General features: G+C 46.8%; 2 protein-coding genes across 4 annotated transcripts in view; both read left to right on the top strand.

Annotated features, from left to right (window-relative positions):
• The window catches only part of LOC137418387 (la-related protein 1-like), a 169,794-nt gene extending 163,136 nt beyond the window's left edge, over positions 1-6,658 (top strand). For both annotated transcript variants that reach the window (XM_078768470.1, XM_078768469.1), the window contains one exon: positions 4,944-6,658. In XM_078768470.1, coding sequence (XP_078624596.1) covers positions 4,944-5,051 — 108 coding nt within the window. In that variant the 3' untranslated portion in view covers positions 5,052-6,658. The remainder of the gene's footprint in view (positions 1-4,943) is intronic.
• An 8,681-nt stretch (positions 6,659-15,339) lies between these two features.
• On the top strand, positions 15,340-58,558 carry LOC137418388 (uncharacterized). 2 transcript variants are annotated; one of them, XM_068104448.2, is made up of 4 exons: positions 15,340-15,568; positions 41,427-41,548; positions 54,280-54,782; positions 58,074-58,558. In XM_068104448.2, the coding sequence occupies exons 1-4, from the start codon at positions 15,548-15,550 to the stop codon at positions 58,121-58,123; spliced, it is 696 nt and encodes a 231-aa protein (XP_067960549.2). In that variant the 5' UTR covers positions 15,340-15,547; the 3' UTR covers positions 58,124-58,558. The 2 variants fall into 2 exon arrangements, with proteins under 2 accessions (XP_067960549.2, XP_067960548.2); XM_068104447.2 differs by lacking the exon at positions 15,340-15,568 and adding an exon at positions 30,625-31,121.
• Positions 58,559-72,089: the final 13,531 nt, after the last annotated feature.

The raw sequence follows: 72,089 nt of genomic DNA, 5'->3' as shown, positions 1-72,089 counted from the left end.
AGGCATCATATGAGAAAGATTGGATATATCAGTCAATGCAAGCAAGCCTGGAATTAAGTGGGTACGTACCATTCAATTCTACATGTCATTGTATAAAGTCGCAGGAGTGGCCTCGAGTCGCGGACGTCCCGAGGTCTTATAGACACCGCCCAGTGGTTTAAGTGAGCGTCACACCTGGGTTCAACTTACATTTTCACCACAGTCCATGTGTTTTATACTTTCCCACCCCCTCCCCCCCCCCCCACCCCCGCCTTCCCATGCCTCCTCCCCCAAAGCCTTCTCCCTCCCACAGATCTCCCGATGTCTCTGCTCTCAAATGTTGTACTTGTGTGCTTCCCTCTCTTTCCCCATCTTGTCTCCCACTCCCGTTATATTATGTTTTATGTGTCAGTTTGTCTTTTTGTGATTAATGTTAGCTCTTACACGAGCCTCGATCTTGTATACAAAAAAGAAAAATAAATAAAAAGAAAAAAAAGTACTTCATCCGAAGCTGTAACTTTTTGAAAATTCATTCATTCATTCAGAGAAAAAATGAAATAATTAATTGATTAATCAATAAATAATCGATTAATTAATCAATAAATCAAAAATGGCCTTTACAGCCAAATCACTTGGTCATTGTCATGTTCAAATATCAGCTTCCGAGCTCAAAAGGTGCCTGAGATATTGTCCAGATGAGAAAGGAAACGAACAAGTACTTAATTAATCGATAATAATTAAATAACTAAACAATTAATTGATTAATCATAAAACCAAAAATACCGTTTTGCCAAAGCACTTACTCACTATTGTGCCTAAATTTCAGCTTCCTAGCTCAAATGATGGTTGAGATATCGCCCGGACAAACAAATGAAAAATCGGTCAGACCGAGGACTTGCCGGAATGTACTTTTTTATTGGCCATTTTTGACAAATATGGCGGCCGAACCACGTGACCGATGATGTCATCATTATTTGTTTTCTAAACTAATTTATTCCTAGATTATGCTCAAGAAATTTCATCTTGATTGGATGAAATTTTGTACTTGTCGAATTATGACGTCATAATGGAGGCACCTATCACATCATCATTAACATATTTTATTCCCCATGGAGAGTTCTTTACAATGAGCCATGTCTCTTTTTTTCTATTCAGCACTTTCGGAGATATAGAGGTGCAAAGTTTTTCGGTTTTTCCAAGATGGCGGCCGAACCACGTGTCCGATGACGTCATCATTATTTTTTTCCCTCCACCAGTTTATGCCGACATGGCGCTCAAGAAATTGCATCTTGATTGGATGAAGTTTTGTACTTGTCGAATTATCGAATTATGACGTCATAATGGAGGCCTTGGGCCGAGAGAGTTAAAAATTGGGCACAGTCTATTCCAGGGCAAGACAAATATGTGTGTAAAGTTTGGCGGTTCTATGTGCAACGGTGTAGACGTAGTACTGCGCACAAACAGACAAACAGAGTACTTTTTTGACTGCATGAAAAGAGATTATAGGGAGGGGCATAGGATTGGTAAGGGGTGCATCAGAGGGAGATGGAATGTTAGTTATCCATTGTGGAATTAGAGGAGAAAATAGAACCAAAAAATAGTTGCTTTATCAGTCGGAGAGACAGCGATAGTATCAACGGAACGGAAAAGCGAAGGAAAGGTAGAGCGACAGAAGTTGTCGGAGATACTTTTAACTAAGGACCAGAAAGATCTATTGGTGGAAGAAGACGAGAGGTTGTCCCATTTCTTTTGGATAAAGCAATGCTTCGCCTCACGAATAACATGTTTGCAATGATTTCTAGCAAATATGAAAGCTAAATGCGAATCGGAGGAAGAAGAGTTTTTCCATGTCCGATATGCCGCATCTCTTGCACGAATGGCCGCAGAGCAGGAACTAGAACGCCACTCAGTAGAGCGCATACTCCCGCTGTGGGTCAAGTTGGAATAGTACGATTTCACAAAAGTTTGAGGGAGTAGTTCAGTGACAACACAAGACAAGACAACACAAGACAGACACTGCACAGATATATATTTAGAATATATAGAAGATAATGTAAAAAAAAAAACAAGGCAATTTCACTTACATTTTCGGATTCAGCGTTCAATTCCATATAGGTGAGTGTATTTTGAGGCATGTGTGACTTCAAATAAAATTGGAAGCCAGAAAAAGCGTTCGTTTCATTCCTTAGGGATACAACATGTAAAACTGGCCCAAACGTGAAAACAAAACTCGCTCATTTTAAGTCGTACAAGCTAATGCGACCACTCATTCTTCTGGGAACATGCTTGTCACACTTATGTCACCTAAGTCTTTATAAGTTCATCAAATACTGACATCGCGATTGACATTCGCTGAGGTAAATGTTGATACCTCTTCTGAGGTAAAAAACAAAACAAAAAAAAAACAGTTTTAAAGCATTATACGTATCAAACGATACATTTTATGAAACGGGGAAACCTAATACACACTTTGGTGGTTTTAAAATGACAGAATATGTCTTTATTAGAAAAGAAAAAAATGAACATTGAAGACGACGCTGCTAAAAAAATACACCGCTTTAACGCATAACCACGAGTTTAAACTACATTTACAACAAATATGAAAACTATTTTCATATCACAATGTTAATTAAAAACATCTCAGAGCTACGTGATTTAAAAACGCCTCACCACCACGTCATTTTACACCTCACCACCACATAATTCAAAATACCTCACCACCACATAATTCAAAATTCACAACCACGGAAACAAAAGTTTCAGGGAGTAGTTCAGTGACAACAGACACTGCCCAGATATGTAGATATATAGATAAATAAACCTGAAAATCGCAGAGCCAGAATTATTATTTGGTCTGGGAAGCCCATGTGAGGTTTCTTCTTCTTCAGCCTCTCACACCCCTAGGTGAATATGCGATCTTTTTTTTTAAAAGTTCGAATTTTGCCAAATCTGTTTTATTCGTTTGTCAATATACCTCAGCCATTGACAAATCTGGAAATATAATTTTATTTGAGGTTCAAATTAACCCGGGACATTGTGTCAAACGATGCCTGCAAGTCTGTACATGTGATAAATAATTAATCGTCCACAGTCGAAGACTCTTCTTCTTCACGCAATAACAACTTCCAGCTTCCAGACCGTACATCCAATCATCTTCAAATTTTGCACACTTGTTACTCTTCATGACTTCTACTACAGTATGAAGTTTCACGTCGATCAATGAAGTGGTTCAAGAGATATAAATGTTTTTATTATTTGTGTTTAATTAACGATTTCTGCCAAACCACGTGACCTATCGCAAATTCCAAAAGGGCGTTTTAGTAGACTGATATGCTGAACAGATTTGTGAAGTTTCCCCTCGATTGGATCACAAATGAGGGAGGAGCTAGGTTTTAAATGTTTGTGCTTAAAAACATTATAACTCTGAAACCATGTGATGCATGACGTCATGCTCGCTGACTTTTTGTTCGTCATGGGTATGCGATTCTGCCTGCAATGTTTGGCCTCGATCTGTTCAGGCGTTTTGGAGAAAATTGGATTTTAGTGTTTTTCACTCAAAACAATATGGCGGCCGAGCCACGTGACCTGTGACGTCATAATTACCATTAAAATATTCTGCAGACCAAGTCCCTCCTATGGTAAAAATTTGCTCTCAATCGGTCCAATTATTGCAGAGAAAATGTTTTTCAAAGGAAAACAGAAAAAAAAATTCCCAAAAAAACTTCCTGGATCCGGAATAATTTCCTGAGCTTCACCAAAAACTAATCAATTCTTCCTTATCCCAAGTGCAATCATCCCACCAACTTTAATCCAAATCCGTTCAGAACTTTTCCAGATATCTTGTTCACAAACACACGAACACACACACACGCACACACGGACACGATCGAATGCATTACTCCCTAGCGGGAGTAATTTATTGAACCAAGAGTTGGTAGGAGAGGAAGACTTGAAAGAGAAGGGGATATAAGCCTCCATTCCTGCAACAATAACTTTAGCTGAATGTTCAGCAGAGATCGTCTGAGGAGAGGCAGTAGTCTTTCCAGGGAAAATCAGAAAATAAGTTTCGTAAAAATTAGTGAGTAATTAGAAAGTAAAAATTAGTTAGAAGTAAGCACCACCACCCACTTCTTCCTACCATGTCTACTTAATAAATATATTGCTCCTGTGTATTTGAGGTATTTATTCATATAGTTATATGTTTACTTATTTTTCCATTGCCTCATCTTTTACTGTACATGGTCATGTCTGTTGAGTCAAATGAACTTGGATAACAAAGTTTCAACACACAACACTATTTTGAAGCATTGGCCAACAACGATGTCTGTTATGATATTGGAGGAAGGTTGGGTTTGTAAACCAAAAGGTGTTTTTTCTATAAAGCGAAGAGCATTATGTCCTTTGGAATTGGAAAGAATGTCAGTCTCATCTATCCTGATGTTTAAACAGTTGAAAAGCAGACACATACCCACCATCATGAAAAGATCCTAAATTGTATCAGCAAGACGAAGCCACACAATGTTGGCGACAACCCTGTGCAATCCAGGGGCACCTGCACAATGAATGCCCCTCCCACATACCCACATTCCCGTTCCCTTGGATGTACTTGAAGGCATAACGCACCGATTCATATCCTCAATCCAAGAGGATAAAAGTCTCCATATTCTCCATTAAAATACTCTGAGACCTCATTAATTTTGTTGCAACTACGGGAGTCGTGGCCTAAATCGATGCTTAAAAAAAAGTTTGTTTGTTGGGTTTGGGTTTGTACTTAAAGGTACTGTGGGTACTGCCAAGGATGGGGTTTGTACTTGAAGTACAAGAGAACATTTCTAAAATGTACCCAAGATTTCTCACTTTGTTTGTTTTGGAAATGCATCTCCACATCGTGCCTTGAGTACAGTAATTGAGTGATGTATTCTTTGAAATTTCAACGACTCACTTTAAATTTTGTCCACCCACAGCCGCCTATTGGTGAAGAATTACAAAAAAAGGGTGCAGCACCCATTACTGCCCTACCTTTAGCCACAGTGCCTTCCCAGATTACCTCTGGGCTGAGCAGGGACCAATGAGGTCCAGGGACACGTTCTACGAGATGAACTTAAAGGAGTTTTACTTTTTTATTATAACCTTCCTGGATCTTTCCCAACTCTTCCCAACCAACGTGAATGGCACCCATTTCAATGGTAACCATCTAGAGGTTTGCTTAATGATTTTTGCAAAACCACCGTGGTACTTGGAGCATTACACCCACACAGATTCATCCCACACCAACGGACCACAAACTGTTGGTCTTCTAAGAGCAAAGACTAAGATTGGTGTACTTGGTTTTATTCCCATTATTTCCCATATCACTGCCACTTGGTGTTTTGGTGGTATGTATGCCTTCATTTTTTTTTGCCGCATTGGATAATTCCACGTTCTGCACACTCCCTCAGTTTGACCCATGTCAGGAAGTGAATGCAGACTATTTGTACAGTATATTTTATTTCGATTGTTATTTGGGGATGGTGAATCGGTACATCTGTCGAAGTGATACAACTCGGAAACTCGTCAACCTGGGTTTCAATACAGCGTGTTCTTCCATCATGACGGACGATACAGACTGATTCGGCGAGATCGCCTGCTTTGCAATTGTCTATATTTTTTGAAGATACCAAGCATTTTAAATTATAATGCAAACAATTGGGGGGTTGTAAAGGGGGCGTTTGCATATTTAACATGTTGCTTTAATGGTACCTGTCAGGCACAAAGGTGCCATCTATTTATTACGTTCACAAAATGGTGGAATGTTGACCCTTTCATCCTCTTCAATTGCTACATACATGCCTGTTTCTTCCAGTAATTCCTTCCTCCTCTCAAACCTATTTTTCTTCTCTTCATCCACTTCACAACCTTTACTAGACCCCCTCCTCCTGTTCCCCTCCCTCTCAGCACCATCATCCACTTATTCCCACCATGTCTACGTAATAAATAGATTGCCCCTATGTATCTGAGATTTTTTTGATTTTTTTTGAGATTTTTTTTCATAGTTCGTTTTTATTGGAAAGGGAATAGATGAAGGTAGCTGTTATAAGTGATCAAAGGAAGAAAGGTCACGTGTGGTTATAAGTGAAATCACTTTGCTTTTATGGTCAATCTCACCAGGTGCTTTGAGTAGGAGGCATTTATATCGATAAGAATAAAAAGAAAATCAAAAAAAATCAAAATAAAAAAATCAAAGAAAATAATTGTCTGTCGAGCAAATAGACTTTCCATTTCAGTCTTAAACCCTGTGGACAATGCATATGACCTGTCAACTCCTCACCAACTGCATATTTTGCGTGCAAAAGTTTTATTAATGAATAGTACTTAAATTTTTGTCTTTTTTGGCCTCTTTGTGCCCAAATCGTTTTTACATGAACCCAAAACACTTCCTGGTAACATCCTTGCGGTATATGCCCAGCTCTGAACTGGCAGGGGTGTGTTTCTAAAATGGTCCCATTCCTCCAATTATTCGAATCATTACATACGGAATGTGACTCATGTGATCCAACAAAATGTAATATGTATTATTGTATATCATACTGTGTTCCATGTACAATAGCATTGTTGACTCTGGACTGCCGTCTAATGTGGCCTAGCAAGCCACTCATTTGCTTTAATTGCTGTTAATAATAAAATTGGATGAAGTACTCGGCTACGACCTAGGCATGGAAGCAGGCCACGACAAAGGGATATCGAATTTGGTTGACTGTGAAAGACAAGGGCAGCATCGTTCAGGAACAATCCTTTCAGGATAAGGTATTAGTTATCCATAATGCGCTCTAGATCCTTCACTTTCATCCTTGACATCATATACTTCCTTTTGTTTGAATCGTTTCTTACCTGACATTCAAGATATCGTTCAGTCAACTCGCAACAGTACCCGCCCTACGGGCGGGGCTTCAATTGGGAAGCCCAAATGAAAAGGTAAAATATCAGAAATTGAAGGCTTTTTTATTTTAAACGATTCATATAAACATCCGTTGAATCATATCACACGCAAATCATCAAAATCTAAACAGTACATGGCTAAACAGTACATGGATGATCACGTACTACGTACGTCTCGCGTCTCGCTCGCTCTCATGTTGTCCCGATAATGATCCTTCCGCAGGTTCACCTACGGAAACCTTGTTACGACTTTTACTTCCTCTAGACAGTCAAGTTCGCTCATCTTTTCAGTGCACCGGCACGAGTGGAGATGATTAAACGCATGTGGAGATTAAACTAATCGTGTTCACAATCGCTATGTCGTATGTACTCCTGATACTTGTTTCCTTCAGTTGAAATGGGTTAGAATTCTCTCAAGCAGGGATTCAACCCATGTCCTTATAAAAGGTCTTTGACCGAGGTCACTGAGTTCGATCGGTGCAGCCGTTTGTGCGGCACCCGGGAAAACAACATCGTCACAATGAGAACATCGTCACAATGAACGTTATGCGAACGCGAATGTTATGCGGGAGTCCAAACCTGAGAATGCTGGAGACCAAAGCTGAAATTGGGAAAACTAAATAGCCTATTTTACTCCTGGAGATCCCAGGATTACCTACCCAAAATATTTTTACGATCGGTTCAGCAGTTTTTACGGTACCTTCGAACAGACAGACGGACATTTGGTGAATTATAGTAAGATTATCAGGAATTCACGTAACAATCTTCAAATCTCTCTACATCATAATTTTAGTTTCGAACCTTTCCACTGTGGTCAAACAGTTACACAACACAGAGACGGCCCTTCTAAACGTCACCAATGATATCCCATGTAAGGCTGACCGAGGATCGGCTACAATTTGAATAATCCAGGACTTAAGAGCTGCTTCTGACCGCGATGACCATATATTAACTGTCAGTTGTCATTCTTGTTGTGGTATCTCTGGAGCTGCTCCAATATGGTTTTCGTCTCATCTTGCAGAATGCAGTTCATTGTACATATTGCTGGTTACTTATCAGGTACTGTTCACCTGTCGGTCGGTAATCCTCACCACAATTTCTTTGAGCAGTGATGCCCATATCCTTGTTAAAAACATATAATTAAACTCCCTCATTTAAAACATTTATTACAACAAACTCTTTATGACATAATCTTTGTGCAACTAACTCTACAGAGCAAAGTCCAAGTTTTTCTTTTGTTTAACGATTCATTCAATAAGATCACCTTTGGGGTTAAGCACGGAATACACGTTGTCAGTAGCATTCCCCAAAGCAAAGATCCTTGTTTTTTGGTCGTGTACAGCCCTGGAGGGTGCACTGTGATCTTCTTTTTTTTCCCACCAAAGTGTTGAAATACTTCTTGAACGCCCAAGAAGATGTTCCTTACATTTCGTGACGACATATCATGTTCACCGGTACTGTACTTTTAAATGGGCAAATAATTTTCCCTCGTTCCTCTCTCATGCAAATCTTGTGACTAATTTAGTTTGTCGGTTCATGAAAAACGAAAACATCGAAGAGTTGTTCGATAGCACAACTAGCTACTCATGTGCAATTCCTCCTCTTAGACTTTGGTTGACACGCATCTTTCCCAAAGGAAAAATACTTTGCTTGGCACAAGGGCATTTGGGTACTCACAATTTAAGACAAAAAAAAAACAATGCTCTTGAATTTGCTCACCAAGTAGGTGTTGTATAGGGTGTTGCAAAATAAATGATACTTTTTTCCCCCCAGATTGTATTGACCACATGTTGCAAAATAAATGATACTTTTTTCTCCCCAGATTGTATTGACCACATGTTGCAAAATAAATGATACTTTTTTCCCCCCAGATTGTATTGACCACATGTTGCAAAAGAAATGATACTTTTTCCCCCCAGATTGTATTGACCACATGTCCGCAATTTTTGAATTCAAATTTCGCGTGCGTCATCGTGACGTGTCGCGCACGTTGCCTGCGTGTTGTCTCCGTCATATTTGTGACTAATGTTCGTGTCTTTGCTGAAATCTTTTGAAAGTCGACTTCAAATGGTTTCTGAAGCTGATGGTGGACATATTGACACGTGTTAAACGTGAGTTTTTAATTTTTGACTGAAATAAAGCCTTTGGTTGGATTTTCATCCGATTGAAACTTCATTTCATCTTTGGGGAAAAAAGTATCATTTATTTTGCAACACCCCTTACCTTATGGCAATCCTCGTCAGAAAACGTGTGACGCTGCACAGAGTCCAGTCGAGCGGCCATTCGAGTCCACTTGCATGTCAACACTAGTAGAGCGATTCACCTTCAACCATCAAGCCAATCACATAAAACCTTCATACAACCAGGTTACTAAGTTGCATTTGATTAAGATTGGTCAAACCAAAACTTTTTCCTACATCATCCCAATAGCTTCCAGTAGCTGCCTCTACTTTCATCGTTTTGTTTGTTTTTCACATGAGTGCTGTCGATTTTCTCAACCTTAGTGTAACATAAACAATTTGTTTCCTGTTCGAAAGCATTGATAAATATATGTTGTAGTTTTGTTTTCTTTTCTTCGCAAATGAAATATTAATTGCGCTATCTTGTGGATGTCCTTTTTTCACATGACGTGTAGCCTGCCATTTAATGCACAAGTTTTTAATCCTTTGAATTGTACATATAGTATTTTTGTTGAAATTTATTTTGTGCTAGCTTTAAGCATTCGCTGCAAACCCGATCCCTGCACCTACCTAATCTTACCTCATGTGGCACACTAAAGTTGGTTTCCCTATCGGTGCACCCGTTGCCGAATATTCTTGTTTCCTATGGAAACCAAGATTAGAGGCAAGAGTTTCCAAAACTTGAGGCCTTTTCTCTTCGGATACATTTTGTGGCAAAGCAGGCACACACCTTTAAGCAAAAAGGTGCTTGCTTGGCTGTGCTTAGAAATTGTACTTCAGTACAAAGTTTAATGAATTTATTGCAAATGAGAAAGCTTAAAACATGCAAGCTTCAAAATTACAATTCCTTTTTAGCATTGCCAGCTGAACCGATGGTTTGGGATGCTGGGAACCCAGGCTCAAATAGTGTGTACTATCCATGTCGACTCATGGCCTTTTAATTCACGGAAAGTACATGAGTGTATACTGTTCTTGCATGTGATTTGTGTATAAACGAAAAAAAGCTCCTTCATGAGCTTTACATCAGTGTTTAAAAAGAAAAACTTCTGGGGGGAAAACCATTTGTTTTTTCAAAAATGTATAAAGTGCCAGTTGTTCATTTCCCTGTCACATCTTTCCTGACATCAGATGAAGTAATCACAAAATGATTGTTACGCACTAAGAGTGCCTCGTCTCTTTTATTGCTGTAAGGTTCAAGGTTGTTGTTGAGAAAGCTGATGGAATTGTCCTGACAATGACCTGACAATTCTTGAAAAGGACGTGCAAACAAGGAAGCTTAAATTACCCAGCTGCCTTGCAAATAAACATTGCTCCGACCTTCGTTTATTCCCATACTCATGAACATGTTATTTGAATGTTGTTGTTACTGCAACAAGGATTTCCATGTTTTCTTCTCCATTGGTTTGACTCCCCACAGTGAACTCTGTGCCTCTGAAAGGTTTTGCAATGTTAGCGATAGCGCTGCGGGTGAATCTACAATTTCTCTCCAAGCACTGTGCAGTCAATTTAATTGGAATATTTCTTATGACTTCAAGAAGAGGTGAATAAAATGGCAATGATTATCAAGAAGCTTTATCTCATTTTGATTGACGTTGTCTCCTGTTTGCTTGTTTGTTATTCTTCTTTTCATCCTAATTCTACAACGTCTACAAACATACAAAACCCCTCCCCCACATCCCAAAAATTCCTCCCCTCTTCCACATAACAATAATAACTAGAAAGCATCGCAAAATGCAAAGTCCATCCTCGTCCACTTTCTACTCGATTTAAAGTTGCCGAAAACAACGGCGAAGAAAAAAAGATGTAAAACTTATTAAATAGCACATATTCTTCATATTCTCATATAATATAATAATAATACAAGTTCATTCACAAGGAACTTCAACGCAGCAGGAAGTGGCCATTTGGCCCATCAAAGTTCAAAACAGCTGTTCACCACCATCTCTTATCTTCCCCCATCCAAAACCTTGATCTTTTCTACCCCCACTAATTCACCCCAGATCCACCTTGTTTGAAATTCCAACTTCTTTCCTGGAAGTCTTGGCAGTGTCCATATGTTTTATACCTCTCCCACCCCCCCCCCCCCCTTCCCATGCCTTCCCCCCAAAGCCCTCTCCCTCCCACAGTTCTCTCGATGTCTCCATGTCTCTCGGTCCCTGCTCTCAAATGTTGTGTTTGTGTCCTTCCCCCTCTCTCCCCATCTTGTCTACCGCTCCCGATGTTATTTGTTTTGTGTGTCTGTTTGTCTTTTCTGTGTGATTAATGTTCGCTCTTTCACGAGCCTCGATCCTGTATACAAAAAAAAAAAAAAAAAAAAAAAAAGAAAGCCTGCGCTGTTATTACCAACTAATGGTTGATTGTCCTTGCTCTATCCTTTTTAATACTGAGCATCAAGCAAGGAAGCAGCACGTACCATTTTAAAAGTCTTTGGTATGACTCGGCCAGGATTCGAACCACCGACCTCCCTGATTCAGAGCGGATGCTCAAACCATTACACCACTGAGGCTGGTGAAATTTTACATGGAGCCCACCTGGTGAAATGTTTTTTATTTTATTTTATTTTAAATACAGGAAATACAGGCTCGTGAAAGAGCTAACATTTATCACACAAAAATCAAACACAAAATATATAATAAGGGGAGCGGTGGACAATATGGGGAGAGAAGGGGAAGCACACAAACACAACATTTGAGAGCAGGGACATCGGGAGATCTGTGGGAGGGAGAGGGCTTGGAGGGAGGAGGCGTGGGAAAGGGAGAAGGAGAAGTATAAAACACAAGGACACTGCAAGGACTTCCAGGAAAGAAGTTGGTATTTCAAAAAAAAAAAAAAATGGATCTGGGGTGAAATTAGTGGGGGCAGAAAAGATCAAGGTTTTGGATAGGGGAAGATAAGAGATGGTGGTGAACAGATGTTTTAAAGACCTGGAGGGAGGAGTGGGATTGAACAGAGTGAGGGAATTTGTTCCAGAGGCAGGAGAAAAGAGGAATGAAGGAGTGAAGGTGAGCAGAGAGTTTTGATTTTGGCAGTTTAACCATAAGAGGGTTGCAGGCAGATCTTGTGCGATCTGCAGGAATATTTGGGGGACAGAGCACAGATAGAGCTGGGGGAGCAAGGCCAGAGAGGAGTGGGTAGAAGACAGAAAGACCACCAACCTGCCTGTGGTGAGTAAGTGAAAGGCCCACAGGGTTAGCTTCATCGCGGGAGATTCCAATGATTCTGAAAGCTTTGGTTTCAACAGCATGAAGCCGAGCTAGGTGTGAGGCAAGAGCACCGACCCAGAGGGGACAACAGTATTACATTGAGCTGCGGATGAAAGCCTTGTATGTGGTGAGGAGCTCAGGTGTGCCAAGGAAGGACTTCGCACGACAGAGGATGCCCAGTCGGCGACTGGCTTTGGAGGCCAGATTTGAAATGTGGTTTTCTCATGAAAGATCATGGCAGATAGTGAAACCCAAAAGCTTGAGTGACAGAACTTCTTCGAGAGGATTGTTCAGAAAGTGGATGTGAGGGTTGTCCAGTCGGTCTTTTCGGAAAGACATAGTAGGAGTGTGAGATTTGTCAGGATTGAAAGATGTGTTCCACTTGTTTGACCAGTCTGTGATTTTGTTCAGGTCTGCAGAGAGTGAGGAGGCTGTAGACTGCCGATCTGACGGATGAGGAATGGAGCGGCAGAGAGTGGAGTCATCAGCAAAGAGATAGAGAGGATTTTCAAGAGAGTCAGAGAGATCATTGATGAAGACCAGAAAAAGCACAGGGCCCAGAACACTGCCTTGGGGAACTCCAGCCTGAACAGGATGAGGAGATGAGAGAAACCCATTCAGGGCCACACGTTGACTACGACTCGAGAGGAAGTCCGCAAGCCATGTGTGGAGGTTTCCATGGATACCATAGGAGAGTTTGGTGAGTAGAGTGGGGTGACAGACCGTATCGAAGGCACGTGATATGTCAAGGGAGACAGCTCTAATTTCCTGTTTGGCATTGAGGACCTCCATCCATTGTTGAGAAAGCAGAAGCAGCATGTCCAGAGTAGAGTGACCTGGTCTGAAACCAAATTGATGTTCAGAGATCAAGCCATTGGAGAAGAGGAAAGATTTGATATCCGAAGCAATGATGGATTCCATGACTTTGCTGATAATTGGGAGAAGGCTGATTGGTCTGCAGATGCAAGGATCTGTTTTTGCACCTTTTTTGTGTAAAGCGGTGATGTTGGCTGATTTCCAAGCTGATGGCAGATGACCTTGAGCAAAAGAGAGGGTGAAGAGAACAGAGAGGGAGTGAAAGAGCGGCAGAGCAGGATTTTAGGACCCGTGGGCTGATGCCGTCAGGTCCAGTTGCAGAATCAGAATCGAGGGTTGACAGAAACTTCTCCACCTTGTCAGGAGGAAAGGACACAGAGTCCAGGAGCAGCTGGGTACGACTGAGTGTGGTGGGTACAGAGAGGGATGGGTTTGGGACACAAGATTTAGAGGCAAACACAGAGTTGAGGCATTCAGCTTTTTCACGTGCGGAGTCAGCTGTGTAGCCGTTTGAGGTAAGGGAGGGGATGGAGGGGGAACAAACACCAGAAACAGATTTGACCAGACGCCACCAGGATTTGGAAGAGGGAGACAGGTTTGAGAGTTCAGTCTTGAGAGTGGAGAGATATTGTTTCCTTGCTCTCCTGAGGGTGGACACACACTTGTTTCAGACTTTGTGAAAGGAAATGAGATTTCCTTCCATTGTATTTGCTTTCCAGGAGGCGAAGACAAGTTGTTTCTGGGCAACTGCCTCACCACAAGATTCCGTGTACCATGGACGGGAGGAAGGGTATGACAACTGAAGACGATACTGAAGAATTTACGCTGAAGAATTACAATTGAAGAATTTAAATTATAAACTTTTCACATAATGATCCTCACAATAAAAAATATATTCCTCATAATAAAAAATAATCCTCATAATGATGATGACCATGCCTTTTTACACCATGACGATGCATAGGGCTGCCGAAGCAGTTTCTTTGGCTATTGGGCGCAATCCTGGATAGGTCGCCACTCTGACGCAGGATACCCGAATGGCTCATTCATCCCAGCAAGCTGGTACTCAATTTGCCGACCTCGGAAGGATGACAGGCTGAGTCAACCCCCCTGGTGTTAATTCAACGATCGACCGGGATTCAAACTCAGGATCCTAGGATCCCAAGCCGGCACCCTAACTCACTTCAAGTAGGACTCACGATCAGCCATGGTTGGCGTTGACAGATTCTGTCTGGTTAAAAACTGTATCTGGAGTCCACCATCAAAGTCTCCAAGCCAATGTCCTGTGTGGTAAGTTCAAGACTCTCCTTGAAAAAAGTTGTTTGTTAAAGACGATACCAAGCTCTCACAGAACACACCGCCATCATGACGAACCACCAAAGCCACGCCCCCAGACGTCACTACCAGTATGTAGTACCAATCACAATACCTGAACCAAGAACACCGTAGGCAGGGAAACAGAATTCTCGATGCTCCCAAGCGCAACCAACAGCTTTGGACCCTCCAAACAACAACAGGGAAATAGATTATAATTATATTCATATAATATTTACCCTGCACAATCAACTTGGCGTGAGCCAACTTTTGTTTTTTAATGTTTTGTTTTTTCTTTGATCCAATATGGCTGCCACTGCCAGACCACGTGAGCGATGACAGCATAAATTTATATTCTCTAATAATAATATAATAGTTGCGTAGATCATGCTCAATACATTTCAAACTGATCAGACTAAGCACTCGCTGTACATCGAATCTTGACGTCATAATTGAGGTACCGATGACATAATTAACATATCTTATTCCCCATGGGGAGTACTTGACAAGGCACCATGGTTCAATTTTATCCATGAGCGGTTTTGGAGATAGAGAGGTTCAGTTTTTAGGTTTTTCCAAGATGGCGTCTGTCAGACTTCCATATTACGGTATGTCAGTCCCCTCCCCACCCCCAAGAGCACACACACACACCTCACTGGGCCTTCCGCCCTAGCCTGACGTCATCCCCACCGAGAGTCACATGTTACAACTCTACATATAATTATAAGCCCTCAGTTAAAGTACGACATGCAGTATAGCCTGACGGATGTATTTAATCTGGTGTTAGCGCAGCGCAGACATGATTGGTCGGATGGCCTCTGCGTCAACGTCCAGTGTGGACTGAAGAGAAACATACATTTTTTCATTTGTTTATTTATTTATGTCTCTTCCGACGGCGCCTGATTTACCGCACCTCCCACCGCGTGCACGTCATCATTCAGGCGGTGTATAAGCTTCCTACCAGCAACGCACTTTTTAGAGTAGTATTTGAAGTTTCAAGTCACCAACTGAAGATGTTTAAATATATTTGCATGCGGTATAAATATGGTGAATTGATTTTTTCGCGACAAGTATCCAATCTACCGGACATGAATGAAGTGGCTAATGAACGGAAAATTGACGTTGTCGTGAGACGTCGTCATGACGCAAAGCAGTTCTCAGGTAATAATTCCTTTTCCTGCTTTTCGCTGTTTCATCATTTCATCACTGTGTTTGTGAACGTCGAATATTACCCGTGAGGGGTATACATAAATATATGTATATATATGTATATATTGAAGCGCGGTGCTGCACGGGCTAAGGCTGACGAAAAGAGCAAGCGGACAACGCGGTTCATAACAAAATAGTGCAGCGGCATAGCAAACCAATTGTGCATTTTGTGATGGAAGCACCAAATTTGGCAGAATGATAGAATATTATATGGAGAACATTTTCAGATATGGAACCACTTTGGAATTCACCCCAATGTGGCCGCCATATTGGATTTCAAAATGGCGGCTTAAAAATCTTTAATTACAAATATTTCTGGTTCTATACCAGCTACAGCCTTGATTTTAGTGTCTGGATGTACAAACTTGAGGTCAAGGAATTGAATGGTTCTACTTAGAAGTTGATTTACTGACGCCATATTGGATTTCAAGATGGCGGAAATTGATTTACTGACGCCATATTGGATTCCAAGATGGCGGCTTCCGAAAATCTGCTGACCGATATCTCTGGTTCTATGCCAGCTAGATACTTGATTCTGGTGTCTAGATGTACATTTCTGAGGTCAATGAATTGAATGGTTGTATTGAAATATGTTTTAATGCACATAAGCAACTGATAATCCCATATTACGTACATTGTATACACATGTTCAGCAAGAGAACTAGCGAGCGTATTGCATCAAGTCATGCCAAGTGTCACAGTTCCAACTCAATGTGAGCAGTCACCATCGCAGGCACACAGTGCTGTGCATTTCAGAGCCGCTTTCTTGCACTTGCATCTCCCACTGCAACCGTTTTCGCACCCACAACAGATGAGTTCATAGCAGGATTTGGCAGCTTCTGGTAGTGTTGTCCACAGAGGATCGAACTGTCCGTCATTGTCCACCCACCCCCAGTCGCATGGTGATGGGAGATAGCAGTGTGGGACAAGAGACTGTCCCCAACAATGTCCACCCTGGTAAGTTGCTCTCTTCACGTGTTGTACTAGGGCGGCCTGTGTTGGAGGTATTGCTTCAATGGATCGAGATTTCTTTGCAAAGAGTTTCTTTCTTGCCAGATTCACCTCAGAACATGTGCATGTGCGGTCGTACAGAAGCACTACGTATCTCTCCAGGGTTGCCAGTGTATCCTCAGAGATCTCACTTGGTGCAGATGCCAGGTCCAGGAATGCATTGGTCACTTCTGGAAAAGTTTCCCATACTGCTCATGCTGTTTTCTTGCCACGACCTGCAAAGCTCGAGACGGTATCACACCCTGTGATTGCATGGAAGATTGGCAGTGCCTTGGCTTTGTCTGGTCCCAGGGTAGCAGACAGCTCGTGTGCTGCTATGTAGCAGAAGTTCTTTCCGGTTCCAAACGCTAACCAGAGTTCGTCCACTACCTCATTAAGCTCCTGGGCCATCCACACAGCGAGAACCACCACATCTGTGTCCACGGTGCGGATGAGTACTATGCGGTGTCCAGATTTCATAGCAGCTGCTGCGTGGAGCATCATGCGCGTGTCTGCTTCCTCGTGATTGCACGGGGCCAAAGCGGCTGTGTCTGCACATGGTGGTACAGCAATGACCTGTTGGTGTAAGCATGAACAATACCGTGATGTAAATTAAATGTGAATTCCTTTGGTGTAGGTGGTCACGAATAAAACCTGACATGAATCTGCATAACATTTATTAATTTATTTCAGTACATTATTTCAAGTACATAAATACAGGGCAATTATTATTATTATTATTATTATTATTATTATTGTTATTTACTTGGCATCAAACACATGAAATCATACAATATGACATTGCACATATAACAGTAGCCTGTTCGTGTACATCTGTTGGTCCTTGCAGTTGCCTTCAGGCTGCCTGACTTTGCATAGCGGTCCCACACTAGATCGAGACGAGATCGATGTTGAAGCTGTGACATAATGTATGGAACGAATACTTTTGTGGCATAGTCAAGAAATGTTTTGGTCTGGCCTGGGCTCAGAATTTGAACTATTACAGCTCCATCGAGGATCACAGAAGATACTTGTGGTGGGTCCGACTTTGTTTCGACAAGCTGTTCTAAGGGCTGCAACAAGTCAGCTTTGGAACCAAAGCGGAGCTGTCCATTTTGCGAGAGTGCTGGCGGATGTGCGCTGTTCTCATGTTTGAAGAACTGCTCGAGACCCCCATCTCTGGTTTGGCATGCGATGTATAGTCTGGAGAAGAGCTCTGAATCACTCTTTGCAGAGGCTACTTGTTGTTTGCTCTTCTGGGCAGCTTTGACCTTGATGGATGAAAACGACGGGAGTTTGTTGCGTTTGATGACATCATTGAGTGGCTTGGATCTGTCTGCCAGACGTTCCTTCTCAAATGAATGGAACTGATCTCTCCCAATCTGTAAAGCTGTACGCACAGTATCTACAACAGCTGGGCCCAAGATCTCCAGTGTGCCCAGGACCAGCAAATCTGTGCTTTCTTCTTCAAAGGGGCTGCCCATCTCTTCGATGACTGTTGTCAGTGCACGGACATCTTGGACGAACTTCTTCTGCACACTGTCGGTTTGCTCATGGTGGTGGGTGTGCTCTCCCCTTTGGCGCAGTTGCTGTGAGGTCTCAAATTCTGTGATGACCCGAGCAACTTCGGGGCCAGCCACCATCCACCGTTGAAGGGCACTTGGATTTTCAGTTAGGCCCACTGCCCCGCCATCGCCTTTGACCGTGGCATTGTTTTGTTCATGAGCCTGGTCTAGGGAGATGGCGGAGAAAGCATGCCTAGTCTTCTTGGATGTGAAGTGCCCCGCATGGAACTTGGCAGCAACATCTGGGTGTTTCTCTGCAATGCCAACCATGTCCCTGATGTGGACTGGTAACCAGCGAGCATAGTGGATATGGCCCAATGCAGCGAACCATGCAGCTAGCTCTGGTAGGGTGTCCATGTACAGCGTGAAGTTGGACTCTCTCAGTGAACGTATGTAGAGGAGTATACAGAGCTCCAGGTTAAGAACAGTGGCCCAGTACTGAAACTGTGGACATGCCGCTGCTCTCTGGTCACACCATGCCTCGAACTCCAATGGTTCCTCATCTCTTGCAGTTGCTCTTTCGTTGTATATGTCATATGCACGATGCTGCAGTATGTGTAGGGCAGCAACAGTTACTTGGTGGGTGCGTCTTGTACGGCTGACGTGAGCTGCACGCAAGAAGGAGTCTGCTGTGCCAGCTGTTGCTATCTCTGCCTGAACCAATGCCTGTGTCCAACCGCTGTCTTGCAGCCAGTCTCCTGCTGTCTTCAAAGCTGCCATCTCTGTGTGTAGACCACCCAGCATGACCACAAAGAGATCTTCACCATGTGTGTCTGGCCAGTTCCATTGCACCTGCTTGGCGATCGCATAAAGTGGTTGGTCCAGTGTGACGACGGGTATCTGTCCAGGGTTTAGCTCATTGATCGCTGCTTTCACGACATCCATGGCATGGCGGATCATTGCCACTGAGTGGGCTTGGTCATGGAAGAGGGGAAGCAAGGCAGTGGGTGTGACTGTGATACTAGTATCCTTGGCCGATTGGTTCTCTGCGTGATGTGCAGCCCAAGAAATGTTTCCTGGATTCTGTGTGTCACCACTGTCACATGCATCCTTCACAGTCTGGAGCCACCTCTTCTCTTTATCCAGTTCAGCTTGTGCAGGATTCCTCTGCAGCGACGCCTGGGTTCCAGCTGGTACAGGGTGGCTTTTGGCAAGTGAACTAACTGGTTGTACATCTGTGTAATACCGTGGAAGGTCCTCCACAGTCTTGACATTTGAGACACCCCCGATGATGACAATACCTCGGTCTGTGCCTTGATTGTCATAGTCTGGATGTTGTATCAATGAAATACCAGTTCCGTGGAAGGAGTCGTGTGCTGTCGTGGAACTGGGATTGTGGTCTATATTATCCACAGCTGATGTGGTGAACACTCCACCGCGGAGCTTTGGGGGACAGACCACCTTCTCCGCCCGAAAGCGCTGACAGACCCCGTTCCCCAACTCTGCAGAGATCCGTAGCACTCTATCATAGGCAATGCTGATCCCTAGTCCAGATAATGTGTCAACCAGTTCCCTCTTTCTCGTATGGGCATGAAGCATCAAGCCAAGATATATTGGCAAAGGAGTCTCTTGACTAATGCTGTGTCGTACGTCTGTGCCTGCACCTCTCCTCTCATGCTTCACACTGTTGTATTTGAGAAGTTGAGCTATTGTCACAGACGCCGATGCCGATGACTGACATGCCTGATCTTTGATGCCTGCACCCTCTAAAATCATGGAGACCATTGTCAGCAGCAGTTGTGGCACAGACTCTTCTTGACATTTGTTTGAGAAGGACCCATTGAAAGGCTGAGATGACTGGAACATATCCTTCCTTATAATCCCTGCAGCTCGTGCCAGGTGCACAACATCACTGTCAATATCATGTTGACATGCCTTGGCTAATGCACTGCCAATGTCTTCCTGAAACACCAGCAGGACATCTCTTCCCTGCCTGTGCTCCTGCAGATCAGGGAAGTGTGCCAGGATACGCTCCTTGAGTCTGGTTGTATGGACTCGTGTTTCCAGCACAACTCCGAACTGTTCCATTCTCATTGTGTAGAGCTTGGTGAGGTCTGCCATCTTGAATACAGGAGCAGTGTCTTCTTCTTTAGCAGTTTCCTCTATGTACGTTACCAGTTCAGCAAGGACTATTGCTGAAATGACATCTACCGTGCTCTGGCTTTGCTCAGCAAGCTTTTTTGCTGCCCTCATTTGTATAGGGATGTTGTATAGGGATGTCAAACATTTCTTATGGTACTTGGCCTCTCTTGCGACCATGTCCCCAGCACTCAGTTGGGCTAACAAAGTGGTATCCTGAAGAAACTCTGCAGCCTTGCGAACGTGTTTATCTAGTTCCAATGTCGCTGCTTGATGAAACTCCAAACCAAGCTCTTGCTGGCAGAAGAAGCACAAATTGTCGCATATGCTATCAACACAAGCTGCCTGAGACCTAGTAAGCTTGTACTTATCTGTGATTGTACTGGGGATAGGGCTTCCCTCTGAATGACTTCTCTTCTGTACCCGCTGTAGCTTTGTAGTGTTATATTTCACCCTGCATGACTTGTGCCACTTGGCTTGGTGGGCAGCTAGAGTGGCAGCTATCCCTTGTAGACGGGTCAATATACAACCAGAACAGCCGTACCCCCAAAAAATTGCAAATTTTAGTTTTATTGCATTTCCTTATATTTTAAGACTTACTTAGGAACATATCAAAAGTTGGACAGAAATGGACCATGGGAAAGTAAAAAATTTTGACATGATAAAAATGTCACAAAACCATGCACGATTCACTACGTCGAAAACGTCTTTGGTTTTTTATTTTTGTTTCTTTTTGTTTATATAAATTAATTTGTTCCACTGAGACCAGCTGCAAAGGCAACATTTTATAACACTTGTTTCGTGTCTTTAACAATGTTTACATCTGCTACCTGACACATGTCTTTAACAATATGACCTCCCAGCATGTAGGCTAATGACCTAATTCCTCACTGGTAGTTGTGCAGCTTGACTGAGTAACAACTCCACATGAATGAGTTAATTACACCTAATTAGGACTCAATTGGACAACGTTGTATGGTAAACATTGGAGATACAATACAATACAACCAAGGAGATACAGTACAATACAACCAAGGCCAAGGCAGTAGCAAAAAGACAGGTAGGCCTATGCATACAATTGCCCCATATATTCTACATGTATTTTGTACTCCTACAACTGTAGTGTATGATGGTATTTATTGTGCAATTTATTGTGCAACAAAAACGTGCAATTCTTCAGACTGCTGCAAAACTAATAAAAAGTGACATAAAAACAACAGTTGCACCACATGGGGATACATACCCAACTACTGCAGACCTAAGCCTTACTGCTGCATTGGGGTATGTCCCAACTAGCCTGCGATTCTTGCTGCAGCATCTTTTGGTCGGGAAAGATACATCTAGGGAGGTTGCTGGTATTGGACAAGCAGTCATCCAAGCAGTGCGTCCAAGGGCTGTAATTGCACCATTGCAGCTTGGTCTTGCAGTGCAAATGCATCACTTGTATAGGTCTCGTTTCTTGATAGATAGTCTATCAACCTTTGGCTTTTCCTCATCTTACTCCGAAGTGCAACGGTTTGAAGTAAATGCAGCCTCTTCTCTTGCTCCGGATGTGTTTGGAGGTGACACCGACATTCTTGATACATCCTTGTTATTTGCTGGAGACAATGTGGACCACAACATCATAACGTTGGATGGAAAGGGTACCTTTCATGGGATGGGCATGATAGCAGCTATTACACCAGGGCGTCAATCTAGCCACATCATATCTAGAAAGAAAATGTCTGACAGGAAGCTCGTCGAACTGACGAAGATCAATATAATAGATTACCGCTATGCAGAGCACGTCAACCGCAACCTCAAATTTCAGCCCCTCCCTTTGTTATCAATTTGTGATCGCCCAATTGACATATTATGGGAGATGTCATTTTGCTTCGAAAAGAGTGCACCAAATTGGCAAGGCATGATGCACTTTCTGCATGAGGAGTGTGATCACCCAGGGAAAGCCTCAATACAGTTTCTCCCAATGATTGATATGAACCCAGGTGACAAAACCTGCATCTTGTCAACTCTTGATTACCTGAGCAAACTTGCATCAAAACACAACATGCCAGCAATCATCACATTTGACCAACCGCTGTTTTGGAAGGCCTCTGAGATAGTGAATGCTCTTCCTGCTGATAACCCAATCCATAATGCAGTGCTACTGCTTGGGAGCTTCCACACATTAATGAATTTGTTGGGTGCCATTGGAAGTTTGATGGATGGAAGTGGACTGAAAGAGATCCTGGAAACAGTGTATGGTCAAAATGCTGTTGTGCACATGCTGAGTGGGAAGGCGGTGCAACGTGCTTTTCGTGGCCATTTGCTTGTGGATCAGTGTCTTACACGTCAGGTTGTTGGCAAGATTGTGGAAGTTGACCCTGGGTTTCAAGAACAAGTGGCAGAACTGGAGCGACTGTACATTTCCCTGGAGACTGTCGAAAGTGACACTATAGAGTCTGTGTTGCAATCAGAGTGCATTCATTTCATTGACAATAGATTGAATCAGGAAAGGAATAAACTTGCAAAGGACTCGAAAACCAGTGCACTTTAGATCAACTACCAGCGTATGTTGGGAATTGCAAGGGCACTTGTGGCAGCTGATCGGACGGGGTCCTGGGAGATGCATCTCCAAGCCATATCAGCTTGCTTGCCGATATTTGCAGCTGCTGGCCATCCCAATTACCTGAAGTCAGCTCGACTCTATCTCGAGAAGATGCTTGCGTTAGAGGATGACAACCCTGAGGTTCATCAGAAGTTCCAATCTGGTTATCATGTAATCCGGCGCAGTGACCAATACTGGGCTGGCCTAGGCTCTGATCTTGTGATAGAACAGACATTAATGCGCTCACTGAAAAGCCAAGGGGGGCTGACTCGAGGAAGTGGGATGTCAGAGCACCAGAGAGCAGTTTGGACTCTGTCTTCAACCATATCGTCCTCCTACAACCTTGCTATGCAAGAACTGACCTCGAGTAGCTACTCAACAAGTGAACAACATAAGGAGTTGACAACATCCAGGGTGAGTCGAGATGAAGCTGATCGTGGCAAAGTTGCCGAAAAACTGGACAGCTTCACACCATTTTCTGATGACAAGTCATTGCGCAATATCATCACAGGGGTTACTGCAAATGAGGATGTCAATGTTCATGACCTATTCAAAGTAGGTAGTGACATTGTCAAGAAGATGGATGATCACCCAGCTTACTCCTATTCACACAAAAGGAGTTCTAAAGCCAAGACACTTGCATTCAGCAGGGCAGTCAAAGTTGCTGAGGACCGCACAATAGATCCAGCGTTACTATTCCAGAGGTTCTTAGTGGTGTCACAGACGGGAGATCTCCAGATAGGTGAAGTGATGAAATATGAACTCTGCCCATACCCAATGTCTCTTTTTGAGGCAAAAAACATCCTGCGCCAGCCAGATAAACCACAGTTGGCGGAGGCAATAAGGAATTATGCTACAACCAAATCTGACAATGCTGTCAACCAGACAGTTCCAGGAACAGATCACTATGTTCTTGACGGGGGATCACTTATTCACCGCTTAAAGTGGACAGAGGGATTCACCTACAGTTCCATTGCAGATGAATATGCCTCATTTACAGTACGACACTATGGCAAAGCTACTGTTGTGTTTGATGGTTATGAGGCTGGGCCAAGCACAAAGGACTGTTCTCATCAACGTCGGAATAGAAACAAGAATGCCACCAAGGCTAACATTACGGAGTCAACAAAATTTGTTGGGAAAAAGGAGGACTTTCTGTCGAATGAGTCAAACAAGCAGGCAATGATACTGTTGATTATAGAGGTGTTGCACAAGGAAGGCTGTGAGGTGATCCAAGCAGAGGGAGATGCTGATGTTGAGATTGCAAAAGCGGCCGTCGCAAATGCGGCTTCCAGATCTACAACCCTCATTGGAGAAGATACAGATCTCCTTCTCCTCCTGCTCTTCTATATGGTGGAGACAAACTGCATTGAACTCTATTTCCGTTCTGACAAGGCAAAATCAAATGTCTACAATATCAAAGTCCTTCAGCAGATACTTGGAAATGCAGCCTGCAGAGATATATTGTTCCTTCATGCATTAACTGGCTGTGACGCAACGTCTCGTGTCTTTGGGATTGGAAAGAAGTCAGGGTTTCAAATAATCATCAAGAAAGAAAAGGAACTGATAGACAGCTCAAAGGTGTTCTGTAAACCACAGCAGAGTCAGGATGTTATTGAAACTGCAGGCTGCAGAGCAATGGTGGCATTGTTTAAAGCAAATCAGAACGACTCATTGGCATCGATCAGATACAACATTCTCTGCAAAAAGGTTGCAAGGGCTAAGGCATTTGTCACTCCTGAAAGACTGCCACCCACATCCGCTGCCTGCAAGTTTCATTCTCTGCGGACCTATTACCAGGTAATGGAATGGATGGGCCTTTGTTGTGGAATGGAGCCAACGGAGTGGGGATGGAAGGTAGAAGGAGGAAAACTTGTTCCAGTGATGACAGACAAAAGCCCTGCTCCAGACATACTACTTCAGATGATTCACTGCAACTGTTCAGGGGGGTGCAAAACACTAAGGTGTTCATGTAGGAAGCATGGATTAGAGTGCACCAGTGCATGTGGACATTGCCAGGACAGCAACTGTGACAATATGAGTGTTGAACCAGACATAGAGGAGGAGGAGGAGGACGATGAAACTGGAATCTAAGACTAGAAGGCATATGGTACTTCCACATGTGTCAAAATTGTCCAATTTTTTATATGTGGCTTTCCATGTCATAGACTGGCAGAAACAATCAAAGAACATATATTTGTGCAAATATTTACTTTAAATTGCGAATGGTCTCAGGATTAGCACTGGATAAACTACCAGCAACGATCATAATACAAATATTGGTGCAAAATTTACTTTAAATTGTTAGTGGTCTGATGATTATCAGTCAATTTTTTTACGTTTTATCTGCCGGCAGCCATCTTGTTTTCTGACGTCACTGAGGGACTTTCCCATGCGTCAAAATTGTCCAACTTTTAATATGTTGTCTTCCACTTCATAAACTACTAGAAATAAGCATAAAACAAAAATTTGCAATTTTTTTGGGGTCAGGCAGTATATTGACCCGTCTATTGGCCTTCATCCAGTCGTTGCAAGTCCACGTCTTGTGGCAGCTTGCCTAGTTTATTGAATGCTGATAGATTGTCTTCAAGTGTCTTGTATCCAGCACCTGCATCAGTTCTTTTCGTGACAGAAGGACACTGTAGGGACTCTCCTATATCAACTTGACACAGAACACAGAGTTCCCAGTCCAGTGGCGTCTTTGGCGTTGAAGTTACATGCTTGGTAACATGAACTAACTTGAACTGCTTCGACATGATTGAAACCTGGATGGAGCAAACAAACAAAAAAGTCGTTTAATTAGGGGTTAATCAACGGACCAGCATGTTTTATCTACAGGACAATACACGACCCCCCCTGAAATCTGACACCAAATGACCTCTTTTAGGGGTATTTTTGGCCGAAATTTTCAAATTTTTCACTCCCCAGACCCCTAGATGTTCCCTTGAGCTCAGAATCGCCGCTGTAATGTGTCTACTGATGTTAGAAAAGATATAGGGTGAATGGGGCAATAATTGTGCCTGTAGGATTTGTTTCCGCCACCCCCCCTAAGGGTTACAGATTTTTAAAGCCGCCATTTTGAAATCCAATATGGCGGCCACATTGGGGTGATTTTCAAAGTGGTTCCATATCTGAAAATGTTCTAAATATAACATTCTATCATTGTGCCAAATTTGGTGCTTCCATCACAAAATGCACAATTATTCTTAAATTTTTGCTATGCCGCTGCACTAAAAGAGTCTTTATTAAAAGAACTCAAACTGCAGCACTGGTCTCTCCGGGCTGCGCGCCCCGTGTATATCCTGAGGTCCACCCCCACTTGGTGTGCGGGGTGATGTCACCACGCCAGTGCTTTCGTGTCCGCCACACGCCCCCCCCCCCCCCCCCAGAATCCCCGCGCACCTGAAGGGTCAGTTTGCGGGGCAAACGGATGACCCGGCTGAAGCGGCGACTGGCGGCGTCTGGGATGCAGGGATGCCATCTGGGATGCCTCCGGCTGCCCCTGGGATGGGTGCAGGCCCGGGGGGCGGCGTGGCGGCGGGGCTGGGTAGTGCCGGGGGGCGGCCCCGACGCGGGGGCCGGGCCACTGGCGGTGGGTGGTCCACGTCGAGGTGGGCCGGCTTGAGGCGGTCCACAGAAACGCGGTCAGGAGTACCGCCGATGTCCAGGGTGAAGTGCTTCACCCCGGTCTCCAGCACGCGGAAAGGCCCGTCGTACGTGGGCCGCAGTGGTGTCCGGTGGGCATCGTGGCGGACGAAGACGTACTCCGCCGTGCGAAGCTCCGGGGCGACGTGCGTCGGTGGGTGCCCGTGGTGTGCCGTTGGCACCGGGGCGAACCTCTGGGCGGTCTCCTGCAGAGCGGAGCGCTGCTGTGCCGCGGACCATGGTGCCGTGGAGTCGGGGAGGAACTCGCCCGGCACCCGCAGCAGTTGCCCGAAGACCAACTCCGCCGCGGATGCGCGCAGGTCATCCTTGGGCGCCGTCCGGAGGCCCAGCAGGACCCAGGGGAGCCTGTCGACCCAGCCGCCGTCGCGGAGGGTGGCCCGGAGCGCGGCCTTCAATGAGCGGTGGAATCGCTCGCACAGGCCGTTAGCCTGGGGGTGGTAGGCCGTGGCTCGGTGCAGCTGGACCCCGAGCCCCCGCGCGACCGCCCCTCAGAGCTCCGAGGTGAACTGGGGGCCGCGGTCGGACGAGATGTCTGAGGGGGCACCGAACCGGGCGATCCGGGTGGCGATGAACGCCTGCGCGACGTCCGCCGCCGTCGTCGACGCCAAGGGCACGGCCTACAGCCACCGGGTGGTGCGGTCCACCATGGTGAGGACGTGGGTGAAACCCCGCGAGGGGGACAGGGGTCCCACCAGGTCCACGTGGACATGGTCAAACCGGCGTTCCGGCACCGTAAACGGGGCCAATGGGGCCTGGGTGTGCCGGTGCACCTTGGCGCGCTGGCACGCGAGGCACGTCCTGGCCCAGCCGCGGACGGCCTTCCGGAGACCAGGCCAGACGAATTTGTCGGCGATCAACCTCTGGGAGGCCCTCGTGCCCGGGTGGGACAGGCCGTGGATGGCGTCAAACACCTGGCGCTGCCAGCCCGTGGGCACGATGGGGCGAGGCCGCCCGAGGGAGACGTCGCACAAGAGGGCCGTGCCCGCGCCGTCAAACGGCACCTCGGTGACGCGGAGGCCCGTGACGGCGGTCCGCAAGGCCTGGACGTCGGGGTCAGCGGCCTGGTCCGCTGCCATCCGGGCATGGTCAATGCCGAGGTGGACTGCGTGGGCGACGGACCGGGAAAGGCAATCCGCCACCGGGTTGTCCTTCCCCGCGACGTGCCGGATGTCCGTCGTGTACTCATACACGGCCGAGAGGTGACGCTGCTGCCGGGCTGACCACGGCTCGGTGACCTTGCCCATCGCGAAGACCAGCGGCTTGTGGTTGACGAAGGCCGTGAACGCACGGCCCTCGAGCAGATGGCGGAAGTGCCTGACAGCCAAGTGAAGCCCGAGCAACTCGCGGTCGAAGGTACTGTAGCGGCGTTCGGGCGGCCGAAACTGCCGGCTAAAGAACGCCAGCGGTTGCCAGGCACCACGCACCCATTGCTCGTGCACCGCGCCCACCGCGTAGTCCGAGGCGTCGGTGGTGAGGGCGATCGGTGCATCGGGCGCCGGGTGCGAGAGCATGGTGGCGTTAGCCAAGGCGAGCTTCGCGCCCGTGAACGCCGCGTCCATCTGCTCGGTCCAGGTAACGTCACCTTTGCCCGGCTTACCTCGGAGAGCTTCGTGCAGGGGGCGCAGGAGCTGGGCGATACGGGGCAGGAACCGATGGTAAAAGTTCACCATGCCCAGGAACTCCTGGAGCCCCCTGATCGTGCGGGGGCGCGGAAACCCCTTCACCGCCTCCACCTTGGCCGGCAGGGGGACGGCTCCGTGCCTGGTGACGTGGTGCCCCAAAAAATCGATTTCGGCGACGCCGAACCGGCACTTTGCGGGGTTCACAATCAGGCCATGCTGGCCCAGGCGTTCGAAGAGCGTGCGGAGGTGGTGTAGGTGCTCTTCGCGGGACGCGCTGGCGACGAGGATATCGTCCAGGTAGACGTATACAAAATCCAAGTCGCGCAGGATGCTGTCCATCAGCCGCTGGAACGCCTGAGCCGCATTCTTCAAACTGAAGGGCATCCGCAGGAATTCGAAAAGTCCGAATGGCGTGATGACCGCCATCTTCGAGATGTCCTCCGGCCTGACGGGGACCTGATGGTAGCCGTGTATGAGGTCCACCTTCGAGAAGAAGGACATGCCCGCCAAACCGGCGGAAAAGTCCTGAATGTGGGGGACGGAGTAGCGGTCGGGGGTGGTGGCGTCATTGAGACGGCGATAGTCCCCGCACGGTCGCCATCCCCCGCCGGGCTTCGGCACGATGTGCAGCGGCGATGCCCAAGCACTCTCCGAGCGCCGAACGATGCCGAGTCGCTCCAGGGTAGCGAACACCGCTTTTGCTACCGCTAGCTTCGTCGGCTCGAGGCGGCGTGCCCGGGCGTATACCGGTGGCCCGAAGGTGGGGATGTGATGTGCCACCCCGTGCTTGACGGCCCCCGCCGAGAAGGTGGGCCGCGTGAGGGCCGGGAAGCTGGCGAGGAGGCGGGTGAATTTGTCAGCTGCCGGAAGCGTACAGATCAACGTGGCCGGAACCGAATTGTTCGGCAAGCCGCTCGGTGAGCCGCTCAGTGAGCTGCTCGACGAGCTGGGCAGCGCACAAGCGAGCGAGCTGAACGTTTCGGCCTGGACAAGACGTCTGTGCTTTACGTCGACCAGGAGCCCATTTGCGCACAGGAAGTCCGCGCCAAGCAATGCCATGGGCACGTCGGCGGTGACGAACGACCATCGGAAAACCTGCCCTCCGAACCGCAGAGAGAGGCAGCGTTTTCCGTATGTACGAATGGGCGTCCCGTTCGCGGCAAGCAGCGCGGGGCCCCCGCCCGCGGTTTGCTTGTCCGACGTATCGGCAGGAACGACACTCACCTGCGCTCCCGTGTCGCACAGGTAACGGCGCCCGGATAAGGTGTCCGTTATGAACAGTAGGCTGTTCGAACGGCCGGCGCTCATTGCCACTATCGAGCGCCGGCCCGGGCGTTTCCCGACCTGTCGAAGGAGCACGGCGGGCGACACTGTCGAGCCTCGTGGCCGAACCTGGCGTGGACCTGGCACCAGGTGGTGGAGCTGGAGGAGTGCGGCTGGTGGAGCCGGCGGTTTTCTCCGCTGTGGCGGTTTTCTCCGCAGTGATGGGCGGGGCGTGGCGGCCGCCACGAGGCGCGCGTCGGGGTAGGCCGGAGGTTCCGCAGCCACGAGGCGTGCGTCAGGGTAGTGGTCCACCACCTCCGCAGCCTCGGGAGCCGCGACGGCCACCCCGAAACCCGCCCGCGTGTCCAAAGCCGCGAAGTACCTGTCTGCCTCGGCGGCCAGAGCTCGGGGTTCCGTTATCACGGTACCGGCCAACGCGAGGCGTACCTGTGCTGGTAGTTGGCGACGGAAAAGCGCCCGGAATAGAAAACCCGGGGCTTCGTCGCCCAACAGCGACAGCATATGGTCCATTCGGACCGACGGGCGCGTGTCGCCGAGCTCGGGGAGATCCAGGAGGTGGTCGGCCCGTACGTCCTCCGTGAGGCTGAACGTGGCTAGGAGTAGCCGCTTGAGCGCCTCGTACTTGTGGCCGTCCGGTGGGTGGCGGAGGATGGACACAACTCGAGCGGCCATGCCGGGCCCGAGGGAGGCGACGACGTGGCAGTAGCGCGTGTCGTCGCTGGTGATGCGCCGAAGCTGAAACTGGGCTTCAGCTTGGACGAACCAAACTTCGGCCTGGGCCTCCCAAAATTTGGGAAGCTTGACCGACCCCGCGTTGTTTGCCATCGCAATGGCGTCGTGTTCGGATGGATCGCTACGGCTGATCCAACGTCGAGGTCACCAAATGAAGCGCGGTGCTGCACGCGTTAAGGCTTACGAAAAGAGCAAGCGGACAACGCGGTTCATAACAAAAGAGTCTTTATTAAAAGAACTCAAACTGCAGCACTGGTCTCTCCGGGCTGCGTGCCCCGTGTATATCCTGAGGCCACGCCTCTCTCTAGGGCGTGGCCCACCCCACTTGGTGTGCGGGGTGATGTCACCACGCCAGTGCTTTCGTGTCCGCCACAATATATATATATATTAAAACGTCGTCTCGGATATATTAACCGGAATATATACGTGTATCTCGTTCTGTCAAGTCGTGTTCGACTCCTGGGGTGTTCCATTAGCATGCAGCTTGCGATTGCTTGCCAAGCTAGCCGTTCCGTATAAAGCCAATTTTGGTAAGTGAAGGGAGGTGCCGATACATACATAGGCTTGGCGGGAGTCTTTCCTCTTCAAACCCTCCATTTATTTATCTTCGCCTTCAAATAGTATTCTTTTTTCGCCGCTACTTAGCTGCTAACACAATCAATTCGTTTGGGGGAAGTTGATCACAAGAAAGGATCGAGTAAAACTGAAAATGACGACCGAGACAGTATTTGTTGGAGTACCACGACAGCACTGTTTATGTTGGAGGCCGCCATTTTGTTAAGCGGTACCGAGCGCTCAGTTCCGTTGGAGTGCTAGCTTGAGCGCTTTGAATCAAGCAAGATGCTTGCTCATGAAACAAACAGCCATTCATGATCATATTTCTCCAAACATCCCTATCCTGCACTACTTCCCGAAGCTCTGGCGGAGACGGCTTGGCTGCGGCCTTTACGCGTTTACTCCATTCATCCAGCACGTACAAGGTCTGCCTCTTCCCCTGCTTCCCTCAACCAGAGTCAGCATGGTGGATTTTTCCAGATTTTTATTTTCTACATGCCTGTGTCCAATGTACGACCATTAATTCTGTTTTACTATGAGCGCTCTGAGTGTACACGGTGGACTAGTAAGCCACCACAGGTCGACGGGGGTTATGCCTCCCCTTGGTTTGATTTGTCACATCTTTGTCTTTCCAGATTTTTGTCCATCCTCACGTTGATGTTCTCCCCAACGCCAACCGTTTATTAATTTCTCCTCCACATTCTCCATTCACTTCAATCTTAGAACCCAGGAAGATGAAACTTTCCACTATTTCCATGTGATCGTCTCCCAATCTGAACATTTTCATCAATATTCTCAGTTGACAAGATTTTAGTCGTTTTTAGGTTTAAATAAAGACCAACTTTTCACTGTCTGCAGCAGATTTTATCAAATCCTCTATGTTCTGCTGACAGAGTGGTACCGACAGCATTAATTAGGTTGTTGATACATCCTCCTCCAATCCCGACTCCATCCTTTTCATTCCAAGTTTGATATCCTCATGATGTACTCATTATACAGATCGAACAAGGGGAGACGATACACCTCGAGCTGTCTGACCCCTTTTCCAATTCCAAGCCACTCTGTCTCTCCATACTCTCGAGCTTATTGTTTAATGTACAAGGTTTTTATCAGACACGTCAGGTTCTCTGACATCCCCATTTATCTCAACGTAATCCACATCAATTCATCGTAAACATAATCGAAAGCTTTGCTATTATCTATAAAACAAATACACTAGGGTGGTTCTTAAAAATGAAAGTTACAAAAGTCACTTAAAATTTTTTGTATGTATGAAAAAACCGTTGTGAAATTTTAAGCCATTTGGACGAAATTTATGGGTTGCACACGGAGTTTGTAATTTAACATATTTGGCTCGCATAAATGTTTGGAGTTGATTATTTATTCTCCACTGCTATACTTGTGATTTTGACCATTACAGTTGACCTATGACCTTGCTATGTACTGCACATTTTAAAGTTGTTTTTAAGTAAATTGAATACAGTACAGCTGTATTCTGGTGTATGCAGTTGCTCTCATTGAAGAGTACAATCGTCTCTTGACCAGGGATGAACAGCAAACCCAGTATCTGCTTCAAGTTGTGACACAACATCGCAAGAGGTTTCCCGGTTGCAGGAAATCGACGCTTATCAGGCACAAATGAGTGGCTGGCAACCATGAGTCACTGTGCAACCCTTAAAACTTGATGTATTCAAAAAATATTTCACATGCAGAATTTTTACCTCAATAACAAAAAAATTAACGGTTAGGAGTGAAACAATTCAAATTTTGTTTTTGCCTTATTTAGCTAAGAACCACCCGAAGATACACCTTCTTTTGACATTCCTTTCACCATGATCCACCTCAGATTTGCGATTTGATCTCTAGTTCCTCTTCTGAAACCTGTTTGTTCAATGGGCATTTATTATATTCCGTGTTGAATGATCTTTAGTAATATCTTATCAGCATGTGATATCAACGCAATGGTTCGGTGATTTGAACTTTGGCTTTCATCTCCTTTCTTTGGCAATGATATGTAAGACACAAGGAAACACAGCCCTTAGGTGGACCCAGAGAAATCTAGGGTTCTATGTGCTCTTTGTTGTATTCTGAGCATCCTATTGCCGTCTGTGCTCCGTTTTCTGGGAAAATTATTTTGTCGTGGTACAAGTGGTGGCGGTGCAAAGAAAACTGCTTCTAATGTTTTTTTGCTCTTTTAATTATTTTTAATTTATTCACACAAATAGTCACTAAGTTGAAATTTGATGTCAAAACTTCAAATGGAATTGACGATATATAAACATTAGGCCTAGCTCTTTGAATTTTTGAATGAGACCATCAAAATTTATGTAGGAATGAAATGCTTACACAATGAAACGTACGTGTCTTCCTGCACGTAACCTACCTTAAATTTTAAAAAAACACGTTATAAGACCCGAAGTGGAGCTCAGACAAACAGGCACACACTTTTGTGAGGCCAAAGGAGAGGGAAGAAATCTCCAATGGTGGACTGAACAGCATGGTCCATGAACGGTGATCCCTTATCGAAGTGGAGGTGGATACTTTGAGTCTTGGGAGGACTCCGTTCCACCTCGTGAAACCCGCAAATGGAGATAACAAGCAACGACACGCATCTCACACACGTGGACGTACAAACAAATACACGAGACACAACAAATGACTGTCAGACGAGACAAACAACCACTGAGGTTGGGGGACGTGCCACAATGGGTACCAGCGATGACATAACAATGGCTTCGGAAGTGCCGCAACTATGAAATACTGTATTTTATAAGCCTATAGCCTTCCCGGGAACAACAACAGTACAAACACAAAGTTTGAACTCATTCTGTCCAGCGGTTTAGGAATACATACAAGTCAAAGAAACAAACACATTAGCTGAATTATACACAGTATTAAAGCGCGGCGTTACGCGCGCTGCTTGTGAGCAAGGAGGAAGCGGACAAGCGGTAACATATAAACGTCTTTATTGTAAGACTACACTGTAACACTGAAATGTTCCGGGCTGGTCGCCCGGTGTATATCATGAGGCCACGCCTACCCCTCGGGCGTGGCCACCGCCCACTTGGTGCGTGGAATGATGTCACCACGCCAGTGGGCTTTTGTGTCCGCCACACGCGCCCCCCCAGAATTCCCGCGCACCTGGAGGGCCAGTTTGCGGGGCAGACGAATGACCCGGCCGAAGCGCCCCCTGGCGATCGGCGGCGTCCGGGGTGCAGGGATGCCAGGTGGGATGCCCCTGGCTGCCCCTGGGGTGGGTGCGGGACCAGGGGGCGGTGGGGCTGGGCGGTGCCGGGGGTCCGCCCGCAGGAGGGCGGCCCCGACGTGGGGGTCGGGCCACTGGCGGTGGATGGTCCACATCGAGGTGGGCCGGCTTGAGGCGGTCTACCGAAACGCGGTCAGGAGTACCGCCGATGTCCAGGGTGAAGTGCTTCGCCCCGGTCTCCAGCACGCGGAAAGGCCCGTCGTACGGGGGCCGCAGTGGTGTCCGATGGGCATCGTGGCGGACGAAGACGTACTCCGCCGTGCGAAGCTCCGGGGCGACGTGCGTCGGTGGGTGCCCGTGGCATGCCGTTGGCACCGGGGCGAACCTCTGGGCGGTCTCTTGCAGAGCGGAGCGCTGCTGTGCCGCGGACCATGGTGCCGTGGAGTCGGGGAGGAACTCGCCCGGCACCCGCAGCGGTTGCCCGAAGACCAACTCCGCCGCGGATGCGCGCAGGTCCTCCTTGGGCGCCGTCCGGAGGCCCAGCAGGACCCAGGGGAGCCTGTCGACCCAGCCGCCGTCGCGGAGGGTGGCCCGGAGCGCGGCCTTCAATGAGCGGTGAAATCGCTCACACAGGCCATTAGCCTGGGGGTGGTAGGCCGTGGTTCGGTGCAGACGGACCCCGAGCCCCTGCGCAACCGCCCCCCAGAGCTCCGAGGTGAACTCGGGGCCGCGGTCGGATGAGATGTCTGAGGGGGCGCCGAACTGGGCGACCCAGGTGGCGATGAAAGCCTGCGCGACATCGGCCGCCGTTGTCGACGCCAAGGGCACGGCCTCCGGCCACCGGGTGGTGCGGTCCACCATGGTGAGGACGTAGGTGAAACCCCGCGAGGGGGGCAGAGGTCCCACCAGGTCCACGTGGACGTGGTCAAACCGGCGTTCCGGCACCGTGAACGGGGCCAACGGGGCCAACGGGGCCTGGGTGTGCCGGTGCACCTTGGCGCGCTGGCACGCGAGGCACGTCCTGGCCCAGCCGCGGACGGCCTTCCGGAGGCCATGCCAGACGAACTTGTCGGCGATCAGCCTTTGGGAGGCCCTCGCGCCCGGGTGGGACAGGCCGTGGATGGCGTCAAACACCTGGCGCTGCCAGCCCGCGGGCACAATGGGGCGAGGACGCCCGAGGGAGACGTCGCACAAGAGGGCCGTGCCCGCGCCGTCGAACGGCACCTCGGTGACGCGGAGGCCCGTGACGGCGGTCCGCAAGGCCTGGACGTCGGGGTCAGCGGCCTGGTCCGCTGCCATCCGGGCATAGTCGATGCCGAGGTGGACTGCGTGGGCGACGGCCCGGGAAAGGCAATCCGCCACCGGGTTGTCCTTCCCCGCGACGTGCTGGATGTCCGTCGTGTACTCGGACACGGCCGAGAGGTGACGCTGCTGCCGGGCCGACCACGGCTCGGTGACCTTGCCCATCGCGAAGATCAGCGGCTTGTGGTCGACGAAGGCAGTGAACGCCCGGCCCTCGAGCAGATGGCGGAAGTGCCTGACCGCCAAGTGAAGTCCGAGCAACTCGCGGTCGAAGGTACTGTAACGGCGTTCGGGCGGGCGAAGCTGCCGGCTAAAGAACGCCAGCGGTTGCCAAGCTCCACGCACCCATTGCTCGTGCACCGCGCCCACCGCGTAGTCCGAGGCATCGGTGGTGAGGGCGATCGGTGCATCGGGCGCCGGGTGCGCGAGCATGGTGGCGTTAGCCAAGGCGAGCTTCGCGCCCGTGAACGCCGTGTCCATCTGCTCGGTCCAGGTAACGTCGCCTTTTCCCGGCTTACCTCGGAGAGCTTCGTGCAGGGGGCGCAGGAGCTGGGCGATACGGGGCAGGAACCGATGGTAAAAGTTCACCATGCCCAGGAACTCCTGCAGCCCTCTGATCGTGCGGGGGCGCGGAAACCCCTTCACCGCCTCCACCTTGGCCGGCAGGGGGACGGCTCCGTGCCTGGTGACACGGTGCCCCAGAAAATCGATTGTGGCGGCGCCGAACCGGCACTTTGCGGGGTTCACAATCAGGCCATGCTGGCCCAGGCGTTCGAAGAGCGTGCGGAGGTGGCGTAGGTGCTCTTCGCGGGACGCGCTGGCGACGAGGATATCGTCCAGGTAGACGTAGACAAAATCCAAGTCGCGCAGGACGCTGTCCATCAGTCGCTGGAATGCCTGAGCCGCATTCTTCAGACCGAAGGGCATGCGCAGGAACTCGAAGAGTCCGAATGGCGTGATGACCGCCGTCTTCGGGACGTCCTCCGGCCTGACGGGGACCTGATGGTAGCCGCGTATGAGGTCCACCTTCGAGAAGAAGGACCTGCCCGCCAAACGGGCGGAAAAGTCCTGAATGTGGGGGACGGGGTAGCGGTCGGGAGTCGTGGCGTCATTGAGACGGCGATAGTCCCCGCACGGTCGCCATCCCCCGCCGGGCTTCGGCACGATGTGCAGCGGCGACGCCCAAGCGCTCTGTGAGCGCCGAACGATGCCGAGTCGCTCCAGGGTAGCGAACCCCGCTTTTGCCACCGCCAGCTTCTTCGGCTCGAGGCGGCGTGCCCGGGCGTAGACCGGTGGCCCGACGGTGGGGATGTGATGGGCCACCCCGTGCTTGACGGCCCCCGCCGAGAAGGTGGGCCGCGTGAGGGCCGGGAAGCCGGCGAGGAGGCGGGTGAATGCGTCCGCTGCCGGAAGCGTACAGACCAACGTGGCCGGAACCGAATCGTTCGGCAAGCCGCTTGGCAAGCCGCTCGTTGAGCTGGGCAACGCACAAGCGAGCGAGCTGAACGTCTCGGCCTGGACAAGCCGTCTGCGCTTGACGTCGACCAGGAGCCCATTAGCGCACAGGAAGTCCGCGCCAAGCAGTGCCATGGGCACGTCGGCGGTGACGAACGTCCATCGGAAAACCTGCCCTCCAAACCGCAGAGAGAGGCAGCGTTTTCCGTACGTACGGATGGGCGTCCCGTTCGCGGCAAGCAGCGCGGGGCCCCCACCCGCGGCGTGCTTGTCTGACGTGCCGGCGGGAATGACACTCACCTGCGCTCCCGTGTCGCACAGGTAACGGCGCCCGGAGAAGGTGTCCGTTATGAACAGCAGGCTGCTCGAACGGCCGGCGCTCATCGCCACTATTGAGCGCCGGCCCGGGCGTTTCCCGACCCGTTGAAGGAGCACGGCGGATGACACCGCCGAGCTTCGTGGCCGAACTTGGCGTGGAACCAGCACCAGGTGGTGGAGCTGGAGGAGCGCGGCTGGCTCCGCCAGGCCGGTGGAGTCGACGGGTTTCCCTGCGGTGGCGGTTTTCGCCGTGGCGGGGGGCGTGGCGGCGTTCACGAGGTGCGTATCAGCATGCTGCTGAACATCAGCGTGCTGCTGAACATCAGCGCGCTGCTGAACATCAGCGTCGAAGGCCGTGACGGCCACGCCGACGCTCGCCCGCGTGTCCGAAGCGGCGAAGTACTTGTCCGCCTCGGCCGCCAATGCTCGGGGTTCCGTTAGCCCGGTCCCGGCCAACGCGAGGCGAACCTGCGCTGGAAGTTGGCGACGGAAAAGCGCCCGGAATAGCGAACAGTGACAGCATATGGTCCATTCGGACCGACGGGCGCGTCTCACCGAGCTCGGGGAGATCCAGGAGGCGGTCGGCCCGTGCGTCGTCCGTGAGGCTGAACGTGGCTAGGAGTAGCCGCTTGAGTGCCTCGTACTTGTGGCCTTTCGGTGGGTGGCGAAGGACGGACACAACTCGAGCGGCCGTGCCGGGCCCGAGGGAGGCGACGACGTGGCAATAGCGCGTGTCATCGCCGGTGAGGTGCCGAAGCTGAAATTGGGCTTCGGCCTGGACGAACCAGACTTCGGCCTGAGCCTCCCAAAATTCCGGAAGTTTGACGAAGTCGGCCATGGCGATGGCGTCGCGTGTGGAAGGATCGCTCCGGCAGATCCAACGTCGAGGGTCACCAGTAAAGCGCGGCGTTACGCGCGCTGCTTGTGAGCAAGGAGGAAGCGGACAAGCGGTAACATATAAACGTCTTTATTGTAAGACTACACTGTAACACTGAAATGTTCCGGGCTGGTCGCCCGGTGTATATCATGAGGCCACGCCTACCCCTCGGGCGTGGCCACCGCCCACTTGGTGCGTGGAATGATGTCACCACGCCAGTGGGCTTTTGTGTCCGCCACAGTATGATTAAACTTTAACTCCCAGCTATGTATCGCCAACTGTCATCCATTACATTCAACCGACTGGACTTCTCAGAAGACAAACAGCAGTCGGCTTCATGTCACTGTAAAACAAACTCACGAGTAAAAACTTGGCGAATTCATTTGCCAGCTTAAGCTTATGCGTCACTACTAACTCGACAAGTCCTCAAGGGTTGTCAACTAGTGATCTCAAGGGCCAGTATGCACTGCTTTGGAGAGGTTGGGGCCAATCATAGGCCAGGCAAGTGTGGCCGGACGCGATTGGTTATGTTTGGGCCTTACGACATCAATGTAAACCATGTTCCCCAAGACATTTATCCATATTTCACTCTCTAAGTAATTAATCGCTCATTAAAACATTCCATGAAATGTATTAAATCAATCGCAAGGAAAACTGCTTGTAATTCTTTCTGAGATATAGGAATGAGTATATCCACACATTTTTGTCGTCGCTGGAGGCATTGTTTTCGGTTTGTCCATCCGCTCATCCTGTTGTCTGTCCGTGATAGCTTTTCGTTCCCGTGATAACTTAAGAACGGCTGAAGGGATCTAAGTAAGACTTAGTACAAGCATGCATAATGATGTAAAGATTAACTGATTAAATTTTGGGGTCAAAGGTCAGAGGTCATGTCAGGTAAAATGTGATAATTTGTGAACAGCTGAAGGGATTTAAATGAAAACTTGGTACAGTTATGTATAATGATGCAAATATTAACTGATTATCCAGACTTGGCATTTAATATGGAATTTTTTTTTGTAGGGGTGAACTTACTTTTCAAGATGACTTAGAACCAAAAGTTCATTGGAATTGTGTTGAAATTATTCTAGATTTTGTTAATGTGACCTTTAAAAGAAACAAAAACCACATTTGACATTTCGAAGCAAATAAATTGATCCTTGAAAGTGATGTAAACTGATATCGAACTCAATTCATGGACAGTACTGTGTTAAACTTCTGTACATTTTCCAGAAGTATCTCTTTATTGTGCACATTAGCCAAAAAAAAATTTCAACAAAAACAAAAGCTAAATTATGACTGGGATTACGGACAGTAAAATTACAGTTCAGTACTTCGTGTAACCCCCACGAGCATTCAGGAGAGCACGTACACGTCGAGGCATGCTGTTCACGAGATTTGCCAAGGTTTGGACAGGAATCGCTTGCCATGCAGTGACAATAGTCTGCTGCAATTCACGCACAGAGGCAGGCTGCTGGTCCAAGTTGTCGATTTGACGCGTTAATTCTGCCCACAAGTTCTCTATCGGATTCATATCCGGGGACATGGCAGGCCACTCCATATGCTCTACACCACGATCAGCAAGAAAGTGTTGGATCATGCGAGCACGATGAGGCTGTGCATTGTCATCTTGGAAGACAGTTTCCTCGAAAGGCTACATGAGCAAATGGAAGCAATGTTTCTTCCAGAATGACCCTGTACTTGAACTGGTTCAGGTTTCCATTCAGAACAACCAGGTCAGTTTTGCCCCCTGCATGAAAAGCTGCCCAAACGGTCACCCCACCACCTCCAGCTTGGACTCTTGGCACTATACAATCTTCGTTGTGGGCTTCATGCACTTGTCTGCGCACTCGGATGCGGCCATCTTGACGAGAGACCAGAAATCTAGACTCGTCACTGAAGGTCACGTGATTCCAGTGTCCTGGCTGCCATTGACGGTGCTCTCTGGCCCACTGCAATCGGCACTGGCTGTGTTGTCTGGTCAGGCGTGGCTTTCTCAGGGGACGCCTGGCACGATAGCCTGCTTGAACCAGTCGTTGGTTGACTAGCCTTCTGGATACAGGCACATTTGTCAGTTGCTGCCATTCAGCCCCAAGCCGATTAGCTGACTTGGTATGGCCATTGCAGACTAACCGGTGCAGCTGGCGATCATCTCTCCTTGTGGTTCTGCATGGACGTCCTGGCCTCGGTATTGGAGTTGGGACACCCCTCTGAGCATTTCGTTTCAGGATCTTTGACACCTGACCTTGAGTGATGCCATACTGCCGAGCAATAGCACGCTGTTTCATGCCAGAATTTCGTAAAGCCACCACTCCATGACAAACAGCATTGTCAAGTTGACGGACCTTCTCCAGAGAAAGCGGCAATAACTTTTGTAGACGTGCAGCAGTTGTTTTCCACTAATACAGAACGCAACAACCCTTATATACCTGATTGTGAAGCCAATCGTCAAATGTACCTGTCCTTACATTTTGCCACGCCACCTGTGATATAATCCTGTTATTGACTTCCTGCTGCGAAAGACAATCAGTGACATGGTTCTTTCAACAAAGACATCACCGAAGGGTAAAATAAACTCACCAGATTGATATACTGAGTTCAGAAAGTAAACACAAGTCAAGAAAAAAAAAACATTCCATATTAAATGCCAAGTCTGTATTATAGGGTCCAGAGGTCAGAGGTCATGTCAGGTAAAATGTGATAACTTGTGAACAGCTGAATGGATTTAAATGAAAACTTGGTACAGTTATGTATAATGATGCAAATATTAACTGATTATATTATAGGGTCCAGAGGTCAGAGGTCAGAGGTCATGTCAGGTAAAATGTGATAACTTGTGAACAGCTGAATGGATTGAAATGAAAACTTGGTACAGTTATGTATAATGATGCAAATATTAACTGATTATCTTATAGGGTCCAGAGGTCAGAGGTCCCTTTTACTGCGCTAACTTGTAAACTAGTCATAGGATTTTGAGCAAACTTGGTATATGTATATATTATGATGCAAAGATGAACTGATTGGTTTCTTTGCAAGGGTTATTCTGGGTGGTTTGCCATACATATACAGCATACATATATAACCATACTCAGTAGCGTAGTGGTTATAGCGTCCGCTTTGAGTGTCGGAGGGCGGTGGTTCAAACCATGGCTGGGCCATACCAAAGCATTTTTAAAATGGTACGTGCTACTTCCTTGCTTAATGCTCAGCATTTAAAAGGAGTGAGCACAGACAAAAATGCTGTGAAGGCAATGGCAAACCACCCAGTAGAACCCTTGCCAAGAAACTATTTTGGCAGCACCAACACTGCAAAAGGAATGGTACATCCAATATATATATATTTTTTTTTTTAGCCACTGTACTTGGCTTCACAATCTTCGCATGCTATGTTGTCGTTGACATTCCTCCTGTCAGATTTGTTCATGTGATCTTTAGGTTTTGATAGCTGTGCCCATAAAGATGCTTGCGGCACCATTCTTATGGGCATCATCATTACCACAAAGCATACCTGGAGTTTACTTCATAGTCATACATCACCCTTTCTTTGTGCTTCCATGTTCCTCACTCTGCTTCCAGACTTCGCCTTCATACGTGGAGTTTATGCGCCAAGAGCGTGCAAGCCTCCGTGTGCTCTTCCCTTATTTGCGTGCATGCCAGATTGCAGCAAAAGCAGTGCTCGCATGGCGGAAACGCAAAAGGTAATAAATAGAGATTGAAAATTAACAAACTCAAAAAACAGCAAATACTGGTGCTTTTACTTATGAAAGAAGATTGTGCGTGTATATGTGTGATAAACTCTTCTAAACTTTACAATGACACGCACTGAATGTTTTGCCATTCAAATAATTTATAACAACTAAATCTTGTATTTTTGATCCCGCAAATATGGCAAAAGAAAAAAAATCCAGATCCTGCCAACAGTCGGCCTCTTAGCTTCTACACCGTTATGAGCAAAGTCATGGAATTCCTGATCATAGTACTCAGTCTCACGAGTCATATAGAAACCCACAACCTCCTAGCTGATGCCCAGTATGGCTACCGACATTGAAGGTCCAATAGTGATGGTCTTTGGATCATCGTGATGAAGCCATTGTTGTTGCTCTCGACTTCTCAAAGGCTTTTTGACAAAGTGTGGCACAAGGGGCTTATCCACAAGTTAAAATCATATGGCATCTCTGGAAAATTGCTTGCTACAATTTCTGATTTCCTTCCAAATCACCAAATCTCTGTGGTACATGAGGGACAGTCGGCCCCTGCCCATAATATTAATGCTGCTGTTCCTCAGGGTTCTGCGTTGTGTCCTACATGGTTATTGAGATATATCAATATCCAGCATGATTGTATTCTTTTACAGTTAAACATTTATGCGGATCATTCAACACTGTACACTACATATACCCAGGAACCATGTCTCCTTCATCCCGCGTCCAGGCCAGTGCCTATCAGGACCTGGAGAGTCTGATTAACTGGGGAAATAACTGGCCCATTACTTTCAACCAAAGGTTGACTCACTTATTGTCTATGTCCACTGTCCAGCTCAAGATAACCCTATTTTCCATTCCTTTTTTATGCCACCGCCGACAAAGTCGCCGTTTACCTGACGGTTGCAGATACACAACAACAACAACATGCATTTTAAGGCTATTTTCCCCGCTAGAGCGGGGGTTAGCCTTGCGGTCCCCATGACAATCTTCTCCATTTTGCCCTATTTTCTGCATCTCTCCTTGTTAACCCCCTTGCCTGCATTTCTTCTTCCACCATCTTTAGCCAAGTCTTTCTCGGTCTTCCCCGTCCTCTACTTCCTTCTACATTAATTTCCATCACTCTTCTCAACCAGTCACTTTCATCCTTTCTCAACACATGACCAAACCATCTCAACCTGTTCCTCTTCACAGCATCCATCACAGGCTCTATTCCCATCATCTTTTGCAATTCATCATTTGTCTTCCTCTCTCTCAACGATACTCCGCACATCCATCAAACCATTCGCATTTCCACCCTTTCGAGGGTTGCAGATATATATATATATATATATATATATATATATATATATATATATATATATATATATATATATATATATATATATATATATACACATACATATATATATATATATCGGTGTGGTTTTGAGGAGTCTAAAAGAGATCCTCCCATAGTTAAAGCAGCTATTTCATAGTTACATATACCGTTTAGTTTAACTGTCTTAACATCCATATTGTTAGATCTGTGTTGTGATTGTGTCATTAGAAATCTCATATTTGTCATTTTTCTCATTCCACCTTCTTTTGCTGCTGTTCCTCAAGGCATTTGCTGCACATTTTCTGCACACACTAACATTTTCCTCGCAGCCCCCAAAACCGTTTCAAACCGTTTCATGAATGCCTTTGACAAAATATTGCACTAAAACCTGAGGCCCACTCGTCGCTGTTTAGTTTAACCGTCTAACGTCTGTGTTGATAGATCTGAGTTGCCTCTGGAAAGAGGAATGGAGGGAGAAAGACTGGGACATTTAAAGCTTTGCAGCTTGAGAGGGAACTCTGATGGGCTCTTGATTATTATTATTCGTATGAATGCGATGGTCCTTTCATCTTTCTCCCTTTGCATCCTTCTCTGTGTCATTCCTTTCACTTTGCTTGCTCGCATTTCTTCTTTCACTCTTCTTCGTGCTTTGTCAATTCATTTCTCGTCCCACCATTCCTCTTTGTGATTCATTCCTTGCATCTCCCATCTCCTTCCTTTTGCTCTCTTCCTTATTACTTCACCTTCCGCCCTTGTACACCTTTGCTTCCCCGTTCCCATGTTTCATGGCTGCGTCACTGGACCCTCTACCTCATCTATAGCACCCGGGCGTCCTGTCAGGAGACGGATTGAATATGTGCTGCGAGTGACGTCACAGGTCTATGGGGAAACGCCGGTGCCATGGCTGTGCAAGGAGTGGGAGGGGAACGGAGTGTGGAGGATTTCTAGTGTTATACAGGACATGGGAGCCAGAATCAAATCAAATCAAAATCAAATCACATTTATTTGTCACATGTAACAGATACAACAGGTATGCCTCTTACAGTGAAATGCTTACTTACAAGCCCAACCATCAGTGCAAAACGTTTAGAATAAAAAAGCAATAAATTTTAAAAAGAGCGATAATACACAATAATAATACACTACAATAAAAAATAAAATATACAAATATAATGTACAGGATGAATGTGCAAGGGTGGGTGTGAGTAGAGTCTATAAGATGCGTAGAGTCAGTGCAGGGTGGGGATAGTGTAGAGTGTAGACAGTCCGGATTGCCCTCTGGTTAGCTGTTTAACAATCTTATGGCTTGAAGGTAAAAGCTATCTCGGAGCCTGTTAGTCCAGTACCGTTTACCTGATGGTAGCAGAGCGAACAGTCTGTGGGCTGGGTGACTGAGATCCTTGGTGATTTTCCAGGCCTTCCTCTGACACCACCTGGCATAAAGGTCCTGTATGGCAGGGAGCTCGGCCCCAGTGATGTGCTCGATCGTCCACACCACCATCTGTAGCGCTTTGCGGTCGAGGGCTGTACTGTTGTCATACCAAGTGGTGATGCACCCAGTCGAGATGCTCTCGATGGTGCAGCTGTATAATTTGCGGAGGATCTTGGGGCCCATACCAAACCATTTCAGTCTTCTGAGTGGGAAGAAGCGCTCTCGCGCCCTCTTCACGACAGTGTCAGTAGGTGTGCTCCAAGTTAGGTTTTTGTTGAGGTGGACACCGAGGAACTTGAAGCTCTCGACGTGCTCCACTTCAGCCCCATCAATATTAATGGGGGTGTACTTGCCCCCCTGCTTCCTGTAATCCACGATCAGCTTCTTTGTCACGATCAACAAGTGTGAGGTGTCCTGATCCCAACTATTTCTTTCTATCATCTCATCTTCGCCAATCACTCCATTTTTGCCAATCACTCATCTTTTCCTTCTACATCGGATGCGTAAATGCATGACGTAAATACTTGGATTTTTATTACTGCCTCTAAAAGCCATTTCCTGAAGAAATTGTGTCCTGACTTATTCTGTTCGTTCTGATGGCCGCATAAGACTACTAACATGTTTGGCAAGCTCGGATTTGTTATCCAAGTCCAATCTCAGATGTGGTTACACAACGTTAGTTCTGCTCGGTTGACTGACTAAGGCCTGTTGTGTAACCACCGGAACGGTTACCCTTTTGCCTTGCTTAAGTCACCGACACGGTAAACAGACTTTGGGCGCGAAGATCCGGCCAGAGTTGAGAGTTGCAAACGGCGTCCGTGGTCTCTCGGAGACACATCATCCTCTTGGGGTTATCCAAAGGCAATGTCCGTCACAATACAGGGTGTTTCAAAAAGATGGACCCAATTTCAAAGCAGTATATTTCACGATGGCAACATGTTACAATTACACAAAAAGTTACAAATGGTTTAATGAGTTATCAAGTTTTACTTACCATTTTATAAATGCTCTATGTGCCCTCCACCTGCTGCAAGGACAACATTGAGACGGTAGTTGAATTCGTCCCAAATGTCTCTCAGAGTGTCTTCTTTCACTGAAGTCACCGCTGCCGTGAATCTGTTTTTGAGTTCATCCAGATTAGTCGCTAATGGTGGCACAAAAACACGGTCTTTGACGTATCCCCACAAGAAAAGGTCGCAGGGTGTAATGTCTAGGGATCTTGGGGGCCAAGAGTGTAGCGCCAACTCTTGGGGTCCCGTGCGACCTATCCAACGTTGAGGCAGTGTGTCATTTAGAAAACGTCGAACCTGCAGGTGCCAAAGTGTCTGTGCTCCGTCTTGCTGAAAAATGAAGTCATCGGAATCTTCATTAAGTTGTGGAAAGAGCCAGTTCTGCAGCATTTCGAGATAGGTTTGCCCCGTAACTGTTTTTCCCTCGAAAAAGAAAGGGGCATAAACCTTTATTTGAGAAACGGCACAAAACACGTTCACTTTTGGGGAATCACGCTCATGCTCTACAGTTTCGTGTGGATTCTCTAGTTCCCATATGCGCACATTGTGACAGTTAACTTTACCACTTAGATGAAACATTGCTTCATCACTAAAAATCAAACGCGGTAAGAAGCTGTCGTCTTCCATGTTCTGTAACATCGCATCACTAAATTCTACACGCTTTCCTTTGTCACCTGTACGAAGAGCCTGTACCAGTTGCAACCGGTATGGCCTCAGGATTAAACATCACCTTAACGCCAGACAGTCGTATGAGGGATCGCAAGTTCTCGGCTGGCACGACGAGTGGACTTGCGCGGGCTACGCATAAAACTCTCTTGAATTCTTCTCACGTTTTCCTCTGAAGTGCGTGGTCGCCCTGGGCTCTCCCCCTTACATAAACAGCGGTCCCCATGTGCTGTCTTTCCCTCGCGGTCCCCCTGTGCTGTCTTTCCCTCGCGGTCCCCCTGTGCTGTCTTTCCCTCGCGGTCCCCCTGTGCTGTCTTTCCCTCGCGGTCCCCCTGTGCTGTCTTTCCCTCGCGGTCCCCCTGTGCTGTCTTTCCCTCGTGGTCCCCCTGTGCTGTCTTTCCCTCGCGGTCCCCATGTGCTGTCTTTCCCTCGTGGTCCCCATGTGCTGTCTTTCCCTCGTGGTCCCCATGTGCTGTCTTTCCCTCGTGGTCCCCATGTACTGTCTTTCCCTCGTGGTCCCCCTGTACTGTCTTTCCCTCGTGGTCCTCCTGTGCTGTCTTTCCCTCGCGGTTGTCAGCTCTTTCACGAGCCTCGATTCAGTATAGAAAATAGAAGGAAAAAAAGCCTGTTTCCTCAAATTGTCAGTGCCAATGACGAATGCTCTTTGGCATTGGCGGATCAATGCCAAAACGCCGTTGAAACGCATGCTGCACCGCAATTACGGATTCAGTCTTGCTGAAATGCAGAACGCAAAACGCCTTGTGTTGCGGGGTCGCCATCTTGCGAACGACTGAGGCTAGAGGCTGTTGGTGCGCTGGGAGAGCCATCTAGCGGTGGTCATTTGAAACTCTATGCCCCGCCCTTTCAAGTGGTAAGAGGTTCATTTATGGGCGGTTCGTGGTTGCAGAGATATAGCGATTTCAAATCAGGTCCATCTTTTTGAAACACCCTGTATATTTAACCCCCATGCTCTTCCAACCAAAGAAAGGTGCATAAAGCAACAACAAAAAACATACACAAGGTAAGGTAAGCCCTTTGTTTCAAACTGCCACTAGCAGGTTCAAAAGTTAACCCCCATGGCGTAATTGATTAGGTGAGCGCTGATTGGTTATTTCCTCCAATTACAGATGAGAAATGTGATTGGTTATTGATATTTATATGTTAACTGCTATTTGGATTGCATTTGGTACATGCTTGGGAGCTTTGGTGGTGTGGGTTTCTGTCTACGAAGTCACTGATCATTCACCAACAAGCGATGAAGCTGGTCCAGCGGCTGAGGGAGTGTATAGCATTGGGATTGTCATGTATGTGCTACTTATGAATGTCTGCAGCTGCAGAGGATCCCAGGTCGGGTGTGAAATGGCAAAGGGCTCAAGGCCATCAGCATCTGCAGAAAGGGGCAAGACCTGAGAGCCACTTTGTCTTCTCCTGCAGCAATTATTAGATACCCAAGGCCAGTATTATATTTGAATTTAAATAAACTTTAAAGCAGCCTTGGAGGGACCTGGTCCCAGGGTTGCAGAACTCGGACGGGGTGGGGGCAGGGAGGTTCATGGATCAAACCTCATGGGACATTGCCCCTCCCTCCTCGCCCCCCGGAATATTGGATTGTGCCTGGCAGTTGGGGAGCTGACCTACCAGGATTTGGACATGGCTCCTGCCCACGGGTGTGGTATGATCCAGGCCCCACAAATATTTGGATCAAGAGCTTGAATGTGGATCAAGAGCTAGAAGGATCAAGAGCTAGAATGTGGTAAGAATAGTATGGATTGTGTGGATAAAGTAGTTTAGATTTATGACTGTATCAGGGAAATTGTCAGAGGTAAGTTGTATTGCAAAATGTGTACCAAGGAGGCGGTGAGTGTACACTTTAAATCAGAATTAGGCAAGGTTGTATTGTGAGAAATTTCTGTAACAGGGGAGGCCAGGTGGAGGGCTTGTGGCCACCGAAAACCACCAGAGTAGCACGTTAGATGCACTTTACGGGGCATTATGTACGCTCTAAAAGCACCACGAACAGTATGGCAGTTCTGCTGAAGGCTTGCAAAAGAAAAGACCACTGGATAAGCGGCCCAGTGTGCTACGGGGAGGTCCCAGATAGGGGTGGGTGCTGCAGTAGAGCGTCACCCCCTGTCATGTGGAGTATGTGGCCAAAAGGGACCAGTCATGGTTGATCCAAAGTGAAAAAAACTGTGGATGGGCACCTTCTGTTTCTTCGCTGCCAACAAAAGAGATGGTTGTGGAGAGTTGCGGAGACATCGATTTTCATCGCCATCCCCTCATCTCCTGGTGTCCTCATCACCATCACTCCCCAGGCCACACTTTGCTCTGTGCGACCACAACTCCATTTTTGACCCAACATCAGCTCAAGACCAGCTCATGCCCCCCTAAAGTCCTTTCTTGCTCACTTCCTTGTGTGAATTCGGTATTATCGGCACCATAGTGGGTTATTTATTTCCTTTGTCAAATTTTCGCATCTTACATTCCCTATTTGTCAGTTTTTGTGTGTCAGATCTGTCCGGTTTTTGTTGGCTTGTTCATCCCTATGCTGGTATAATTTTGTAAATAAACATCCATGTAATGATAAAAAACATGTTCAAGCCGAGAAATTGCATTTTAGCTACCAATTGGGGTATCCGTGGTTGAGTCACAGTCAGGGGGGCACAGCGGAGGTCATCTTCCACGTGGAGCCAGGATAATTTTTAGTATGGTTCAAATTACCCCATGGCCCCCCGATAAATACACCATGGCCCCCAGGTTGGCAACCACGGAGATAGAGCATGTACATGGTATCCTGAGATTAATCCATAGCTACTTGGGATACATGCATGACTGCACGTATGATTGTTATGTGTCTGCGATTATAAGAGTAATGGAGTTAAGTGCTTTCTCTTCGAACTGTTATATTTGCTGTAACTCTTGAGTAACAGCATATTTATTTCTCGAGAGAGGGGGATATGGTGTCTGGCCTCATTTTTATGTCATTAAATCCAAATACGTTGCATCACATGACTATGTTCAGTGCACATCATGTGAGATGACATAGCGGAGTGTCGTGATCGAGTGGAATCGAGTGAGGCATTAATGAGTTGAGATGCGATGAATGTTCCTCCTGATGTGGAATGGATTTACTGCGTTTCTCTTGATTTCTTTGTGCCTCAATACATTCCAACTTGCAGTTCATGCAAACTGCCCCACGGAGCACCACACACTACACCAGCAGTTCCCGGCTCTCGTGGTAGCTGGGCGAGCACTCAGGAGCGCTACCTTCGTGCACATAACCTGAGGAAGAACCTCGCACTAACCCAAAACCTTGCTGTGGGACATCCTGCTTATCTTAACTATTCAATTAACCATGCAATTTTCATGTTTAATTCAACACTAACCTCAAATCGAACATAAACTTTCAAAACCAAAAACACGACTGACTTTCCATCGAACTCCAGTAACAAATTCCTGAGTGCTGAGCACTCCCATTTAAAACTCAAATCTCGGCATTCCCGACATATTTCACTAAATGGAAAGGAAACCCTATTTGTTTTTAATTTATTATCTTTGAATGTTAACCCACTCCTTATTGCTCCCAACTCCTCGGCACCGCAATAATTAACCCTCTCTCAGTATCAAAATACCCCCCCCCAAAAAACATCGTTCTTTGAGAGTCAGCTCTCACATTTGCTCGTTGGTGTAGTTTGGAAATTTGTCAGTTTTATGAGGTCTGAGTGGCTCAAATTGATATCCCTACATTCGACACATGTTCATTTTCTATAATGGGGCTTCATGGTCCTCATCAAATGATGACATGATCTTTATCTTGAACAAATATCGAGTAACTGCTTTGTGAATGTAGTGTTCCCATTCGGTGGGGGCAGTCTCAGTATGTATGGAGTCAGTACGCCTTTCAGTACAGAGTTCTCAGTCTGGCCTGGCCTGCCAAAATGGAGCTTGCAGCAGGCTTAGTGCACCGGAACGGGCAAACCAGACCACGAGCATCAGTGGTGCGAGAGCTGTCACAGCACAAAGCCACAGCACTTTTCCCTGCACCATCGCACTTTCATTCTGAAATTCGAGGCAAATCACTCCGTTCTATAAGGATTCCTGGGTGTGGGGTGTCTTGGCTTATGGAGGAGCTCAATGACACAGGGCAGCAGGTTCACAAACTACCAAGGGCTATGGGGATGGAGGGGAATGGAGGTGGTGGGGTGAATGAACTTGCACAAGGAGGAAATCAGGAATCCTATCTATAACCCTGTTTGTTCGGCTGTGCCTCATGGACAGCCTAAGGAAATGACTGAGAGGGAAGACAGGGTTCATGGGGGGTAACTTTTCACGACAAAAAACATGGGCACATCAGATTTAGACTAGTGGCGTGGCTTCCTCTGGCTATAAAAAGGCCACTACACACACGTGACTGGTTATTTATTGTCTGAGCAACGCCGGGTAACTCTGCTAGTATAAAATAAAGCAACTCTCTGTGTGTATGTGTGTACATCTAAAAATCATAGAAAAAACATGGCTCTGCCAATCTCCACCAAATTTTGCTTCTGTGCTGGGGGTACTTAGTGTTAGGTCATGGGTTCCCCCCCGCCCCCCCCCCTCCTCCATCCCCTCCCTGAACCCTGCTGTTGGTGCTTCCCTGCTCCCTTTCTCCTTTACATTTTGTTCTGTTGCATCTTGATCCATGGGTTACTGACTTTCTCTTACTCTCATAGCCAATGTGTGCCTCTCAACAGAATCATTTCATCTCCTCTCCTTGTCAAGGCTGGACTATGCCAGGGCAGTGTTCTGGGCCCAGTCCTATTCCTAATCTTCATCAACGATCTTCATGACACTCTAGAAAATCCTTTTTGTCGATTTGCTGATGGCTCTATCCTCTGCTGTGACATCTCTCTCATCCTTCAAATAGGCAGACAGTATCTTCTTCCCTCTTCAGAACTTGATAGGACCATAAGCTGGTCAAACACTTGGAACATGTCTTTCAATCCTGAGAAATCTCTCCCACTCTCTCCAAAAGGACCATCTGGCAAATGCTCCCATCAACTTTCTTTACAATTCTCTATAAGTTCAGTCACTCAAACATTGGGTTTTGCTTTCAGCAATGACCTTTTTTGAACAAACATCATTTCTAAGTTTGTCTCCAAAAAGTTGGTCACTGGGCATCCTCCATCATGCAGAGTCCTTTCTTGGCACACCTGAAGTCCTGAACCATTGTCCACCTACAAGGCCTTTGCCTGCAGCTTGATGAAGTACTGCTCTTCCCTCTGGGCTAGTGGCCATGCCTTGTACCTTTCTCAGCTTGATGCTGTGGAAACAAAGCCTTCAAGATTATGGGAATCTCCCACGATGAAGCTGAGTCTATGGGTCTATCACTTTGACATCTCAGACAGGTTGGTGGTCTTTGTCTTTTTTGTCCTTCTTTCGAGTCTTGCACCCTCTCCTCTTTTGGTGTTTTTTCTCTCTCCTCCCCTCTCCTCCCCTCCAGGATCTGCAGGGCACACACAGTCCACCAGTAATACTTTTTGGTGGAACTCCCCAAATCACTGTTCACCTCCACTCATTTGTTCCTTCTTTTTTTCCCCACCTGTGGAACTAACTTTCACATTCTCTTCAATATCTTTGCTCACCTCCACTCGCTCATTCCTTCTTTTTTCGCATCTGTGGAACTAACTTGTCTGATCTCTCCATACAGGTTGCTTCTGACAAACCAGAGTTAATCTGTCTCTGATTCCTTAATTTCTCTCCCTGGTTACTCCCTCTTCTGGTATGATAGACCTGAGCCTCGTCCTGGTTGTGGGGTTGCTATCTTTATCAAAGACTCTCTTCCTCACTCTCCCTGCACTGCCCTCTCCCCACCACACCCCCAAGACTACCTCTAGCTGCGGCTTCCCCTCCGCTCCCACCTTTTGTTCAAATGTGTGCTGTACCGTCCACCAAACAGTGATGACTCCATTTACATCTTGCTGTCTGACAACATGGACCAACTTCTATCCACTCATCCCAACTCTCTCTTCCTCGTATGTGGCGGCTTCAACTGTCATCATGCCAGCTGGCTGGATGTGGGTACCTCTTGCACAGCCGTAGCACCTCAACAAAGGATTTCCGTGACTCATTTGGACTGACATCTGTCATTTTCCCGACCCGGATCTCAGTCAACGGTACATAATCTCTTCTCTTCCTCAAGGCAGTGTTCTGGGCCCTGTGCTTTTTCTGATTTTCATTAATGATCTCTCCGACTCTCTGGAAAATCCTCTCTATCTCTTTGCTGATGACTCCACTCTCTGCCGCTCCATATCTCAACCCTCATATCAGCAGGCAGCAACCTCTTCACTCTCTGCAGACCTGGGCAATATCACAAACTGGTCAAACAAGTGGAACATGACTTTAAATCCTGACTATACTCACACTCTCACTTTATCTCTCCATAAAGACCATCTGGTAAACCCTCCCAGCTACTTCCTGAACAATCCTTTTGAAGAAGTTCTGTCACTCAAGCTTTTCGGTCTCACTATCTGCCATGATCTGTCCTGGGAAAACCACATTTCCAAGCTTGCCTCCAAAGCCAGTCGCCGTATGGGCATCCTCCATCGTGCGAAGTCCTTTCTGGGCACTTCTGAGCTCCTCACCACATACAAAGATTTCATCCACCGCTCAATGGAATACTGCTCTCCACTCTGGGCTGGTGTTCTTGCCTCACACCTAGCTCGGCTTCACGCTGTTAAAACCAAAGCTTTCAGAATCATTGGAATCTCCCGTGATGAGCTGATTCTGAGGGCCTTTCTCTCTCTCACCGCAGGCAGGTTGGTGGTCTTTCTGTCTTATACCGACTCCTCTCCGGCCTAGCTCCCCCTGCTCCGTCTGTGCTCTGTCCCCCAAATTTTCCTGAAGGACGCACAAGATCTGCCAGCAACCCTCTTCTGGTGTAACTGCCAAAATCAAGACTCTCTGCTCACCTTCACTCTTTCACTCCTCTTTTCTCCCGCCTCTGGAACAAACTCCCTCACTCTCTTCAATCCCACTCCTCCCTCCAGGTCTTCAAAACAGTTGTTCACCACCATCTCTTATCTTCCCCCTTCCAAAACCTTGATCTTTTCTTCCCCCGTTAAAACACACCAAATCCACCTGTTTCAATCTCCAACTTCTTTCCTGAAATTCCTAGTTGTGTCAATTTGTTTTATACCGTTTAACCCTTCCCCTTCCCTCCCCACCGGCCCTCTCTTTTCCTCAGATCTACTGATGTCCCTGTTCTCTATTGTTGTTGTGCTTGTATGTTTTCCTCTCTCTCCCCCTCTTGTCTCCCGCTCCCTTTATTTATTGTATGTTTCATGGGTCTGTGCCTGTTCTCATGTGTAATGTGTTAGCTCTTACACAAGCCTGGACTCTGTACACAAAAAACAAACAAACAAAAAAAACATTTAAAAAAACTTCCGCATTCTCTTCAATATCTTTCTTCCCTCTAGGTTTTACAGCTGTTCATTCACACCACCATTTCAGATCATCCACACCCAAAAGCATGATTTTTTTTTCTATCCGCATTGCACTCTCCTCCCCGCCCCCTCCTTTCAAGTCCACCTCTTTCCAAATTTCCAGTGTTTCCTTCCTCAGGGTTTGCCTCAGTTTCCCTATTCTCCACCACATGCATCCTTGCATGGTCCCTCATGTTCCACTTGTTTGACATGGTCCCTCATCACAGTTCCACTTGTTTGACATGGTCCCTCATTCATCTCCACCGCTCTTTTTGTCAAGTCTCCATTTTTTCCGCCAACCTTGCTGTTGAGTACCAGCTTGCTGGGATGAATGATCCCGGTGTGTACCCCAGTTTAGAATAGGTACACTGTATCCCTGCACATCGTAAGAGGCGACTAAGGGTTGGCGTCAGGAAGGGCATCCGGCCATAAAAACATTGCCTCAAACAGGGAACCATGATTGTCATGGGGCCCGCAAGGCTAACCCCCGCTCTTGCGGGGAAAATGGCCTCAAAACGATCATTCATTCATATTTTCATTCAACCTTGCTGTTGGTATATCAGTATATCTCCCCCATCTATTTCTGCTGTTCCTTCTGTTCTGCCGTGTCTTTATCCATTTTGTGTTCTAGCTCTTCTACGAGCCTTGACTTTGTGTTAAAAAAAAAAATTCACATACAGTAGTACATGGTCCAAAGGTAACGTCCCTATAATTATAGCTTTCCAAAGCATATCATGAATATATTTGCATGCCATGTGAAGAGTTATTTAATTTACAAACCACCTTTCCTTTCCCTCTTCTTCCTCCCTCCTATTTTCTTCCTTCCCTCTGCCAAGCTATGAAAAAGAAAAAAACAGAAAATCTCTTGTACAAAATAAATCTCTTCTCAAAAGAAAACAACAAAAGGAAAATGAGAAATTGGTGCAAAGTGTTTCAGAAGTGGGAGTGCAAGGTAATGAAAACATCATTTTGACTAAACTACGCATGGAAGAAGAAACAGTGCTGACTTTGAATTCAAAAAAGGGATCCAAAAGAGGATTTGCAAGTGAGAAAGAAAGATTGGAAATACATAGAGCAAAGAAAGGCATTGGACAATTGAATAGTACGAGAGAAGACATAACGGTGGATGGAGGAAATGCCGAAAGAGGTGAAGAACTTCAAAGTGAGGGAAATGACACAAGGCAATCATTTGTTGCAAATATTGAAAAGAACATTGTGCAGGAAAACAACAATGTAATGGACAAAGGGAAGGAGAATGATGATGGAGTGCTTGATGTGCTTGATGCACTTTTCAGCTTGCATCCCACAGTTGAAAGGCGGAACCAATTAAATCGATCAGGTATGTCATCCTCCATGTCCTTGTTTTACTGTTCCTAGAGTGATGTATATCCCAGCATTTTGCATCGGTTTTAAATGATTGCATTGATTTTGCAAGTAAAGATCTACTCTGTCCAGCCAAATCGGCAGTGAAGGAATTTAAGTCATTGGGAGAAATTCATGTTACTTCGAGAAATGACCGATAAATTAACAGAAAATATCACAAACTGAAGAACGGTACTCGGTAGTTCCACCAGGCTGAACAGGTTTCTTTTGTATCCCACTGATGGGCCGGATCTGGATCCGGACCTTAACCAAAATCGAATCGGCTTCTTCTTGTCACCGAACTAACTCATCTACTAAGTTTGGTCAGAACTCATTCACAACTTTTTGAAATATCATGCTCTATATCATTTTTGCACGACAGGGTTCCACGCAAAGTATTGACATGGGCATTGAGGAAGTTAGGAGTGGAGGAATGGTTGATCAGAGTAGTGATGGCAATGTACAAAAGAGCATGCACAGCTGTAAGGATGAAGGACAGGAACAGTGGTGAGTTTGAGGTGAAGGTGGGAGTGCATCAGGGGTCGGTACTAAGTCCACTACTATTTCTAGCTGTGATGGAGGTGCTGGCTCAGAACGTAAAGGAGGGTTTACCGTGGGAGTTGTTGTATGCAGATGATCTGGTGTTGATTGCAGAAAGTATGGATGGGCTGAAGGAAAAGATGAACTAGTGGAAGGAATGTATGGAGACAAAAGGTCTGAAGGTGAATATCGGAAAGACGAAGGTGATGGCAAGTGGTAAAGCATGTGGTGAGGTGGAAAGAACTGGGAAGTGGCCCTGTGCTGTGTGTAGGAAGGGTGTCGGAGTGAACTCCATTCAATGTACAATGTGCGCTGAGGGGGTTCATCAAAAATGTAGTGGTCTGAGAGGGTCATTAACCAGTGTGGCAGCTACATTCAAATGTAAGGTGTGCACAGAGGGAGCTGCAGATGGAGGAAATGTTGAGTTGGATCTTGGAGACGGCGTGAATCTGGAAGGTGTGAAAACATTTTGCTACCTCGGAGACATGCTGAATGGAGAAGGTGGATCAGACTCGGCAACGGTTGCTAGAGTGAGATGTGCATGGAAGAAGTTTCGGGAACTGAGTGGTGTGCTGATGATGAGGGGAGTGTCGTTGAATCTGAAGGGAAAGGTGTATGCTGCATGTGTGAGAAGTGTTATGATTTATGGAAGCGAGACATGGGTAATGAACGTAGAGCAGCATCGAAGGTTGGAAAGGGTGGAAATGCGAATGGTTTGACGGATGTGCGGAGTATCGTTGAGAGAGAGGAAGACAAATGATGAATTGTGAAAGATGATGGGAATAGAGCCAGTGATTGATGCTGTGAAGAGGAACAGGTTGAGATGGTTTGGTCATGTGTTGAGGAAGGATGAAAGTGACTGGTTGAGAAGAGTGATAGAAATGAATGTAGAAGGAAGTAGAGGACGGGGAAGACCGAGAAAGACTTGGCTAAAGATGGTGGAAGACGAAATGCGGGCAAGGGGGTTAACAAGGAGAGATGCAGAAAATAGGGCAAAATGGAGAAGATTGTCATGGGGACCGCAAGGCTAACCCCCGCTCTAGTAGGGAAAATGGCCTTTAATATGCATGTTGTGTTGTTGTTGTATGCTCTATATCATTTTTGGTCCCATGTCTCAATGGTGAAGAATCACTTTAAAAAATTATCAGATTCCGATCTTCACCAAAATTGAATCAATTTGTCCTTGTCACGCACTCAACATGTCCACCAAGTTTTGTCCGAACCCGTCCATAAGGTTTTTTTTGTTTGTTTGTTTTTGTATACAAGATCAAGGCTCGTGAAAGAGCTAACATTAATCACACAAAAAGTCAAACCGACACATAAAACACAAAAATAAGGGGAGCGGTAGACAAGATGGGGAGAGAGGGGGAAGGACACAAACACAACATTTGAGAGCAGGGACATCGGGAGAAATGTGGGACGGGGAAGGGTTGGGGAGAGGTGGGAGAGGTATAAAACATATGAACACTGCAAGGACTTCCAGGAAAGAAGTTGGAATTTCAAAAAAAGTGTATCTGGGGTGAATTAGTGGGGGTAGAAAAGATCAAGGTTTTGGATGGGGGAAGATAAGAGATGGTGGTGAACAGCTGTTTTAATGACCTGGAGGGAGGAGTGGGATTGAAGAGAGTGGGGTAGTTTGTTCCAGAGGTGGGAGAAAAGGGGAATGAAAGAGTGAAGGTGAGCAGAGAGTCTTGATTTTGGCAGTTTAACCATAAGAGGGTTGCAGGCAGATCTTGTGCGACCTGTAGGAATATTGGAGGGACAGAGCACAGACAGAGCTGGGGGAGCAAGGCCGGAGAGGAGTCGGTAGAAGACAGAAAGACCACCAACCTTGCCTGCGGTGAGTGAGTGAAAGGCCCTCGGAGTTAGCTTCATCGCGGGAGATTCCAATGATTCTGAAAGCTTTGGTTTCAACAGCGTGAAGCCGAGCTAGGTGTGAGGCAGGAGCACCGGCCCATAGGGGAGAACAGTATTCCATTGAGCTGCGGATGAAAGCCTTGTATGTGGTGAGGAGCTCAGGTGTGCCAAGGAAGGACTTCGCACGACGGAGGATGCCCAGTCGGCGACTGGCTTTGGAGGCCAGCTTGGAAATGTGGTTTTCCCAAGAAAGATCATGGCAGATAGTGAGACCCAAAAGCTTGAGCGACAGAACTTCTTGGAGAGGATTTGTTGAGAAAGTAGATGGGAGGGTTTTCCAGTCGGTCTTTTCGGAGAAACATCGTAAGAGTGTGAGATTTGTCAGGATTGAAAGACATGTTCCACTTGTTTGACCAGTCTGTGATTTATTCCAGGTCTGCAGAGAGTGAGGAGGCTGCAGACTGTCGATCTGAGGGATGAGGAATGGAGCGGCAGAGAGTGGAGTCATCAGCAAAGAGATAGAGAGGATTTTTTGGAGATATCGCGTTATACATATCGGTTTTAGCCCCATCTCAATAGTGAAGATTCACTTTTAAAATTCGAGTATCCAGATCCGGATCTTCACCAAATCCTAATCGTTTCGTCCTTGCCACACACCCAACCTCTCCACCAAATTTCGCCTAAATCCATCCACAACTTTTTGAGATACCCTTTTCACAGACAGACAGGCATGGGTGAAAACATAACGTCCTCCCACCTTCGGTGGCAGAAGTAATAAATGTTACACGTTTCGAATGCTGAATCTTCAAATGAAAGGTTGAATATTGTTTCCATTTGATGAATGTTCTCTTCCTTTGCTCTGTTCTACCAGTCTGTGCCAGAGAAGAGAATGAGGACGACAGTTTGCGGTGGCTGCTTTGATCCTTGGTATGCTGCGATCCTTCTCATAAAGTGCAATATTGCAAATGCGTAAACGCACTTTCATGGAATAATGACCTACCTTGGTTTATAAAGAAATATGCTTACAATATTAAAGGTAAGGCAGAAAGATGGGCAAATCGAAGGTTGGAATGTGGGGAATTCGCTGAGAATGCTGGGAAATTGATGTCAAAAGATGTTTTAAAGATTGAAGTATTTTTTTTCAAGGTGGTTGCAATACAACAGGTATGTGTGAGCAAAGATCACGGTTGCCTACTTCTGTCCACGAAACAATAATGCAACACAGCTGCACGTAATCTACGACAGAAAACATAAAACGTGAACATTTATGTAGGAATTGAGTTGTGTGCATGTGCATTATTCGTAATACACTCTATTAAATGATGCAAAATGTACATTAAAGATATCATTGCATAATGTTGCGATCTTCTTCTTTAGTGTGCAGCATAAGACTGCGGGGTAGCATCATTGGATGAGAATGCGGCTGTGCCGCTGATGCAGTGCCCCCTGTAGGTTAGGGCAGGAATTTGGAAATTGTTCATGATGGCTCGCCTGCTCTTCGTGAAGGACACCGTGGGATGTTTCACCTCCACGAACCACTGCCAGCAGGTGGACGCCCAGCTTAACTTCCAGCTGAGGAACGGCACACACTTTGACGAATCACCCTGCTTGTGAAACACTGGAATGATGGTTTATAGCTGGGTCAGGATTCAAACTCAGGCGAGACAGCTTAAAAGCGAGTGTGCATATCTCTAGGCCATCCTGTCAGCCCTATAATGATAATGATAATAATGACAATATAAACAAGACCAAAAGTCTAACAGCGGCGTAGCCGTGATTGTAAACTATTATAAACCACAAACACGTATGCTTAACTTTTTAAACAGTCGCTAATGCTCTTTATAACACAACGAAGAAATTTGGAGGAATCCCAACATCCGTGAAGTAAGGTTTACTTACAGAACTGAGCGAAGATCTACTGTACTCTATATAACCCACAAATATTGGGTTAATAATATGGCCTTTCTGCCGCTACCGTTGCATTTTTCGTAGCGGACTTTTAAAACTTGCTCCTGCTGTTTCATACGAAACTGAAAGGGAGGAGCTCGGGTTGTGCTCCTTTCCCAAGTAGCTAGCTAGCGCTTGCCAAGCCAGCCGTTCCTTCACGGTTTTGAATGGAGTGCTTGCTCGTTTGCTTAAACCACTTGGCGATCTCTCCACAAGAAACTTGGGAAATGAACGCACACCCAATGTTATTGAGACCCGACCATAGATCGACTGTAATCTATATACCCCAATTAGGAATGACCCTCCCTGCCACTCCCGTAATCAGCGGGTGTACTAGTCATTGAAATTTACTTTCTGTACACCTGAGATGAGTTCCTTTGGCTGCACAAGGAAATCTCTTCTTCCAGATACCAAAGGCTCTTTCAATCACTCCACGCATACTCCATTTTGCCTGGTTGTGGCTTCTCTCCACTGCTGTCCTTGGGATGCACACTGGAGTCAGCTTGAAGGTAGTTGTACACTGGAACCCTCAGCAAATTGCCTAGGTATTCTCCTCTCTGGAATTTCTCAAATAGCTGCGACTCTTCGAAGATTTTTGAGTCATGTACTGACCCATACCATCTGGCAACTGCATTAGTGAACTGAAGTACATGGTCACACAGAAATTTGGCAATTTAGACAGTAGTAGCCTTTCCTGTTGATATACCTGAGTGCATTTGAACCACCAGGATTGACAATTGCCACGTGAGATCCATCTATAGCTCCATTAGCCCCAATAAATTGCGATATCGCATGGAATCCTTCTGTTACAGCTCTCCTTTCTTCTGACGTATCAAGAAAATGTATGAAGTGCATTTTCTTAGCACAAATAATTGCAGTGATGCTGTGGTGAAATATGTTTTAATGTCTCGAGCTGAGTGAAGAGACAATCCGCGTGAAGGGACGACCTTGAGGGAGCTCATATAAACTGTGTCCATTCGGTGCGCGATCGTGTGGCATACTGGATCCCCAGCGCTGTACACTGCTGAGATTAACAGGTGTGTAATTGCTTGCTGCAAGAAACTGGAAAAAGATGTATGCTCTTTGCCTTCTTTACGGAACTAATAATCTGCATTCTTGTGTTGTAGGAATGGGTAGAGAAATAGTTCAATAAAGCCTCATTTCTTGCGAGAGATCTGAGTTTGATTCCACAACAGACGGGATGAATCTCTTCAATGAAACTTCTCTCTTCAATCCCTCTCCTCCCTCCAGGTCTTTAAAACAGCTGTTCACCACCATCTCTTATCTTCCCCCATCCAAAACCTTGATCTTTTCTACCCCCGTTAATTTCACCCCAGATCCACTTTTTTGAAATTCCAACTTCTTTCCTGGAAGTCCTGGCAGTGTCCATATGTTTTATACATCTCCCCCCAACCCCCTCCCCACGCCTCCTCCCCCCAAGCGCTCTCCCTCCCATAGATCTCCCGATATCCCTGTTCTCTACTGTTTTACTTGTGTTTTACTTTACTTGTTTATTACATGTTTTTTTTATGTGTCGGTTTTTTTTTTGTGATTAATGTTAGCTCTTACACGAGCCTCGATCTTGTATACAAAAAAAAAAAAAGAATCACTTTGTATTCTTTCTTTTTTTGTGAAGTGAAAATTAGGTAAACAGCACATAATTTACAATAACTTGTACTCGGTTATTAACATCATTAAATTCGAATACAACTATGGTAAACTAGAAGGGCATAGAGCGCATACCTCTGCCAGGCTGACCAGTTTGGGTCGAATTTACGACTGGCGTTTAAGAGTTAGACTCGTAGAATCGCTAATCACGCGATGATCGCCGTTCAAAGTTAATCGCCAAATTTAATGCGCGATCAAAACCGAATCACAAGCGTTTAAATACCAAAGAAACTTTTACACATCGGCGAGGGCACGTTTAAGAGCGCATTTACGACCTTGAAGCAACCATTAGGCAAAAATTGTATCGTTATAACTGCTGTTTTACTCTCATATACTTCCTGGCAGTTTAAGTTAACTTTAGAATATCTATAAGGATATGGAAGGAGTGGCAAAGCGTCACCAGATCTGTATGCATAATAAATAGATAGCCTCCGCCATTGTTACCTCCGCCACCAAAGGTGGATGGAGGTTATGTTTTCACCCCTGTCTGTTTGTCTGTTTGTCTGTCCGTTTGTCTGTGAACAAAATATCTCAAAATGTTGTGGACGGATTCGGACGAAATTTTGCAGAGATGTAGCGTATGTGACAAGGACGAAATGATTAGATTTTGGTGAGGATTCGGATTCGGCTACAAGAATCTTTTTAAAGTGATTCTTCGCCATTGGGAGATCGGGCCAAAAACGATACATAACAGGATATCTCAAAACGTTGTGGACGGATTTGGACGAAACTTGGTGGACCGGTTGGGTGTCTGACATTGACAACTAGATTCGATTTTGGTGAAGATCTGAATATGGATTCGGATATGAGAATTATTTAATTTTTACGTGATTCTTCACCATTGGAAGACAGGGCCAAAAACAATACATACCAGGATATCTCAAAACGTTGTGGACGGATTTGGACGAAACTTGGTGGACCGGTTGGGTGTCTGACAATGACAACTAGATTCGATTTTGGTGAAGATCTGAATATGGATTCGGATATGAGGATTATTTAATTTTCACGTGATTCTTCACCATTGGGAGATAGGACCAAAAACTATTAGTCTAGTAGGAAGACTAGGTCCCCCTGCACCCCCCGGAGATATACTTCTAATCAGTGTTTCTAGATTGGAAAAAATGTGTAGAAAATGACTAGCTATGGCCCCAAGCTGAAATAATGTCCCACATACCATTTTTATGCAAATTACTGCTGCCATTATCAAAAAAAGACTAGGTCCCCCTGCACCCCCCCGGAGATATACTTCTAATCAGTGTTTCTAGATTGGAAAAAATGTGTAGAAAATGACTAGCTATGGCCCCAAGCTGAAAAAATGTCCCACATACCATTTTTATGCAAATTACTGCTGCCATTATCAAAAAAAGACTAGGTCCCCCTGCACCCCCCGGAGATATACTTCTAATCAGTGTTTCTAGATTGGAAAAAATGTGTAGAAAATGACTAGCTATGGCCCCAAGCTGAAAAAATGTCCCACATACCATTTTTATGCAAATTACTGCTGCCATTATCAAAAAAAGACTAGGTCCCCCTGCACCCCCCGGAGATATACTGAAACTGGCAGTGACTGGTGATTGAAATGCGGTGCCTTTTTGTGTTTCAGGTCGAGGTACGTGAACTCCCCACGATCTACAGCAACCAGGAAGAGACTGATACCAGGGTGGTTCTGTACCTCCATCATGCTGCTACCATCGGATACAAGAACGCTGTAGTCAGAACACCGGACACAGACATCCTCCTGATCCTGCTCCACCATGCCCACAACATCAAGCTGACGGTGTACCTGGATACAGGGTCAGGGAAGCATCGCCAACTTGTCAACGTCTCTGAGCTGGCAGAATCCCTGGGAGAGGACTACTGTGCCACTCTCCTGGGGTACTATGTGTTCAGCGGAGAAGACTGCACCAGTGCCTTCAAAGGGAAGGGAAAAGTCGGGCCCTTGAAAAAGCTGGAGAAGAATCCCAGGTTTCACAGGGCATTCGGTGAATTTCACAGGGTATTTAGAAAAATAAAACTTTGTGTTAACGTCTGTGTAGACGGACCTTAATATGAGTCTATTATTTCGTAAAACTGTGATTATTTTGTAAATAAAGCACTAATTAGCATACTAGTATACCATAGACACATGTAATCATGTTATGAATAGTTCTATCATGATCTATGCCCTTCAAAACATGGGTCTAGACACCTTCATTTTTCAATTATCTGCAATATTGGCTGAGATATGTCAAAAATCGTTTTTTTGATAATGGCAGCAGTAATTTGCATAAAAATGGTATGTGGGACATTTTTTCAGCTTGGGGCCATAGCTAGTCATTTTCTACACATTTTGTCCAATCTAGAAACACTGATTAGAAGTATATCTCCGGGGGGGTGCAGGGGGACCTAGTCTTTTTTTGATAATGGCAGCAGTAATTTGCATAAAAATGGTATGTGGGACATTTTTTCAGCTTGGGGCCATAGCTAGTCATTTTCTACACATTGTTTCCAATCTAGAAACACTGATTAGAAGTATATCTCCGGGGGGTGCAGGGGGACCTAGTCTTCCTACTAGACTATATACATTGCGGGATATTTCAAAAGGTTATGGATGGATTTGGACGAAACTTTATGGACCGGTTAGGTGTCTGACAAGGACGATTCGATTCGATTTTGGTGAAGATCTGAATATGGATTCGGATATGATAATTATTGAATTCTTAAATGATTCTTCACCATTGGAAGATAGGGCCAAAAACTATACATTGCGGGATATTTCAAAAAGTTATGGATGGATTTGGACGAAACTTGTTGGACAGATTGTGTGTGTGACAAGGAAAGATCGATTCAATCTTTGTGAAGATCCGCATCCGGATCCAGCTGGTATAATTTTTTAAGTCATTCTTCACCATTGAGTGATATGGCCAACCAGGCGGAGGTATGCTCTCTACTGAGTGCCGTTCTAGTTTTTATACTGTGTACCCAACCCAAACATAAAATATGATAGACGTTTCAATATCCATCAACGATCACTTCAATCCAGATCAGCCAGAGTGGCATAGCCACATGTGGGAACCATAACTCCGATACGGAGATTGTACACATTCACAGATTGGCTTTTCCATGATCAATGGTTGGAGGGATGGATGGATGGATGAGAGGAAGGAGGAATATATGAGTCTAAGGAGGGGTGGATGAGTCGAAGGAGGGATGGATGAGTCAAAGGAGGGGTGGATGAGTCAAAGGAGGGATGGATGATTCGAAGGAGGGATGAGTGGAAAGAGGGATGGATGAGTGGAAGGAGGGATGGGTGTGTCAAAGGAGGGGTGGATGAGTCAAAGGAGGGATGGATGATTCGAAGGAGGGATGAGTGGAAGGAGGGATGGATGAGTGGAAGGAGAGATGGATGAGTCAAAGGAGGGGTGGATGAGTCGAAGGAGGGATGGATGAGTCAAAGGAGGGGTGGATGAGTCAAAGGAGGGATGGATGATTCGAAGGAGGGATGAGTGGAAGGAGGGATGAATGAGTGGAAGGAGGGATGGATGAGTCAAAGGAGGGGTGGATGAGTCGAAGGAGGGATGGATGAGTCGAAGGAGGGATGGATGAGTCGAAGGAGGGATGGATGAGTCAAAGGAGTGATGGATGATTCGAAGGAGGGATGAGTGGAAGGAGGGATGGATGAGTCAAAGGAGGGATGGATGATTAGAAGGAGGGATGAGTGGAAGGAGGGAGGGATGAGTCAAAGGAGGGATGGATGATTCGAAGGATGGATGAGTGGAAGGAGGGATGGATAATCTCTCAGGATGGTCGATGGATGGATCGCTCAAAGGAATAATTTTGTTGGCTGCTGAATCTAATGCAAGATGACCCGGATCGACCTTCGATGAGGAGCAATGCCCCGATTCCCCTCCAACAATTGTCCGTGGCGCTATGATTAGATGCAATTGCATCATTTCAATTAGATGTTCGAGATATGTGTGGTGTTTCACAGGCTAATCAGCTGTTTATATGCGTACAACTAAAGAGATGTTAATCTCCCTTCGTAAATTGCTATATAAACGGGTGATTAGCGGTGCACGTACAACAACGACGTTTAAGAGTTCGGCGTGTGTGGGCAAGACACTCACCAAATGCCTTTCGTTAATTCGGCCCTTATGTTTTGTATCCGATCGGTAGGTCGGATCTGGATTCGGATCTGAACCAAAATCTAATCAGCTTGTTCTTGTTGCCTAACCAACTCGACCTAGTGTTTTTTATAATCCGTCCACAACTTTTTGAAATATTGTGCAGTATATCGTTGTAGGCCCCATCTCTCAATGGTGAAGAATCACTTAGAAAACCAGATGGTATTCATAGAATACTTACCCTGCGCAGTCAACGTGTTGCGAGCCAAATTCGGTTTTTTACATTTTTTTTCTTTGATCCAATATGGCTGCCAGACCACGTGAGCGATGACATCATAAATTTATATTCTCTAATATAATTGTTGCATAGATCACGCTCAATACATTTCAAACTGATCAGACTAAGCGTTGTCCCTGTCGAATTATGACGTCATAATTATGGCACCAATGACGTCATCGTTAACAACACCTTTTCCCCATATGGAGTTCTTTACAATGAGCCATGTTTCAATTTTTTCCATAGAGCGGTTTTGGAGATATAGAGGTGCAACATTTTTCGGTTTTTCCAAGATGGCGCCTGTACCACACGACCTATGACGTCATGATTATCATTAAAATATTCTACATGAGGAGGCATTCATATGGTGAAAATTTCGTGCCCATCAGACCAACAGTTTCTGAGGAAAAAAAAATTCACAATGATCGGATAAGTGTTGTACTTGTTGAATTATGACGTCATACCAAAGGCACCGATGACATCATCATTAACATATCTTATTCCCCAAGGGGAGTACTTGACAATGAGCCATGTTTCAATATTTTCCATGAGCGGTTTCAGAGATCGAGAGGTACAACTTTTTTCGATTTTTTCCAAGATGGCGTCTGTACCACGTGAGCTATGACGTTATAATTATCATTAAAAATTCTACAGGAGCCACACATATTCTGAAAATTTCGTGTCCATCGGTCTAACAGTTGCAGAGGAATTTTTGTTTTATTCATACTGATCAGATCAAGCGTTGTACTTGTCGAATTATGACGTCATAATTAAGGCACCGATGACATCATCATCAACATATCTCATTCCCCATGGTGAGTATTTGACAATGAGCCATGTTTCTATTTTTTCCACTGAGCGGTTTGGGAGATATAGAGGTGTAACGTTTTTCCAAGATGACGCCGTACCACGTGACCTATGACGTCATAATTATGAATAAAAAAATTTATACAGGCGGAGGCGCTTCTATGGTAAAATTTCGTGTCAATCGGACCAACGGTTGCCGAGAAAATGAATTTTTTAAATGCAGACACGTATGGCACACAAACGCATTTGATTGCTTAACCTTGCTTTTCGCTTCGCGAGCGCAGTGTAATTTTAAAAATCTCATATCTGCGGATCCAAAATCAGATCTTCACCAAAATTGAATCGATTCGTCCATGTCAAACACCCAACATGTCCACCAGGTTCCGTACGAATCCGTCCATAACCTTTTGAGATATTCTGCTACATATAATATCGGTTTCAGCCATATCACTCAATGGTGAAGAATCACTTAAAAATTCTCTGATCCGATTTCTGATCTTTACCAAAATCGAATCAATTTGTCCTTGTCACACACCCAAACTGTCCACCAAGTTTCTTTCGAATCCGTCCACAACTTTTTGAGAAATCCTGTTCACAGACAAACAAACAGTCCTTCGGTGGCGAAGGTAAACGTCATGTTATGAGTCACATGGAAGCCTCACTCACTTTGTCAAGGAATCTTTTCACCCCGGAGCCCTCATGCAGATGTACCCTTTCACGAGCCTTGGATGATATTCCCTCTCCTTGATGCTCTGAGACCTTTTTAAAGAAATATTCCACTTCGACTCTCACCTCTGCCCTTCCATCCTCGCCTGATGTGTCCACTGTACGCACGACCTTTCCCCAAGATATTGCTTTCTTCCTTTCATACATACAACATACTCTGGTGTTCCGAGCATCCCATTTTCCCTCTTGGCTACCACACAAAGGTTTGTGGATAAAGGATTATAAATTTCCACAACATGGGGAAGGCTTAAAGATTGGGGGTGGAGGGGTGGGATGGTGGATGGAGGAGACTGGAGGATTAAAGTGAATTCTTACAAACGATCAGTCGTGGATTACATACCAAAGGTGCTGCAGGGTTTTCTGCGCCAGCAAAGTTGTCGTTCTGCAACTACTACATGTTAGTAGTGTACGACCACTATATATAGCTAGTCCGGAGAGGGACTACAGTGTAAGTCTTCGATCGTACCAGCTCTGTAAAGAGCTCATACTTAGTTTGCCCTCCTGAAACTTTTGCCAGGTAACCCAAGATGATTGTCCAGCTGAATGAGCGCACAGCTGCCGTGCTTCGTGGTGTACGCCATGCCGCGCGCCACCGAGGTTATTAATTTTTCACGTTATTTTAGTGCCTGTCTTGGAGGCCACTGTCCGAACATCGGGCTTGTCGGTGCAGAAGGGCATGGAAACCGAGACGCACCATGCCAGATCCTCTCTCACCATCATCGGATGTGCTAAGTAAATTGACTCCAGTTCACCTGGTGCTTCCTGTCATTTAAACATTCCAAAACCTGTTATGTTGCGTTCACAACATCACCTTCGTTATTTGTCTTCACATTCAGGTTATATATTTTTATTTCACAGTTTACTGTTGTAAAATTACAATATTAAATGCGAGATATCGATTTAGGGTTTGTTTGTATGTTTTACGGATGCTTTTACATTTTCTTTTTACATAAATTTTCATTTACGGACGCTTTTCGATGGTTCTGTGATTTTCCCCGGTGTATCGGCTTCGGTGTCGGTCGGCACACAAAATGTCAGCTTTCTATGACACCTGGAAGGGACCGAACAGTAATATCAGTCAGACAGAGAGTCAATCAGTGGTTAGAATGAGCTTTATATTATACGAGTTGGGTATGCTTACACCTTGTAAGCAATAGGTATGTCAGTACATAATACAGACGGCATTTAATATGGATTTTTTTTGTCCTTGACTTGGGTTGAATTTCTGAACTCAGTATATCAATCTGGTGAGTTTCTTTTACGCTTCAGTGATTTCTTTGTTAAAAGAACCATGTCACTGATTGTCTGTCGCAGCAAGAAGTCAATAACAGGATTATATCACAGGTGGCGTGACAAAATGTACGGACAGGTACATTTGACGATTGGCTTCACAATCGGGTATATAAGGGTTGTTGCGTTCTGTATTAGTGGAAAACAACTGCTGCACGTCTACAAAAGTTATTGTCACTTCCTCTGGAGGTGGTCCATCAACTCAACAATGCTGTTTGTCATGGAGTGGTGGCTTTACGAAATTCCGGCATGAAACAGCGTGCTATTGCTCAGCAGTATGGCATCACTCAAGGTCAGGTGTCAAAGATCCTGAAACGAAATGCTCAGAGGGGTGTCCCTACTCCAATACCGAGGTCAGGACGTCCCCGCAGAACCACAAGGAGGGATGATCGCCAGCTGCACCGGTTAGTCCGCAATGGCCGTACCAAGTCAGCTAATCGGCTTAGGGCTGAGTGGCAGTGTTACGTGGTCCTCCCGGTAACTACCTGGTCTTGGTGACCCCCGGACCGTGGGAGGGACCCCGCCAGGAAGATATATGGTTTATACGCTTTCGTAACGCAATCAATATGAATTCCGGTCAAGAAGAAACCCCACACCAAGGATCCGGAATAATCAATAATATATTCACTGAGCAATCAACAACCATCAACAATGCACAATCAATATTACAACCATGTGAACTCATCTACACAACTCTAAGATGGCCATCTTAATCTTATACATTCCTCACGTGAGCCCCACTCCTGACTCCCTCCGTGGTCAATGTCTCTCCTCTCCGCACACGGGCGGTTGAACGAGCCCCGGGCGGACGTGCTCTAAACGTGCCGTCTCGGACTGGGGCCGCGGCTGCAGCGCACCTCCTTGCCAAGCCACGGGGCAAACCCAGCGCGGCGTCCAACGTGCGCGAGGCCCCAAGTGCGACTCTTACGCGTCCTTGTAGATGGGCAAAAACCCAGCGCGGCTTCCGACGCGAGCGAGGCCCAACGTGCGGACCCGTACGCGTCTTTGTAGACGGGGCAAAACCCAGCGCGGCTTCCGACTCGAGCGAGGCCCAACGTGCGGACCCGTACGCGTCTTTGTAGACGGGGCAAACTGTCCCGGACGCTTGGTTTCGTGCACGAACTCACAGTGACTGGACGTGTCCAAAGGTATTTACCGCCCAGGTAACTCCTCTCGCCAGACGTTTCGCAACGGCGCGTTTTCCGCGCAGCGTAAGGTCGATTCCACCTTCTCGTCGTCGCGGGGCGAGGAAGAAGAAGCACCGTCCTTTTTTCTCCTCGTGTCTTTTCTTCTTCCGTTTCCGGCCACTTCCGTTTCCGGCCACTGGTTCCGAAGGGCTCCTGACCCTCCAACCACAACAACTACACCACAACTTAATATACTACACACGGATAAGCAAAGACCTGAATGGTAATTCACATACATTCACATAAATATGTAACACTCCCCCCCTTCATGAAAGAAAGTTTGAACCCCGCGAAAACTTTCTTTGCCGGCCAATTTGGAGAAACAAACCAGATAACTCAACCCCCCCCACATTATCCGTTCCCCCCGGGCACAGTTATCACTTAAAAATAAAGCAACCAAAATTTCACCCCAACCCCTCCAGATTACTCCCTCTGGACTAAGTACCAACAACGACCTTGTCCCTGCCAAATCCAACTCCATCTCAGGACCCTCTGACTTGGCCCGCCCGTATCTTGGGAATGAAGGTTAAGGGTTGATCAAAGATCCAAAGTTACGCAACTCGATAGCACCTTTTCCGGGAGGCCAAGCCGAGTATTCACTACATGGATGCCTTTAGGAACGCGGAGTTCACGGTTAGTCCGTGCAGGAAAGTTCTCTACATGGGCGCCTTGAGGAACGTGGAGTTCACGGTTAGCCCGTGCATGAAAGTTCACTACCTGGACGCCTTTAGGAACGGCGTTCACGGTTAATTCGTGTAGGAATCTTGGCTCGGTGGCTCCGCCGCCTTCAGTGCTTCAACTTCTCAGAACTTCCCTAATAATTAGGGTGGGACCACTGGTCCCTGTAGTCCCATGAATAGCGGTCTCCTTCTCGGCCACCACCAAAACTACCGCCCAGTTGTCCTCTCCTGTAGACCTCTCGACGCCTACGAAATGCCTTCCCTACTGTTATGGTCCGACCCTCCAAATCCTTGCCATTCCAATTCTTCTCTGCCTCTCTGGCGTCTTTTGTGCTGGCAAACGTGACAAAGCCGAACCCTCTTGACTGTTGCGTTGCCCAGTCTCTTACCAACCGCACTTCCACCAGCGGCCCATATCTGTTGAAGACAGAGGTCAGAACTTCTTCCTCTGTGTTGAAGTTCAGTCCCCCTACAAATAACTTGGCACTTTTGTCGCCATCCCGAGCTGGTGTGGCGTTATTTTCCCTGCTGGGCTCTTTACCAACCCTCAGGTTACCATAAACTTGACCCCCGGCCAAATCATTCCCAATAACCACAGATACACCCTCTACAGGAAGCGTGGCTTGTAAACCGACGGTGACCGGTCCTGACACCAAATCGGACTCCAAATGGATGACATGAAGGGGAGCACTAACACCGCCCCCAATCCCCTGTAAACGAACACTATCCCCCGTTGCCGTCTCCTCGGACCATGGCAAAATGCCTTCAAGCATTAAAGATTGATGTGCCCCTGTGTCCCTCAATATCCTAACCGGTTTCCGGTTAGTCGAGGCTCCATCCCGTGACACAAACCCCTCTGAAATAAAGGGTTGGTAACCCTTTTGATGGCGATTTCTCACAATGGCCATTGCGTTTGGAGTCGTAGTCGTCGGACTCCGCTCTGGGTCTTCGCTTTTCATGCGGTAACAACTGGACATCAAGTGTCCAGGTTTCTTGCAAAAAGCGCAAGTAGGCCCGGAGGAAAAACTCGTGGTCTGCCTCGGGCCCCCCGAACTATAAGTTTGTCTTGGGCCCTCATCCCTCCGATTTCGAACCGGTGGGGTATCATAGTTGTCCCCATAATCCTCTCGAGGCCGCCGCCATGTATGGTCGTTCTCCGCACCTGCTGTTCCCCACCTCCCCTGCGGAGATCTAGGCGAGGAGTTAGGTTCGTGGACCCCTATTCGGTGGGTTAAGGCATAATCATCTGCCATGGTGGCTGCGTCCCACAACTTTGGTACCTTCTTTTCCTGCAGGTACACTTTGATGTCCTCGTGGACACACTGCTGGAATTCCTCCACCAGGATCAAGTCCCGCAATGTTTCGAAGTCTTTCCCGACTCCTTTTGACTCACACCACCGATCAAACATGTTTTCTTTCACTCTGGCAAACTCCACATGGGTCTCACTCTCCCTCTTCCTGGCATTCCTGAATTTTTGCCTGTAAGCTTCCGGAACCAACTCATAGGCTTTGAGGATGTGCTTCTTCAGTACCTCATAATCTGCACATTGGTCCATTGGTAGCGCCGAATAAATTTCCTGAGCTTTCCCCACCAGCACACTTTGCACGAGTATGGTCCATGCCTCCTCCGGCCAGTTTAATTGTCGAGCCACTTTCTCAAAGTGTGGAAAAAATTTCGCGACTTCTTTTTCACTGAACGGTGGAACCAGCCTCACATGTCTGCCCACATCCCAGGTTTTCTGGTTAGGTGTCGACCCCGTCAGCAAGGGTGGTGCCTCTCCCCGTTCTCTCATTAACTCCAGCTCCTTGAATTTGATTTCTTGCTGAAGCTGCATGTCACGTTCCTTTAATTCCCTTTCCGCTTTTCTCTCCTCTGCTTCGAGGTCCCTTGCAGCTCTCCTTTCCTCTGCTTGTTCCTTTTCTCTTCTTTCCTGGAGTTCTCTTTCCACTCTCCTTTCCTCTGCTTGTTTCTCTTCTCTCCTCTCCTCTGCTTTCCTTTCTTCCTCTGCTCTTTCCTTTTCTGCTTTCCTTTCTTCTTCTGCTCTTTCCTTTTCTGCTTTCCTTTCTTCTTCTGCTAACCTTTCCTGGAGTTCTCGTTCCACTCTCCTTTCCTCTGCTTGTTTCTCTTCTCTCCTCTCCTCTGCTTTCCTTTCTTCTTCTGCTCTTTCCTTTTCTGCTTTCCTTTCTTCTTCTGCTCTTTCC

The sequence above is a fragment of the Myxine glutinosa genome, chromosome 14, assembly GCF_964187855.1.
Source record: "Myxine glutinosa chromosome 14, kmMyxGlut1.1, whole genome shotgun sequence".
Lineage (NCBI taxonomy): Eukaryota > Metazoa > Chordata > Myxini > Myxiniformes > Myxinidae > Myxine > Myxine glutinosa.
The sequence above is the reverse complement of the archived record's forward strand: the minus strand, read 5'-3'. Positions and strand labels throughout refer to the sequence as shown.

Coding starts and splice junctions, on each gene's coding strand:
- LOC137418388 (XM_068104447.2), top strand. CDS start 31,011: ATGATCATATTTCTCCAAACATCCCTATCCTGCACTACTTCCCGAAGC. Junction 41,549..54,279: donor GCATGGCGGAAACGCAAAAG/GTAATAAATAGA, acceptor CCCTCTGCCAAG/CTATGAAAAAGAAAAAAACA. Junction 54,783..58,073: donor GAACCAATTAAATCGATCAG/GTATGTCATCCT, acceptor CTGTTCTACCAG/TCTGTGCCAGAGAAGAGAAT.